Here is a 69,714-nt window from a genome sequence, read left to right on the forward strand (position 1 = left end):
TTTATGCAGTCCTCACTGAACTCGAACTCAATATCTTTCTGTAGCTGTCTGGATAAAGATAATGCTACCTTACTGAAGTCCTGAATGAATCTCCTATAAAAACTTGCATGGCCTAGGAACGAACGGACTTTCCTCACGAAGGAGGGGTAAGATAAACTAGAAATGACATATACCTTTGCTGGATCTACTGAAATACCAGTTTTAGAGACAACATGTCCTAGAACAATCCCTTGTTTTACCATAAAGTGACATTTTTCAAAATTCAATACAAGGTTTGAACTAACACACCTGTCTAATACTCTAGCTAAACTATCCAAGAAAAGGTCAAATGAATCACCATATACGGTAAAATCATCCATAAATACTTCCATACAGTTCTCAATAAGATCTGAAAAGATACTCATCATGCATCTTTGGAAAGTAGCCAGTGCATTACATAAGCCAAAAGGCATCCTTTTGTATGCATACGTTCTAAAGGGACATATAAAAGTGGTCTTCTCCTGATCTTCAGTAGCTATATGAATTTGAAAGTATCCTGTATAACCATCTAAAAAGCAATAATGGGATTTACTTGAGAGGCGATCGAGCATCTGATCAATAAATGGCAAGGGGTAATGATCCTTGTGAGTAGCTTGGTTGAGACGCCTATAGTCAATGCAAACCCTCCATGAATTTTGTACTCTAGTTGTCAGGAGTTCTCCATACTCATTCTTTACTGTTGTGACTCCAGACTTCTTGGGCACCACTTGTACTGGACTGACCCATTCACTGTCTGAGATGGGATAAATGATATCTGATTCAAGTAGCCTGGTCACTTATTTCTTGATAACTTCTAAGATGGTGGGATTCAATCTTCTTTGGGGTTGACGGACAGGTTTTGATTCCTCTTCTAAATACATTCTGTGCTCAAAAACTTGAGGACTGATGCCTACTATATCCGCCAAGCTCCACCCAATTGCTTTCTTGTTCTTTCTCAGCACACTGAGCAGTTGCTCCTCTTGGTGAGAAATGAGTTCCCTTGCAATGATAACTTGGAACTTCTGATTATCCTCAAGGTAAGCATACTTGAGGTGTGGAGGAAGGGGCTTCAATTCCAATTTCTGCTCATGGCTAGGCTCTAGATCATCCGGGGCTAGTGGTAATGGTAATGTGTCTTTATTATGTTCAGAGGGTGTCCCCACACTTGGACCTTGCTCCATGTGCTTCTCTTCTAATTCTTCTTGGTGAAGTTCAGCTACAGTTTCATCAATGATGTCGCACTAGAAGATAGAATGATCTTCTGGAGGGTGCTTCATAGCTTCATTTAAATTGAAACTTACTATTCTGCCATCTATCTCAAAGGAGTAAGTTCCTGAGAATGCATCCAGCTTGAACTTTGAGGTTTTCCGGAATGGTCTTCCAAGCAGGATTGATGATGGTCTTCCTGAGTCATTAGGGGACATTTCCAGGATATAGAAGTCAATGAAAAATGTGAGCACTTTAATGCTCACTAATACATCTTCAGCAATTCCAGCTACTGTAATAATGCTTTTATATGCTAACACAAAACAAGCTGCCGACCTTTTTAAGGGAGGGAGCCTTAAGGTATCATATATAGACAATGGCATTATACTAACACACGCTCCTAAGTCACACATGCAATCAGAAAATATTACACCTCCAATGGTACAGTTAACCATGCATGGACCTGGATCACTACATTTTTCAGGTATACCTCCCATTAAAGCAGATATAGAACTACCTAAAGGGATAGTTTCTAATTCATTAATTTTATCTTTATGTGTGCATAAATCTTTCAGAAACTTTGCATATTTAGGTACTTACTGAATAACATAAAAAAAGGGAACGGTTACCTCAACCTTTTTGAAAATTTCTACCATTTTGGGATCAAGTTCCATATGCTTTCTGGACTTTCTTGCAAGATATGGGAATGGGATAAGGATGGCGCCACTTGCAGCTTCTGTATCCTTTGGTGGTCCATTCCTTTGCTGAGCTACTTCTTCTTCAACCTTGTCTTGTACTTCATCTTCCTCTTCAGCATCTTCTTCTTCCACTGAGTATTCAATTGGGGCGTGTTCTATTGGACTTGGCTCCTCCTGATTCCTCTCTGGCAGTGTGGTTTTGGACCTCAAAGTGATGGCATTGATACCACTCTTGGGGTTAGTAAGGGTTGAGAAGGAATTCCACTGGAGCTTAAAGGTTGGTTAATGGAAGTAGGTAATGAATCTATCCGGGCGGCGAGAGCTTATAAAGTGGCATTCAGACCATTTAAAGTAGAGTTCAGTGTAGTATGCATGTCTTGTTGTCCTTGTGCAAGGGAACGAAGTATCTCGTCATTTGATGAGGAAGTGGGGGTAAGTGATCTGAGGTACTTGTTGTTGGTTTTGCTGGGGTCCTTGTGATTGTCTTAAGTGAGGAGCTCTATAAAGTTGGTTCTGATTTTGCTGTCTGTTGTTGTTATTCCACCTCTGATTTCCATTGTTGTCTCTGCCTCCTCTGTTATAGTTGTCTCTCCAGCCATGGTTGGAACTATCCCTCCAACTTTGGTTGGAGTTGTCCTACCATCCTTGGTTATAGTTCCCACCTTGGTTGTAGTTGCCGCCTTGTTGATTGTATCCTTGATTCGGGCGGTCATAGAAGTTATGAGTTGCTGCCACAGTATTGTCTTCTTGTTGGAGCTGCGGGCATTCATCAGTATAATGACTATAATCAGCACATATGTCGTATACACTTTGGGGAACTAACTGTTGGCTCTGTTGTGGTGGGGAAGGCTGAGCTTGTTGTTGTTGATTCAACTGTAATTGCTTCAGTAGGTTAGTCATTTCATATATACTCTGTGTAAGAGCAGAAGTTTCAGTACTAGAGGAAATTTCTGCAACAGCTTTCGAGTGGCTATTCCTGTCCCTGTGATTCCTGGTGGACTCAGCTAAGTCACTGATTAGTTGCCATGCTTCATCTGTGGTCTTGTACTTTTTCAGAGAACCATTACTAGCACCGTCCAGTGTAGTTTTATCCCGAGACTTCATGCCTTGAGTGAAATAGCTGATTAACACTAACTTGTCAATCATGTGATGGGGGCATGCGTCAAGAAGGTTCTTAAAACGCTCCCAGTACTCATAGAGAGTTTCTGATTCACCTTGAACAATGCATGAGATCTCTTTCCTTAGTCTGTCTGTAACTTAAGCTGGAAAATATTTTTCCAAAAATTCTCTCCTGAGCGTATCCCAGTTGGTAACAGTCGCTTTATGCTGGGAGTAGTACCACTCCCTTGCCTTTCCCTCAAGAGAAAATGGAAAGGCAGTTAACAGAATAGAAGTTTCATTCGCACCCTGATGCCTAACAGTAGAACAGGCTGTCTGAAAATCCCTAAGGTGCTTGATGGGCTCCTGAGCAGGTAAGCCATGAAACTTGGGCATCAAGTTGATTAGTGCAGTCTTCAGTTCAAAATCTGCAGTCAGAGTTGGATGATGCACTTGATACGGCTGCATTGTAAAATCTGGGGCTCCAGCTTCCTGGAGAGTAATCCTCCTAGGTGCTGCCATTCTATCTGCACGTGAATTAACTGAATCAGTAGTAAAGGAGCTTGTTTTGCTCTCGGATGGCGGTTCAGATTCGCCCTCAGATGAGACTAGTGAATCAATAACAATCACTTCACCACCCTCAGAGGCTAACCGACGTCGAGCTCGCCTAATACGTGAAATAGTTCTTTCAACTTCAGGATCAAATGTGGCTAAGCTCGGATCAGGCAGTGAACGCGTCATTCAATGAAAGAAACATATAGCTCATGGTAACAAAATAAAAATAAAATATACAAATAAAAATAAAAATAAAATAAAAAATATGTATACTAATTAATAATTTAGCACACAATTGCAACTCCCCGGCAATAGTGCCAAAAACTGGTTCGTGGCAGAAGTTAGGCCAATTAAGAGATTATAATATAATAGAACAGCGTTGCGAGTATAGCTCTTAACCGGCTAAAATCCGCCTCACCAATTTAGAAAGGTGTCACAAAAATTTAGAATAGAAAAATACTGGGAGTATGAGTCCCAGGTCGTCTCCCAACGAATTGCGAGAAAGGATGCTATTTTATTAATTAGGAATTTCCAATAGAGTTTTAGTTTGGTTGATAAGCAATTAAATAATTGTAAATTAAAGCGATAAAAACTAAGAATGATTATTAATATTCTAGATAAAAGGCCTTGACTGGGGGAATGATTAATTGGAAGTTCTATCCTTGTTGGGGTCTCTTAAGTGTAGTATTAAAAAGGTTGTTGTTTTCACTTAGTTAACCCTTACTAAATAAAGGAAAGTCAAGTGATTGAGCTAACTCTTATTCGCAAATCCTAGTCCTCTCCCTTGGGAAGGTCTAACGTTAGTAAATACAGAACTAGCCAACAACGTCCAGTTTAACCATCAGTTAAGCCTTTCAACTCAAGTGCTCCTTTTAATCAACCCCCATGTCAAGTATGGAGTCTACTCCATTGACATGAATATAACGCTCATAAAAATGTAAGAAGAAGACATGATAAATTAAATTAAATAGGGATTCAAAACTAATTAAAAGTAAAAGTAATCCTTTGCATTAACAATTCATGAAAATAATCCAATTACTACTTTAAACGAGAATTAAGAATATGGAATAAATAAAAGAGTAAGTAAAGAAACAAACTAGCATAGTATCTTCAACGGAGGTAATGACTCTTCAATATCCAAAAGCAAAAGTAATAAACTGGGAATATAAAGAGAACCTAGAGGAAGAGCAATCCTCTCTAAATTCAGATCTAAAAACCTAAAACTATCCTAATGAGAATGTATCAATGCGTCTAAAGTTGTGTAAAAAAAGTGTGTTGAGTCTCTACATGTTCCCTGGCTTTATTCTGTGTTTCTGAGCTGAAAACTGGGTCAAAACGCGGCCCGAAATTGCCCCCAGCATTTTCTGTTAATTCTGCAGATCGTGCAAGTCACGCGTACGCATCAGTCACGCGTGTGCATCATTCAGCGATTTTTCTTGTCACGCGTACGCGTCATTTGTGCAGACTCCAATCCACGCGTTCGCGTCAGGCACACGCACGCATCGCTGCGATTTTCTCCATTCCGTGCGCTCGCGTAAGCCATGCGCGTGCGTCGGTGTTTGCTGATCATCTCCTTAGTTTCTTGTGTTCCTTCTATTTTTGCAAGCTTCCTCTTCATTCTCTAAGTCGTTCCTGCCCTATAAAGCCTGAAACACTTAACACCCGGATCACGGCATCGAATGGTATAAAGGAAAATTAAAATATACTAATTAAAGATCTCTAGGAAGCAAGTTTTCAACCATAAAACAATATTAGGAAGGAAAATGTAAAATCATGCAATTAGTATGAATAAGTGGGTGAATACTTGATGAAACCACTCAATTAAACACAAGATAAACCATAAAATAGTGGTTTATCACTGCCTATCACACCAGTATGACTATTAATGATATATTTTTGCTTTGGCATGCACGATTAGGCCATGTGGCTCGTGCTGTTGTTACTTCTGTAATGAAATTCTGTAACATCGTGGCTGGTGAGAATAAATGTGTATGCACAGCTTGTTGTATAGGGAAGTCTCATCAATTACCTTTTCCTGTATCCACCACTGTGTACATTGCTCCCTTAGAACTTGTGTTTTCGGATATATGGGGGCCAACCCTGATTTCTGATTTGAATGGTAACTACTATTTTGTGATTTTCATATATGCATATTCGCGCTTTACATGGTTGTATCAGATTAAACACAAATCTCAGCTCAAATCAGTTTTTCAAAATTTTCAACATATGATTGAGTTGCAACTTAATGCTAAAGTTAAAATACTTCAATCTGATAATGCTACTAAATATCTCAATTTGTCTAAATATTTGAGGCCAAAGGTGTCATTCACAGGTGTTCTTGCCCGTATGTGTATCAACAAAATGGTTGTGCAGAACAAAAATATAGACATATAATCGAGATGGGTCTGACATTATTGGCTAGGGCTGGGATGCCAATTAGATACTAGGGTGAAGCTTTTACGATTGCAGTTCAGCTCATCAATACTTTGTCAACACTTGTGCTTAACAACATCTCTCCAACTGAGAAGCTACTTGGAAAGAAACCTGACTATGAGAGCCTCAAGATTTTTGGATGCCTATGCTTTCCACATCTAAGACTCATCTCCCTGTGTATTTCTTGAGTATGGCACCACTCACAAGGCCTACAAATTCTTAACCAAGCAAGGCAAGGCAGTATATCATCACTAGGAATGTTGTCTTCAACGAAAATCAATTTCCCTGCAAGGATGGTACCTTTCTTGGTGATAATATATCTGCTGCCACACCTGCTACCACAAGCCAGAGTCTCACAATGCCTTCTATTCCTATCATTCCAAAATAGCGCCATGCTCCAATTACCATGCCATCACCCTTAAGGACTTCCAATTTTAATCAGCGACTTCATATACACTCCTCTAATCCAATTTTTGCTATTTCACAAGTCCAATCTCACTCTGATCATCACCGCATCATACCTACCACCACTTTATCTCACCTAAGTGTACGTCTTCAGCCACAACACATGTTACTTTCTTCTTCTCATCAACACCCATTTCACACAGCATCTCCTACAGCACCATCAGATTTCCCCATCCCTATCTCAGACTTTGAATTTGTGCTTCCCTTTTTGAACCACAATCACAACCACCTAACACTCATCATATGGTCACGAGGAGTAAAGCTAGAATATTCAAACCAAAACTCTTCAATTTCATAGTTGACCCCCGCACTGTTAAAGAAGCCCTTCTACAACCAACATGGAAAGCAACGATGCATGCAGAATTTGATGCCCTCCTAAAAATCACACTTGGAAGTTAGTTCCGCTACCACTAGCCAAGGAAGAAATCGGCAACAGGTGGGTTTTTTGAGCAAAGTATAATTTAGATGGCTCACTTCAAAAGTACAAGGTGCATTTAGTGGTTCAGGGATTCTCCCAGCGACCTGGTTTTGACTTCACCGAGACCTATGGTCCAATCGTTAAACCAACCTCAGTTTGTATTATGCTATCTTTGGCATTAACAAACTCTTAGTGCATTAAACAATTAGATGTTAACAACACCTTTTTGCATTGTGATCTTCACGAGGATGTATACATGGTGCAGCCACCAGGGTATTCAGTTGGAGATTCAAACACAGTGTGTAAACTAAGGAAGGTCCTGTATGGTCTAAAACAAGCTCCCAGAGCCTGGTATTAGCAAATTATCTAAAGCTCTTCAACACTTAGACTTTTCTTTCACTAAGTATGATGTGTCTATTTTTAGTATGTTTTACAGTGGCTCAGTCCTCTTTGTGTTGGTCTATGTTGATGATATCATCATCACTAGCAGCTCGGAGAAGGAGATCAGTGATGTAATCTAGCAGTTGAATGTGAGATTTGCTCTTAAGGACATGCGTGATATTCTTTACTTCTTAGAAATTTATGTATCAAAGGCTGTAGATGGTGGTTTGTTCTTTAGTCAAGCAAAGTATGTTCATGATATTCTGTTAAAGGCAAAAATGCAGGGCTGCAGTGCGTGTAAGACTCATCTTCCATCTTTAGAAAAATTCACAATGTGTGGTGGTAGTTTTTTTGTGGATCCTAAGTTGTATCGCTCTGTAGTTGGCAGTTTTCAATACTTGATAGTTACAAGGCCTGAGATTTCTTATTGTGTAAGTAAAGCCTCACAGTTCATGCACTCTCCCTTGACCACACACTGGCAACTGCGCAAGAGCAATTCACTCAATGTCACGGCTTATAGTGATCTGATTGGGGAGGTAACCCTGATGATAGAAAGTTTATTGGTGATTTTTATGTCTTTCTAGGCCAGAATTTGGTCTCTTGTTCCTCCAAGAAACAAAGTGTTGTTGCCAAATTCGACACTAAGACTGAGTACAGGACCATGGCTGATCTTGTTGCTGAGCTAATTTGGGTCAAAAATATGTTATGTGAGCTGAAGTTTAATGTTCCAGAGTCTCTCTTAATTTACTGTAATAATCTTAGCGTTGTTTTGCTAGCTGCAAATCCCATTCTTCATTCGAAGTCGAAACACTTCGAAACTGACTTACATTTTATAACTTGTAAGGAACTATGTTGAAAAGGGAGTTGTTCGGATCATTCATGTACCTGACTATGTACAGATAGCTAATGCCTTAACCAAAGCTCTTTTCTTTACAGTGTTTTTTCATTTCAGAACTGCTCTTATAGTCAAGGGTGGGAAGGGTATGTGCGGTGCTGCCAGCACTAGAGAAGGGGTACTTAGCAAGGAGAATGAAATAACTAGGTGCATAATAGAAGAATTGAAAAATTTAGAAGAAGTGTGTAAGATAGCACAAGTTGAGAGTGAGAGCTATGAGGAAAGTCAGTTACAAGAAAGTTAGTGTAGTTAAGGGTTGTTAGAATTAGTTATAGGTTATTAGAGTTGGTTATGACAGCTGGCACTCCAACTCTCTATAAATATCAGGACAGTCACCTAATTGCAATTAGTGTGTGTATCATTTGAATAGTTAATAAAAATCAGAAAACTCTTTCCTTTTTAATTTTCTCTCAAGTTCTTTGTGCCTCACTCTCCACTTCCTCTTTTCTCTCTTTCACTGTTTGGTACCTTTCAAAAACAATTAATACTATCAATTTTTTGGTAACTCGAAAGAATCCACTCCCGTAGCAAAATTTTTCATGGACAAAGGGAAGCCACCTGCCAATTTTTTATAAAAAAAATTAGTTAATACTTAATATAATCAATTTAATTGGCTAAACCTTTCTAATTCCAATTCAACCTCATGAGTTCAACTCCCACTCCATTTATTTGCAATGTTTTATTATTTTAAATTTAGTATTTAGATTGCAAACTACAACTTGTTGGCCCTATTTGAGTTTCTAAGCATCAATTCTATACAAGATAAAATATTAGCAATTTAGGATGTCTATATACTCCACGCTTTGTTTTAATATAAATCTCATTATTATTCTTTACCTTAAAATTTTTGTTTTTTCTACAATAACATGTATAAAATTTGTCCTATCCCTGCTTACTGAGTAGTAAAAATTAAATCCTAATCGGCTCGCACGAATACCTGCCATTATGGGTATCCATTTCGTTCTTATCCATCTGGTCTCTATCAAACCCTATAATCATTAAAATCTATAAAACACAATTAAATTCAAAATTTAAATAACCATAATCGCATATATAATATAAATTAAACTAAAAATACAAGAATGATACAATATCAACCAACATATTAATCATTTTATTAATTTTTTTTCGTATATTACATATAATTAGGAAGGATAAGGACAGATATTCCTTAAATCCGATCCCGCCCCGCCCCATCCCATCCCGTTCCGCACCGGGTCGAGTAATTACTAGTCCGGATCGAGTAGGAACAAGTTAGATACCTACAGGTCCGGCTAGTATAACCACATCTAGTTACATCTACATAAAATTTTATAGAATTGTGCACCATTTCAGCACCCTTATAATCATTATGATCATTATTGTCTTCAATATTATTATGAAGTGTTCGTCTTTGCTAAAATATTTATTTTTTTTGTGAAAAAAGGGATATGATATTGTAGATATTTAATTGTAATATATATTTTAATTTTTTTAGATTTTTTTTCTTGTTATGGGACTTTACTGTATTACATATAGTGAATAATATAATATAGGGTAAAGTATATTTTTTATCTCTAAAATTTGCTAAAATTTTAAAAAATATTCTTAAATTTTATTTTATTTCAATTTGTCTTAGAAATTTTTTATTTACATCAGATATCTCCCTGACAACTAAATTTTAAAAAAAATTAGGACTAATCCAATAATAATGCATGATAAATATGTTTGATTTGATTTTATTAAAGGTTGTTCTTGTGAAGTTATTCCTGAATTGGTCATAATTTTTTTGAAAAATCAGTCATTAGTAGTAAATTTGATGCAAATCAAAAATTTTTAGGACAAAATTAAAACAAAATAAAATGTAAGGATATTTTTAAAATTTTTAGTAAATTTTAAGAGCAAAAAATATATTTTATTCTATAATATATCTAAACTTGTATTATTTGAACAAAAAATATTTAGAATCTAATGTAAATTTTATTGTTTAGTTGAGTCGTATTTATTTATCTTTTTAGATTTTTAGATTTATTTTGTAATAATCATGTAGATTAATGAAAAAAATTTAAAACCCTCAATAATAAAAAAAATCATATGTCATCTTTATAAATCATAATTTTTGGATATGATCACGTTAAAAAAAAAAAAAAAATCAACATTGCGTTTTTAAATTCTCAAAAAACCGTGACCAAAAAATAGGTTAATGTCACGATTTACAACACCATGACCATAGCCATAGAGTAAGCTATAGTTACATACTAAAATTTTTGATAGAAAATTTAGAGGTGCTCCAAATATTGTAATCTTAGACAAAAAAAAAATGTGACTATAGAGCTATGGTTAAACTGGATTAAGTCCAGATTAAAAAAACTTAAAAAAGGCATAAATTTTTACTACACAAATACGGAAATTTATGTAAAAAATAAACACAAATTTATGTAAAAAATAATTTTTAAAAAAAGTAAAATTTCTATATTTTTCTTGACAAATTTATGTTTTTCTTTAAATATTTGATTTTTTTAAACGTTTGTTACAAAAAAAAATATCCTAAAATAAAAAATAAAAACAAATAAATTTTAATAATAAAAAAACAAAAATTTATGAAGATGAACAGAGTCACACAGAAATTTGTGAAACCAAACATAGAATAATTACATAGATAAAATAAAAAAACACAAAAAATTTTAATTGCGAAACACATAAATTTTTTCTACGAAAATATAGAAATTTCGTAAAAAATAACTCAACATGATTTTTTTTAACTCAACATGATATATATATATATATATATATATATATATATATATATATATATATATATATATATATATATATATATATATATATATATATATATCTTATCAAAACTAAACACAAAATTATATTTTAATAAACACAAATATCTAAAATTTATATGTTTTTTCATGTGTTTATCTTTTAAAATTTTTGCATTTATCGTAAAAACATTTCTATGTTTATCGTCAAAAAGAAGAAAAACAAAAAATGAAAAACTTAAAATTTTTGTATTTTTATGTACAAATATTTGTTTTTTCCTCAAAATAAGTTCTTTGTTTTTTTCCTAAATGGTTATTGTAAGAAATTTTGTCCATAAAATAAAAAAATTAAAAAATTAGAAATTAGAAATTTAAGTAACAAAAAAAACAAATTTTTAATTACAAAATACAAAAATGTTTGCTACAAACATTGAAAAACGAAAAAGAAAACATAGCCTAGAAAAAAAAAGAGAAGAAGGAGGAAAAAGCAGAAAATATGTGTGTAAGGAAAAAAAATTAATTAACAACTTAAACTGAATTTCTTTACCAGATAAATTTGGTCACGAAACATTTTCAACTTATTTATGCATTCAATTTATATGGACTTTTGGAGACTTCAGAAGGGTCAACGTGATAAAGCCTTTACAACTTGCATACTTGCATGCACAGTTCAAACTCTTCTCTAATAAACACGAGAGAAATTAGATGTAACTGATCTCGCTATGAAATCAAGAGGGGATTCGGCCAAAAACAAACCAATAAATGTTTTTGAACTGCATTTTATATTAATTAATTATTATTAATTAGTAATTATTTAAATTTTATTTTTAAGAGATACAAAATTAATAGAGTTAACTTATATTGGCTTATAGAAGAGTTGTGTCTCTATACTTTTTTTTTTTTTTATAAAAATATTTTAAAAAGCCAAAATTTCTCGTTTAGTTTCTGGCCAGAAATAAAAACGTTAAAACCAAACACGCAACATCGGCTATATCTATGTATCAGTATTACGAACTTTCTTAAAAACCAGACTTTGTCCAAACTAAAATGACAAAGACTAGCTAGTTTATTACTGGCAAATTAATAGACACTAACATAATGACTAACTTATTTCTTTTTTCGGTCAAAATAGTGAAAAATATAGTTTGTCGACTAATATTTCTTTATTCAAATCTTAAAGATAAAAAGTATTTTTATAATATTTTAATATCTAAAAAATAATATTTTTTCTCAAAAAGAAAAAAAATAGATATCAGGTTTTTTCTATTCCCTTCATATATAAAAAAATATATATAATATAGTCGATAGTCGATGTATTATTATTAAGATAATAGAAACAATGTTGAGTATATAAATTCATCCTACTATATACGTCATGTATAACGACTACTTTTCCTTTTTTTTTTTTAAATTGTCTCTTTTATTTATCTAATATACTAATTTATAATAAATTTAAAAATAAAAAATACTTATTTTAATAAGAAAAGAATAATTTAATACTAGACAAATAAATAGAAACATATTATTATGGGTGCAAATAAATTTGGTGTGGGTTTCTTTTATAAAGGGACCGCAGAGGCCTAGGAGCAAAGTTATGATGTGCATGTGAGTGAGGGCCCAAAAAGCTTGTTCTTGCCCTTATGCTACGTCTCTTTGTGCTGCAAATCACTTTCACTCCCTTAGCTTTTTACGCTCTCTGTCTCTCTCTGCTCATAGCTGCCATCTGTTACTCTGTTTCCTGATACTCTACCACCTCCTTTGTGGACAAGAATAACAAGGAAATCATACCCTCTTCTTCTCCCGGCATCTCATTCATTCATTCCTTCATTCATAATAATAAAATAAAGAAAAAATACATACAAATAAAAACAAATGGAAAATATGACTTTGTATTGTGTATTTAATACTTTATATATTTATTTATTTTTATGTAACTATTTTGTTATAAATATTAAAAAGAGTTATTGATAAAATAAATTGATGCAATAATACAATATGATTGTAAAATTATTATTAATAATACGGAAAATTATTGATGCAATAATTACTAACGATATAATATTTAACCAACTTATTGTCTAAGCCTAAGCTACTCACAAACATTTAGTGCAATCATATTATTATCACTTTTTAAGTCTGAACTTTTATTTAAGGGTCTATTATTTATCAATGGGTTGTTGTATGTACAAAATAAAATTCAAACTCTAACATTTACTTAAATGGACGAATAAATCAATTACTTAATCAACTCAAAATAATTGAATTTTTTGAATTGACCTATTTATTTTTTATTTGGATATAGGATAGGTATGGTCGTATTCCATTTCGTTCTATTATCTATCTCGTATTATTCTTTTAATATATATATATATATATATATATATATATATATATATATATATATATATATGTTTTTATATAATAATAATAATAATAATAGTATGTATATATATTTATAAATTAATTTACTTTTATATATATTAAAAAATAAAAATAAAGTAAGCACTAATACAGAAATATCCAAATTTCGCTTTTTAATTTACATATGGATGCATGCTAGATGTTGGACTTTGATATGGGGAGGGGTGTGCTTTACAAATTTGTGGTGTCAGTGGAGATGCAACTCGGATCCTGCGAGTTCCATTCACCACACGGACCGTCCGAGTTGCGTTTCACCAAACGTAAGGTCCGATTTGATGCAGCCTGGACATGCGTCGCGCTGCAGCCTCTCTCCGAACGGTGTCCTGAAACTAAACAAAGACCCAAGCAACCCACTCCCACCATCCGAATACTATCACTTTCAGATTTCACTTTCAACTTCACTCCCACCTTCTTCTTCCTTTCTCCGCTTCTGAAAGTTGCATGTTGGAAGAAAGAAAATTATGCCAAAAAAATATAAAATTAAAGATGTTGATCGATCTGAATTTCATATTATTCATTATCTCAGTCATCCTGATTATGTAAGTTTTATTTTTGAATTTTTGAATTTTTTATGTTAATAATTATTATTGTTAGAAATTTAATTATTATGATTGTTGTTAGAAATGCAATTTAAGAATATAAATAGAATGATTATTAGTATTTTTCAATATTTGTTAGATTTTTTTGGAATTTTTTTGAAATTTTTTTACTAATTTTTAATTATAAATATTATTATTAGGAAATTAATTATTATTATGCTTGTTAGTTTTTGAATTTAAAAATGTAAACAGAATGATAGAGATTTTTTATAGAGACTATAATATTTTTTTTAATTTTTTATTATAATTATATTTGGAAAGAACGTTAATTTTTTTTAAAATCCTTTTAAAATTGTTAACTATAACTGTTATGGATGAAGTTAAATGTTATTGTTATTGTGAGAAATTGTTAGTACTGAATGATTAGTAGGTAGGATTATTTTTATTAAAGCACGTTAGGTTTTATTATGAGAATATTTAAATTTTTTTAATTGTAATCATCATTATTAGCAAGTTAATTGTTGTTACCGTTGTTAGAGGATGAAGGATGGCATATACTGTTTAGTAATATTTTTTGATAGTTGAGGAAAAAATGTTTAAATGATAGTAAATCAGTAATTAATATTAGATACTATTCTAGATGTTGTAAGTTGAGAATTTTGATTACGAATATATGTATTAGTAATTATTTTTATTAGTAGTTAGTTATGAATAATTTTAAGGATTAATAATTAATTTTAGAAGTTAGAATAATTACTTTTATAAGAATTTAGTAAAATGATTTATGATAGTAAGTTAGTAATTGTTAATGAGTTGACTATTAATTTGTTATGTTTTGTGTAGAAATTACGAATGTTGACATGTGACTACCCAGTTCCTCCGGATCGGTACAACGATAGGGTGGAGGAGCATTTACGACTTACCGGTTTTTATCATGTATCTCAGATTGGGGTAGTGCAGTGTCAGAAAGCATTGGTGAATGCTCTAATCGAACGTTGGCACCCAGACACACATACGTTTTACCTTCTCATTGGTGAATGTGCCGTGACTCTTGAAGATGTGGCTCTAATTCTTGGTCTTCCGACGGATGGTCTTCCAATCACAAGGATGACAATGAGTAGTTTTGAAGCCTTGGAGGCAGAGTATTTGCTTCAATTTGGAGTTACACCACGTAAGTCGGACTGTAGAGGTAGCTGCATAAAACTGACATGGCTGCGGGATCTAAAAGAAAATTTAGAGTTGACTGATGAAATCAGTATACAGAGATATGTGAGGTGCCACATTATGTTACTGATCGGGACGATCTTGTCTGGGGATAAGTCTGGGGCAGGTGTGCACTGAAAATTTCTACCCTTGCTTCGTGATTTTGTCAGTATTGGACAGTATAGTTGGGGAGCGGCATGCCTAGCACACCTCTACAGGGCGTTATACAGGGCATCTCGTTTCAACTGTAAGGAAATAGATGGTCCACTAACACTTCTACTCGGCTGGGCTTGGATTCGACTGCCAAATCTATCGCCGCTTTCTAGGGAACCCCGCAGTTTTCCACTAGCAAATAGGTAATATTATGTTACAATGTACCCGTATCTTGATATTTAAGATTCAGTTGAGCTAATTGAATATATCATATTAGGTGGCGTAACTGGGAGCGTGGTGACCGACAATATAGATATCTGAATCTAGCTCACTTTAGGAAGGCATTTGATGAACTTCAGGAAGGGCAGGTGTGTTTTAATTAAAGAAGTATTAGTTTCGGGTTTAGGGTCTGGGACATAATTATGAAGCATTGTTATTGTTATTGGTATTGTGGGTTGTAATCATGACTTTCCTTTATTTTTTCCAGTTTGTTTGGGTTGCTTATGCTGTGGATCGCGTGGATCCGAACATAACTCCTGCTGAAATCTACATGCAGTCGGTTGTCTGGAGTGCTACAGTTCTGTTAGTGTCATTTGAATGTATCGAGTGGCATGCTACCGATAGGTTTAGGCGATAGTTCGGTTTCGTTCAGGGAGTACCTAGTCAGGAGCGGAATCTGGACAAGGTGCATGGAAAAGTCCTGACTGATCTAAGAATCTTAACTGGACCATGGCACCGAGTCATTCAATTTGGGTGATGCATTGGACAAACAGGTATAACTACGTTCTATCTGAGCTTCCCATACCTTCATAGCATCCATTGGATAGTTACATGTATTGATACCGATCAAAATTTGGGGACCACTTGAACTTGTCGAATCTTGTGGGTCAAGAGAATGGATGAGGATAATCAGGATATGAATGAGGGTAATCAGGATACTGATGAGGGTAGTCAGGATATGGATAATGACAATGAAGAACAGGAGCCACATTCGCCGCATATATCACCTCCAAATCCACTTCCACAAGAACAACCTCAGTCCTCAAGGCAGTATGTACATCAGACACAGTTTACCCCATCATTTCCAATACATCAACAATATTGGGGTATGTCACAGTTTAAAACAGGAAAAGAAGGTTCTTTTAGCCAGTTGCTTGGGTTCATGGCTGCAGATGCAGAACAATCACAATATGGCCATCAGCCTGAGTTCATGGCAGGTAGGTATTCGTTGGATGCGAGGTATCCAGGCCATACCTCATCGGTTGCTTCTGGAGGGTTCGTATCTATTGACTCTAGTAGGAGTGATGGTGGACGCGGAGTTCTTAATAGTCAAAATCCTAACCGTGTTTCTATGGGACTCATTGAGGAAAATGCTAACACACTCGAGCAAGAGACCAATGCGTATCTAGTAGATGACCCGAATGACGAGGACGATGATGAGGAGGATGATATAGAGGAGTTCGATGAGGATGAAGAATCTTGTAATGATGGTATTATGTTGTGTATTTTGCTTTACATGTTCGATTAGTTATTTATTTTGTGTTCATAAATGGTATCTCTGTTTGGTTTTTCCTGAATGATATGTGGTATCTATGTTGGTTTGATTACCTAATGTGCTACATTTAATTGTATTTTTTAAATTGTATACAGGTTAGGCACGCACTCTAGATGACAAAATCAAAGCTTACAATCTGAGGATTGATCCACCACGTCGTAGCGCTAATCGCTACACTCTATCTGTCTTCCAAAAGGCGGCCAAGAAATGCAAGAGCTTTGTGAAGGATGTAAAGTGGGCAATCAGAAAGTAGTTGTGGTGTAATGTATTTATTTAGGGTTTACTAATGTGGACTATGTTTAGAGTACTTTGTATCTATTGGACATTATGTATTAATGACCTGGACTATGGTAAGATTACTTTGTATGTTTAGAGTATTTATGCATTAATGAACTTATTCAGGTATTAAAGATCTGGACTACGTATTAATGCTTCATAAAATCTTAATATTGCTACAGATATCATATCAATATACCTCATTTGGACAATTGAGATCATATTATATAATGCTACATATATCAGGTCATGTTAACTCAATATGAGAATTCATGTCATATTATACAATGTTACATATATCAGGTTATGTTAACTTAAATGGACAACTCATGCCATACTATATAATGCTACATATATAATATCATCTTAGACTGTGAACCTATTGAGCAGCTCTGTCGGCATTTGCACCAACTGACTGACGACATCTGCTACGACTGTGTCCCTCAGCCCCACATAGCCCACATCGCCTAGGACGACGTAACATTCGCGTGTCCATCTCATTCAAGAAGCGCGTCATCCTGGGGCGACCTTTCGTGATGCGTCTCAAGTACGGATTCGGTACAAACCGAGGTCCGTTGTAAGCAGGCCATGTAGTAGGATTACCTAGTGGCTTAAACCTTGCTCGGTACAACCGCTGAACTTCGTCCATCTTATAGACATCATGCACATACAATTGCCAATCCAGTCGCTGGTTGGCACAATATGCGAACACATGTCTGTAGGGGATCCGGTCCACCTAGAACTCACCACAGTCACATCGAAGGTCACGTAGATCGACTGCAAATTCCAGTCCGCTTAGCATCTCACGCACCTCAAAGACCTCATTTTGCCGGTCAAAGCAACTAACCTGAATGTTTCCTGATGCAAGTTGGTTTGCATGCAACTTCGAGGTCACGACATCAGAAAACACATGGCCAGCATTAATTCGCGCTTTTGCCTCTGCTCTTTTTTTGGTGAACAACTCGTTTAGCCTGTATAATGTTGTCTTCACAATAGCAGTAATGGGAAAATTGCGTATACCCTTCAATACTGAATTGATGCATTCCACTAGATTCGTCGTTATGTGACCCCATTGGTATCCACCATCAAATTCCAATGCATACTGTTCGCGAGGAATTCAGTTTAACCAGTTTGTATATGCCTCACCCCGTTCCTGTAATCGTTGGTAACGCACCTCGTACTCCCGCACCGTCCTCAAATATCCTGGAGGATAACAACATAAAAAAAGAAAAATAATAGAGGTCAAAACAAATGTCGACGGTAACTCTGTTAATAACTTACTTAAATTTACTAAATGATTACCAATGTTGACGACCAATTTTTGGAGGTACGGTGCCTTGAACTTTCTCAGAAAATTTGACTCTATATGCCTTATGCAAAACATATGAAAAGCTCTAGGAGGTGACCAAGCTCTGTTACTGCGTTCCACAGCTGCATTGATGGATTCGTGTCGGTCGGATATTAGACGCACACCATCCCGAGTGACAACATGTTGACGGAGGTTACTAAGGAAAAAGTGCCATGCATCAGAAGTCTCTCCCTCCACAATAGCAAACGCAATTGGGACTATATTATTGTTGTCATCCTGTGAAACTGCCACTAGTAGACAACCCTTATACTTTCCGTACAAGTGAGTCTCATCCACCTGAACAACTGACTTACAATGTCTGAATGCCCTAATACAGGGGTAATAACTCCAAAATACTCGATGCAGTATCCGAATATCACCCACCAAGTCATCACCTTGATATGCAGACATAGTCTCAAAATAGACAACAGCTGATGGCTCCTTATGACACATGGCATCAAACCATATAAGCAATGCTTCAAACGATGCTTCCTAACCTCCAAATATTTTTTCTACTGCCCTTTGCTTAGCCAACCATGCTTTCCGATAACTAACGGTGTAGTTGAACTTCGATTGCACTTCTGCTATAACCGATTTTACCTTTAAGGAGGGGTCAGCCTCAACCAATGGCTTTATTGCTTCTGTAATTGTGATAGAATCCAGCTTCGAATGATCCTGTGAAATGGTGGCTCTGGTACAGGTGTGACTACCATTATACTTCTTTATAACCCAACAGTACTTCCTGCTGATCATGCTAACCCTGATAAGCCAATCACACCCTGACCCATATTGTGTACACTTGGCATAAAATGTCAACGGCTCAGACTCATACACCCTGTAGTCTACGCTTCGTCGTATGGTATACTCTTTTATCGCCTTAATAACAGCTTCCCTGGAACTGAACTCTATACCAACGGCAAATTCACCATCTGCGACAATAGGAATTTCTGCTGGGACAACCACCATAGAAAAAATTAAATTAATACACAGATATTTCAAAACCGATAATAAGGGTAAATCAACATTCACTACATCTAGTATGATATACATCCAAACCAGACATCATGTTATTATGTCACTCTAAACAAAATAAGAACATCAGCATCAGATGTAAAAACCGGACCGGACCGACCAGTTCGACCATCAAACCCAATGAAGGGTCCAGTTCATTGGGTTTGAACCGTACAAGGCATCGATCCAGTGCGAATAATAATTACAAACTCACGTAATTTTTAATAATCATATTGTAGAGAATTTTATTATTATTTTCTAATAAGTACTTGTAGTATATATATAACAGTAAAAAAAATAAAATATTTATTGTTCCTGTTCCATATTGGTTTAAAATAACTTAATTTTTTTAAAATGTTAGCAAACACATACATTTTCAAGTTTCTTATTTAACATTCGTGCTAATTTTTTATTTTTTATTTACATAGGACCGGGTCAACCGGTTCAACCACTTACCCAGCAGTTGAACCAGTGACCCAGTCACCTGAACTGTTCGAGCACCAGTTCGATCCTGAGAACTATGACATCTATTTGAGTAAATAATGGTAAATAAATACTAATTTATTCATAACTAAATCAATAACCAACTAAAAAAACTAATACGACGAATTATGTACTTGTAGTCATATATTCCGGAAACTCCGGAACATGCATGGCTTCCAAGTCCAAAACTCGCATGAATGATGGCTCCTCAAACGGCACTTCGTTTGCGAGTGCATTTGCCACCTCTGTCACATCTGGAGCCGTAGTTCCGTCACCTTGATCTTCATCTCCATCTGGAGCAACAAATTCGTAGTTGCTTTCGAACTCTTCTTCACTGTCACTGTTATAATCTTCCCGTAGAATATTCCAGTCGGCCTCAGATTGTTCAAACTCAACATACAACTCGATGAACGAGATCTGAGCCCAATTTTTAATATACATTGAAAATATCTCTTGCATGCTCTCTTCGTCCGTCACATATTTGGTTTGAAACTGGACGAATCCACCAAACAATGGTATGGGATATCTGTATAGAATACAGGATATTTTTCTTGCCCTCTCAGAATTAATCTTTTCACAGATCACACCTTTGAGCTCTTCAAATGAGATGATAAAAAGAATAACAACATCTAGCAGCTTTTCACAAATAAATTTTACTCCTTCAGACGTTTGTAACAAAATCTGACCAAAATAATACACTTTTAGTAACACTCTGTCACTCATTTCTCTCAATCACAAAAAAAAATCATAACTTTAGCTACTAGATTTTCAGGTTCAAAACAAGCAATGGAGAAACGAGAAAGAAGAAATAGAAGAAGCAGCCGTTCAAGAAGCGAAAGAAGACGCGAGTAAGCTACCACCAGTTCACTTCACACTTTTATATAGGCCTCTTAGCTTTAACGAACTCACACCCTTCGACTAGGTTAATCTGATTCAAAAAAAATTTTAAAAAATGAAATCGGACCGTGCGATTTCATCTAGCAGTTCAGCCAAGCTCATGCAAAATGGAGGGTCCGAGTTCAATTCAAATTCTCAACATGGAACTCGGACCATGCAATTTGTTGTCCCATTTCATATTAAAAAACCAAGCTAAAGCTACACGGAGGGTCCGATTTCAACCTTCCGGAATTTAAATTCTCTTACCATACAAATCGAACCGTGCGATTTGTTATGCAAAAGTTTATAACCAAAGAACTCGCACGGTCCGAGTTCTTCTACCTCACACTGCCAAAAATCTGTCCCTCTTCTTTCTCTCATTCAGACATTCTCTAAATACCTTTCACTCGTTGACTAGATGCTTAAAAATGAATGTTTGATTAAGATTAATGAAAAAAATAAATTTATTCTATGTGATGTGATAATTCAATTTTTTCTTGATTTAAGACTATTTTAATGTTTTAAGGCTATTTTGATGTATTGTGAGACCATCTATATCCTACATATTATTGTAAATAATTTAGAATTATCTTTATATTTAAATATATTTCTAGAGTATTTAATCACATTTAAAATTTTATTGATTTGTTCAGTTTAATTTGTTTATTTTCATGTTATAGATTTTTCTTAAAAAAAAAAAAACTATAAAGTAATCAAGTTCTGAGACAGAATGGGGTGTAGCGAGTATAGAGCATGTATATATCTGCAAATTTGGATATAGAAAAAAAATTTAAAATACCTATAGGTATTGAAACGAGTAATAGAATAATAGATGAATGTTTAGAATGGATATAAATACTTAAATACCCATCTTGTTTCGCTTCATTGTCATTCCTAATTATGGATTGTTGTGTACTCCTTTACAAATAAGAGTTACAAATAAGAGTATGAGGTAATTTAATAGTTTGAAGTTTATTTAGTGGAATATAGTATTGAATTTTATGGCAAGATGGTAGAAGAGATAATAGTTTTAATAAAGGAATAATTTAGATGAATGATTAGAGAAATTCAATAGTTATATTATTGATAAGTTATGAAAAAAATACAAAGATATTTTAGAACTTGATATGTTTAATTTTTTCACTTATGTGATACAATGAGTTTAATATTAGTCTATTTATAAACATTACAAGTGGGATGCAACACAACTAACTTAGAATTTCTAGACAATTTTTTTTAGATATTTTTAGATATTATCTTAGCATACATTTCCAGTAATCATTTAATTTATTTATTTAATTTTTAGATTTTTCTATCAAAATATTTAGATATTTACTTTTACCAAACAAAGTTACGAGAATTATAGAGATTTCTACAAATGTATATCATAATTAATACTGCTCTTTAATACACATTTGTGAACTCTAGGCATCTTTCTAAATAGTTTAAACTTTGATCTTGGTAGCATTTTAGTGAAAATATCAGCCAGTTATTCATCTATGTTTTAATATTCGATTTTTATTTTTTCTCTAATATAGCTTCTCGTATAAAATGATACTTGATACTTATGTACTTGATTCTACTGGTAAACTGGAATGTTTGCCATTAGTTTGCTAATTTGTTATTGCACATCATAGTTGTTAGATCTTTCTATTGCTCATATATGTCTTCAAATATTTTTTTTAGTTATATTGCTTGATTAGTAGCATTTGCAATTATAACATACTTGACTTTAGCAGATGATTGACCCACAATTTTTTGTTTTTTTTTTATTCCTAAGAGAATATTTTTTATCCTAGTGTAAATGCATATCTAGAAGTACCTTCAAGTCGTCAATTGATCCTGCTTAATCACTATCAATATATCCAAGTAGTTTTAGATCTTTAATAAATTTATCGAAAATGCCATATCCTTTTGTGTCTTGCAGATATCTTAAGATTCTTCTTACAACTCCATAGTAAATTTGACTTATCTTTTACATAAATCTGGACAATAGAATTATTGCATACATTATGTTTGATTTTGTGATAGTTAAATAAAGGATGCTTTTTGTGAGACTTTTGTATTGTGAAGCATCTGCCTCTCCATATCCATCTTCTTTTTGTAATTTTTCATTATGAAATAGAAGAGTAGACATTGCCGTATAATTAATCATCTTAAACCTTTACAACAAATTTTGAGTGTATTTTTCTTGGGAGATGAAAATTTCGTCTTCATTTAGATTGATCTCAATATCAAAAAAAAAAAGTGCATCAATCCTAAGTCAGTCATTTCAAATATTTGCTTCATTTCTTCTTTGAATCTCTAATAATTGTCTTATTATTTTCTGTGTAGATGAAATTATCCACATATAAGAAAACTATGAGAGTGCTTGAATTATCTAGCGTTCTAAAATAGAGTGCAAACTCACTTTTGCTCTTCCTGAATTCATGATTAATAAAATGTTGTCAATTCGATTGTACCATACTCACAGAACTTGCTTAAGTTCATAGAGCATTTTTTTAGCCTTGACACCTTATCTTCATGTCCTTCTACAGTGAATCCTTGTGGTTGATCAATGTATACTTCTTGCTCAAATTCTCTATTAGAAAGATAAATTTCACATCAAGTTGATAGATCTTCTAGTGCTTTTGTGTTGCTAGTACAATGAGTGCTCTTATTGCATCTAGGTGAGCTATTTGTCACGGTAAATTTTAGAAGGTTAGATTTAACGGTGTTTGTATAATTTTTGGAGTTTTTAAGAATGTTCTAGATGGTTTCAAAATGTTCTAGAATGTCTTAGAAAGTCCAGAATATCCTAGAAGATTTTAGAAGACTTTAGAAGGTCATAGAGTATTCTAAAAGAGTGTGGATATATATAGAAGTATGAAGAGTAGTATGGAATAATCTAGAAGTATTAAGAAAAATATGGTAGGACAAATAGTTGTAGTGAAGATTTTGGATGATCAATCTGGATCGTTGATTAGATTTAATCATAACCACCATTGAGGAGGTGGATGGCTATAAATAGGAGTGAAAGTTAGAGTTTGGGGATGTGAGTCATTTGAAACAAACACTTGAGTAATAAAGTGTTATTTCTACCAAAACTTTCTTTCTCTTGTGTTCTTAGCTTTTTTGCTAAATATTGAGGGTTAGCTTAACTTATCTTAGCTCAAGAGGTTGAGTTAGTTCGAGTGTCGGCATGGTAGCATTGGAGTATGTCCAAGGTCGTAACAATTTGGGATTAGAGCAAGGTTCGAGAGAGAGCACAAGTGTTTATAGGTATGAATTCTAGTGTGACCATGGAACATGTTGAGTTTTAAAGGGGAAGGGATGCTATTCCTTCTCAATGAAAAAATAAAAAGGTGCGTTCTTCAAGTGAGTTTAGAGGTAAGAACTTTAACTTATTAGAAGAAATAGTTTCTATGCTGAAAAATATTCTATCCTCTATGGATGAGCGCTACCAAAGGATAGAATACGACAAGGGGACCCTCAAGACTCACGTATTGGAAGAATAAGATGCTTTTCAAAAAAAAGCATGCTCTAAATCAAAGAGAAGTTTGAAAATTTTTTAAAGCTATTTGAGAAAGTTTGAGTTTGGTTCGAGGAGGAAAAATCTCGACCAACCATTAGAAGGGAGATGGTAAAGATTGATCTCCCAAAGCCAAAAGAGTTCAAGGGCATCAGGGACGCTCGAGAGGTGGAGAACTTCCTGATGAGCGGATATTTTATACGCTTTTTGGCATCATTTTCATATAGTTTTCATTATATTTTATTTAAGTTTTATTAAGTTTTCATAGGTTTTAGTGAAAAATTCACATTTTTGGATTCTACTTTGAGTTTGTGTGTTTTATGGTGATTTCAGGTATTTTCTGGCTGAAATTGAGGAGCTTGAGCAAAAGTCTGATTCAGAAGCAGAGAAAGGACTGCAGATGCTGTCAGGATCTGACCTTCGTGCACTCGAAGGAGCTTTTCTGGAGCTATACAAGTCCAAATGGCACGCTCTCAATGGCTATGGAAAGCTAACATCTAGGGCTTTCCAGAAATATATAATAGTTCATACTTTGCTTTTGAAATGAAGGCCCAAAATTGGCATTCAACGCTAGTCACCAGCTCTATTCCTAGCGTTCAGTGCCCACAGGGGAGCAATTGGCGTCCAACGCCCCCTAAGGGATACTAGCTCGTGAGAGACACTCAAACTCAACCCAAACACTCACAAAGTGGACCCTAGAAGTGAATTTTCGCACTACAAGACTAGTTTATCTTATTTTCTGTAATCCTTAGTTACTAGACTAGTATAAATATAACAAAGATCCTCATTGTTAGAGGACTTTTGATATTTGCCCATTCGAACCTTTCACTTTTATTTTCTGTACAGTATGAGTCACTAACCTCCTAAGGTTAAGGTTAGGAGCTCTGCTGAGTTTCATGGATCAATAATATTACTGTTTTCATTCAATATGTCTGATTTTATTCTCTTATGCAACCTCGTTCTTCATCTTATGAATTGATGGTGACCCATGACAATCACCCTTATTCTACATGGGTTCCGTGCGATTTCTGATCCGGATAGCGTTGAACTAAAGCTAGAGATTGCATTGCGGGTTCTAATAGAGCATCTGAGCAACTTTGGATATGTGACATGAAATCTTGTTGACTATGGGTGTGTGAGGTCTCTGTGGCATTAAGGCTAGAGTCAGAGAAACAGCACTTTCTGATCCGGAAGATCTGCCTTGTCTGTGGCACCTTGAGTAGGATCGTGAAGGGGAGTAGATTGCTTAGAGCTTCATCTTCTACTACAATGAGAAACCTAGAGGTGGCTTGATAAGAGGACATGAGTCACTTCAACATGGTGGATTGCTGCAGTAGAGGAGGTTAACTTGATGAGAGGACATGAGTTAATCACTTACGGCTGCCATTGAAGGAATCAGAAGGTTATTGAAGAAGACAATAAGAAAAGTTAATTCGGAAAGACAAAGCATTTTCGAAGTCTCAACCGTTCTCATACCATTGAATTCTTATCTATCTAGTAATGTTCTATTTATCTGTTTTACATACTTTTCGTGACAAACTCTAATTTCTATCCGCCTAACTAAGATTTGCAAGGTATCCACTGCTTGCTCAAACCAACAATCTCCTTAGATCGATCCTCACTCACTTGAGATATTACTTGGACGACCCGGTATACTCAAGAGGTTGAGTAAGTTCGAAGGTCAGTACGATAATGTTGAAGTGTGTTTAAGGCCGTGACATATTGGTGCAAATGTCTCTATATAATCTATCTTAAGAATTTGTACATATCCTTTTACTACGAGTCTTGCCTAATTTTAAATAGATCTATTGAGACTAAATTTAGTCTTGTATATATATAATTTGATTTCAATAACATTTTTATTTAAAAGGTAATTTACCAGCTCACAAGTGTTATTCTTGTCGAATATGATTTTTTAATTGTATTTTTTCATTCTTCTTGCTTTTTTACTTTCTCAAAGTTTGTAAGCTCCATCTCGACAAAATTACATGTTTCACATATATTTTATAATCTTTTTTTTGAAAAAAGAATCAATAATTGTTGTTATTGTCGAAAAAATTATGCTTGTTTTTTCTTATTCTTGTTCTTCTAAACTTATATTTATAAGGTAGTTGCGATACTAACACAACAAATCTACAATTTCAAAATACATAAATTTTTTTTTAGACCAAAAAAAAAAAAAAACACACACACAAGTTAATGACAAATTAAACATATAAAGTACAAGAACTAAATATAAAATTCTAGTTAAAACTTAAAAATTGTATATCTTATACTCTTTCAAAACTCACACAAATTACTAAATACAAAACACAAAAAAATTGTAATTGATAAAAAAAAATTATAAAAATTTCAAACTAATTAATAGTGAATATGTATTCAACATCAAAGAAATACAAAAAATAAAGAAATATAAAATTATAAATTTAAAAAATTGAAATATTATTAGTTATCTTTTGTGTGATATATATATATATATATTTAAAAAATATTTTAAATACAAAATTTTAATATATTTTTTTTGTATGTACAACTTTTTTTAAAAATTTAAGTTAATAGGAGGAGTCAACATAAATAATTATATTTTTAATAAGTTTCTTTAAGTAAGAATTTTTTTGGATTTATTTGATTTTTTTTACATAATTTTTTATTTATTTTATGCTTTTTTTTTTAATTCACCAAGCATTGAACGTTAGACTTTTTAAACATAGAGATATAATACTATTTTATGATACTATTTTTTTAAAAAAATTTAAACTAATAAAAAAATAATATAAATTATTATATCTCTAATAAATATAATCTTAAAAAATAAGATTTTTTTATTTTTAATATTTAATAATTTTATACGAGTTATTTTTTTGCTAATTTATTTATAAAGCCAAAAGTTTAAAAATGAGAAAGAGATTAGAGTCAAATTTTATTTTATTTTTGTAAATTCTTTTTAAATTATGATTTAAATATATTAAAAAATTCAAATTAAATATGCACATTATTTATTAAATAGTAAATACAATAATTCAATAAAATATTCATGCTTTATAGCTTTTATAGTATTTAAAAATTTGTCGAGAATTTATTGCGAAATTCTTAAACACCTAATAATTATGAGAAAATTTAAAAGGTGAACACTTTTATTAAAATTTGATCAACACTTAATAAAAAAATAAATAATTTTATATTATTAGATAAAATTTTACACCATAAAAAATATTAATAATAACTAATTAATAATTATAAATCACAAAATTTACTCACTAACACTCTTCAATAATTATTATGTTCTTAAAAAGTCCAACAAGAGCTAATAGTCTGCATCCAGTCAATGCTGCCACATTTATCAATGCTAATTAATTATTTACTAGTTAATTACAACTACAAGTGAGATTTTTGTTTCTTTAAGTGATTTTCCTTTTCCTACGTCTAGATTCAAACAGCTTTGATTTTATTGACGCAACTTTTCTAATTGAATTTAGGTAATATGCGCCTTTAAGGAATGTAATAAATTTATCATTAATAAAAATATTTAAATTTTTTTCATAAATACAAAATAAAATACATTAAAAATTTATTTTTTATATTTTTAATATAATAAAAAAATTTAATTTATAATTTTAACATGTATTTTTAAAAGACATAAAATAAATAAATTTTTATTAACACATAATCATTTATTATATTTTATAACAATAATTTAAAATTTATAATTTAGGTTTTAAAAAACGTTATGATCCTTTTTTTTTACGCATTAGCATAAAGCATTCGCCATAATATTCACACCTACCAAAACATTGATGGAAATGGAGATTTTGTCCGTTGAATATTAACCGGAATAAAATGACATAAAATAAATTCGGAGGGAAAAGGGCGTGGTGGGAGAGAGAAAAGAGCGACAGAGTGAAGATAGTAGTGCACTTGTGCTTCGGAACTTGCCACGAGAAGAAGAAATTAATAATAATAATAATAATAATAATAATAATAATAAACAAGGAATAAGGAGAGAGAGAGAGAAAGAGAGAGAGAGCATCGGAATAGGCAATAGCGCATAGCTATTAGTCACTGCCATACAAGAAGCAAGAAGTAGTGAAGAAGAAAAAGTGTGAAACAGTTCAATGTAGTGTTAATTGTGGTGGTTGTTGTGATTGCGGTTGCTTTTTGTTTTCTGCTCCGCTACTCTTCAAACCACCGCGCTTTTCGTTCTTTCCTTCTCTCTCAATTTCTTCACTCAACAACCACTACTCTTTCTCATGCTCTCTCTCTCTCCTGCTGTTAAAAATCTATTTCCCTCTCTCTCTCTCTCTCTCTTGCAGCTGTATCGTTATCTTAAGTTCTAATCTTCCTAATTGATCACACATTGGGACTCGTTTTCCTTCCCCTGGAACCTCGATTAACCTCTAATCTCTCTCCCTAATTTTCTTTTTCTTTTAATTTTCTTTTTCTGTTTCGATGGAGACATCGGAGAATTGTTCTGTGAAAGTTGCTCTTCACATTCGTCCGCTCATTGCTGATGAACGACAGCAAGGTTGCAGAGAATGCGTTTCAGTTACGCCTGCGAAGCCTCAGGTACCTCGAAATTCGTCTCTTCACCTTCGTCAACATGATGCTTCTTTTTCTTTAACTGTTTTTTTGTGTGATTATTATTAATGTGTTTTGTCGTTTAGTGGATGCACTTCATTAATTAATGGTGCGTTCGTGAATTTTGTTTTGGTGGTGTGGAGGTTGCTTAATTATTATCATTTAGAAAAGAATATATATATTTTTTTGGGTTTTGAAAATGTAATGTTATTTGTTTATTCCTTTCTTGATTGCTTACCATGTTGAATGTGTAATTTTGCGTAAATCATTTTGTAGAGTCAAAAAGAAATGATCAAAATAATTGTTTCAAAAATTATGCTGAAGTACTGTTTGTTCATGTCATAAGTCATAACATACTTTCCTGTTGCTTTTTTTCTTTATTATTATTATTATTATTATTATTATTATTATTATTATTTATTTTTTTTCTATCCAAAAATTTTCAAAATGCTAAACTACTCCCACTCAAGCGATAATTTTTTGTTGAATTAATTTTATTAAAAAATTATCCAAAATTTTCAAATTACTTCTACATTCTACTCCTGCTATCAGCTACAACCTCAGAAACGAGATGGTGAGAGAAGAGGGGAAAGGTGAAAAATAATCGTATGTGTTCATTAATTATTAAAATTAGAATTCACACATATAAGTCTTGGTGGTGTAGAGTGTGTGGAGGCGCAGAAGGGTTGGTGTCCGTTTGTGTTTGTGAATCGTTCGTATTTGTGTGTGTTGATAGTGATGTTGATGCTATTTGTGGATAAAAATGATAGTTTAGCACCTTATAAGTTAACACTGAAGTATTACCGAGATTTATTCAATATTACATAATTACTTTATCAATTCATTAATCAATTACTTAATGACTTAATACGTTGTTGGAATTTCACCATCGCAGGTAAACTCAACGCAAGAAATTTATAGGATAATCGCTTCTTTATTTGAAGCCTAGACACCCTAATCACGTTTAGAAAATTACTCTATTATTAAGAGCAGGGAGTAAAACGATTATTGCTGTAAGTGAGAGGTCATCATCAGTCAAAATTAAAGTAAAAAAACATGTTCCCTCTAATATGGATTATTGCACATTAAGATGGACTTAAACTCCGTACGGTACTATGACATGGATTTACTACCATATTAGTTGAGTTGCAGTTTTATAGATGCATTTAATTACATTTTCATGAATGCTAGGATAAATAAAATGCCAATTGATTAAAATTTGCTTGTTTTGAAGGTTGAAACTATGGAATCATTCTATTCTGATACTGTGTCACTTCACTGTAATATCTATCAGTGACCTTGATAACCTTCACATTTTTAATGTGTATTTTTTTTGGATGATCAGGTCCAAATTGGGTCACATTTCTTTACATTTGATCATGTTTACGGAAATGGTGGGTCTCCTTTGGCTGATATGTTCGAAGAATGCATTGCCCCGTTAGTTGATGGCTTATTCCAAGGATATAATGCTACTGTACTTGCGTATGGCCAGGTGAGATCGATCTTGCATGTTATACACTCGAAGTTGGAAAAGACCATTCTATTCGTTTGTATCTGACGCACATATACTCCACAGACAGGATCTGGGAAAACATATACAATGGGAACTGGCTATAGTGACAATTGTCAGACACAGGCTGGATTAATTCCTAAGGTTATGAATGCCTTGTTCAGCAAGATTGAAACACTAAAGCATCAGACAGAATTTCAGTTGCATGTGTCCTACATTGAGGTATATTATCCATAACTTTGATAGTGTGTATTTGCACACTCTTGTCAAATATTTAACATATATAGTGATTTGTTCATTAAAATTTGAATCATTTGATTATAAACCCGCCTAAACATTTTATGAATTATGGATGATCCATGTTAAATGGATTTTCCTTGCAGCCGTTTGTTTTGAGGACTTACTTGTACAATTTATTTTACAGATTTTGAAGGAAGAGGTGAGGGACTTGTTAGATTCTATATCTAACAGTAAATTGGAATCTGCTAATGGCAATTCTGGAAAAGCAACTGTTCCTGGGAGAACACCGATACAAATTCGTGAAACCTCAAGTGGAGTCATAACACTGGCAGGATCAACTGAAGTTGCTGTGAGTACACTACAGGAGATGTCTACTTGCTTGGAGCAGGGTTCTTTAAGTAGGGCAACAGGAAGTACAAATATGAACAACCAGTCCAGGTAAATAATGTGCTCTCAGTCTAATGCCAATTGTAAAAAGATGTTAAATATGTCATTTTATGCTCGAATACATTGAAAATTTGAAACAGCTTCACATTTTTGGTGTATATGTCTGGTGATGTGTTTACATTCTGTGTACTTTTCCATGCTGACAACATCGGAATATTAGCTAATACATTCGTATTAGTTTAATTTTGAAAATTGCATTCAATTTTATGATGAAGATGAGCACGTCACGTAGTCATTCTTTATATTGAAAAATCACATGTTCTCTAGATAGGAGGGCACAATAATTTTGATAAGTTTTATGAAACACAGTATCATTTTGTTGGTACCATAGTTATCAATAATTTGGTTTGGGTGGTACTGATGTTTTTGAAGATAGTTTTTTTAAATCCTTTTTCCTAGTAGAAGTAGGCTTTGCACTTTAGCTTTTTATGGTGATTTCCATTTGATTTTAAACTCAAACAAGAAGTGATAGAAAAGCTTTATTTCTATGTTTTCCACCATAATTTTTGTTATCTAACAATTGTGGTTCCCTTTTTGTATTTAGTCGGTCACATGCCATCTTCACAATCACACTAGAACAGATGCGCAAGCTCCATTCAATTTCTCCCGACAATGACTCTTCAGACGAGGATATGGGTGAAGAATACCTTTCTGCAAAGCTCCATTTGGTAGATCTAGCTGGATCTGAGCGAGCTAAAAGAACTGGTTCTGATGGTGTTCGTTTAAAAGAAGGTTGGTTATACATGACAAGCTTGAATACCTTGGACATTTTTGTTTCAAATTTCAAAGTTCTTTGACAGCCTCAGTACTGCATTAATATAAAATGACAATGGTAAGGACTCACTAGTGATATTAACTAAATGTTTTGGTTAATAGGCATACACATCAATAAAGGTCTCCTTGCACTTGGAAATGTCATAAGCGCATTGGGAGATGAGAAAAAGCGAAAGGAGGGTATGCATGTCCCGTATCGGGATAGCAAACTCACTCGACTTTTGCAGGTTAGGCTAACATTTTTTGGTTTGACATAGTGGTTATGTCCTTGTGTGTTACCTATAGGATAGCTTTTAGACTTAATCGTCTTTGTATTTTGCTCTTTTGAGAATCATGTTTACCATAGCTTTCTTATTTTTATGCTATTATGCAATTTTTGAAAATTTGTTCTAAGGACCATCTCTCTTAACATATCTTCCTTACATATTCATAGTTTGATTTACAGGTTTAGGTCTCATATACATTCTACTTCTGGCCAATTATTGCTTTGAAAATTTTTAAAGGCATTGAACAAAAAGTTCATATAAAACTTTATGGAACCTATAAATAAACTTGATATGCGAAATCATAGATACTATTTATCAGTAGCAGCATTTTCTATATCCAAGTCTGTAAGCTTTGACTTGTAACTTTATACATAGTAATCAACATATCTATCTTTAGTTTCTTAATGTCCATCTCTTAAGAGTCTTTTGATCCAGAATTCCTCGTCCTTGTTGCAGGATTCACTTGGTGGAAACAGCAAAACTGTCATGATAGGTAATCATTGCTAAAAGTTGATTCATTAATACAACTGATGTGTGTTTAAACCCTTCTCTCTCTTCCCTTGGTTAAATCCATTGAAACTATGAAATGTTCCTTTGCTTTCCTTAGCTTCATTTTGTTTCATTTGAAGCCATCTTATTTCAGCAGGGAAAATCTTTTTCTATTAATGTATAATCTAGTTCTTAATTTCAAGTTCCTGTGTTAATAGATTTAGTGCTTGGTCTATGCGGACAGTTAATTTTAAATAATACTTGGTTGAGTTTCCCTGTTATACTACCACAATATCATAAGGGTAGAGGAAGTATTTCCATCTTCCTTTTTAATTTTTTAATGAATATTCTAACAAAACTTGCCTCCTTTGCATCCATTTATGATACTCTTATACCACAAAAGAGCAGAATTGGTCAAGTGGAAATGACGCTAGGAACACATTTATTATTTACTTTCGTGATTGAAGTAGGGGGGTGACAAAACAGCAGTTTGATTAAAAAAATACAAGATGAAAGCTGGGTTTGGAAAACTTTTACTTTTCGAAAGTAGTTTATTAAAGCTGACTTTTAAAAGATAGTTTTCCAAAACTTGTAGCATCAATTGTGTTGGGTAAAACAATTTTTAAGATTTAGAAAAACCATAACAGACATGAATATAAAGATAAATTTGAATATTTATTAATATATGAGATTATATAAGACTTTTCAATTTTAATAAGAACAAGCTAACTTTGAAAAGCACCTCCTTAGGTGCTATCAAAAGTACTCCTAAATTTTAAAATCTGCATGCACAAACATATGATCTTTTTTTATTTATCTATCACAAAATGAAGTGCTTTGAAAACTTTTATTAAACCAAGCCGAATTTTGATGTTTACATGTCTATCACTGTCATTCTTATAATCAGATAAAAGTGTTTTTACCTTTTGACTTTATGATTAATTAAAGATATCTTTCTTCTTTTATACATAGTTTCTACATACTGCATCATGTGTATATTATTGCCTCCTGGAGATATTATTATAATATTGTTTTCCTGATCATAATTCCAATTTTACCTGCTTTTTAATAACGAAAGGATTCTCCTTTTCCCAGCTTGCATTAGTCCTGCCGACATCAATGCTGAGGAAAGTCTCAATACTCTCAAATATGCAAATCGTGCTCGCAATATTCAAAATAAGCCTATTGTAAGATTCTTGGTTCTTTGTTACTTTAAGTTCATGTACAATCCAGCCGTTGAGAACCAGATCAAGTTTCTTCTGTTACAATATTTGTTGTTAATTTCAGGCTAATCGAGATTTGATATCCAATGAGATGCAGCAAATGCGTCAACAGTTAAAGTACTTGCAGGCTGAACTTTGTGCTCGGGGAGGAACTCCAGCTGATGAAGTGCGGGTATATATCATCATAAACTTTACATTTGAATTACCGTAAGATAAGTGGAGCCTAATATATAGCTTGATGCTCCTGCTCTACAGGTTCTCAAGGAAAGGATTGTGTGGCTTGAGGCGACTAATGAGGGCCTCTCTCATGAACTTCATGAATATCGCAGTAGATGTGCTTTTGTAGACAAATGTGAAATTGATGAACCAGTATGTAAATGGGAAAAAATTTAAATTTTCTGTTACTTTTGCTTGTATTTATTAAGTCAATGTCATTAAAACAACCAGATGATCATAACGGACATTTATTTTTATTTCTTTTCCCCTTAATTTCTCAGGATGGTCATATTTATCTTGAAAGACACTTTCAGAGCTCTGTTTCATCTGATCATCCCATGATTGAAAGTATATCTGGTACACGTTTTTTTATCTGTGTATTCTGAGCCATATGTTAATTTCATAATTTTAAGAAATGAGATTGGAATTCAGAATCTTGCAGAGAGGGATAGGATCAATGACTCATGGCCCTGCATCCTTCTTTCAGAAGAATATAGAAGTATTTTTTTCCTTGTCCTAGTAAATAGTCTCTACATAAGTGTATAGTCAGGGACTAGAGTCTATGCATCTCTCTTATGAAAATAAGCAGTACTTTGATACTGTGTTGTTATATTATGTAACCAAGGCTGAGTAATTTCCGACTCTGTCCATCTTGGATTGTCCAGAGAAGCTATTATTTATGTTTTCTATTTCCCTACTTTTATCAGGTGACGATTCAGGTGAAAGTGATGAAGCAGTAAAGGAATTGGAGCATGCACTTTTGCAGAATACCATGGATAAAGAGATGAATGAGTTAAATAAGCGCTTAGAGCAGAAAGAGGTTTCATTTCTGAAATTTGTTCTTAGATTTTATGGATGTTCTTAAATGCTTCTTAACTTAGGATCTAATTACCATATATCTCAGAAATTTTTCTTTCAAATCTGATGGCAGAGATGTGAACATGCAATTATGTAGATCTTCTTGTCAGCGTGGTTTTTCTCTTATCCACAACCTTAATGGCTTTTGCCGAGCTCTTAGAATGCCTTTGAAAGGTTATATTAGGTGTCAGCTGAGTAACTTTCATCAAAACAATATTGGAAGGCTAAAAACAAAAAACAAGTGATATTGGAATGTGCTAATTGTTTTTCTTAATTGGTCCTTATGCTAATATCTTGGGGTCTCAAACAGTAAATCGGTAAGTGTTCCATTTTATGGTGTTTTAATTTCCATACATTTTTACTTCTTTGCAGTCTGAGATGAAGCGCATTGGAATTGATACTGAAGCACTCAAAGAGCACTTTGGGAAAAAAATTATGGAGCTTGAAGAGGAAAAAAGAAAAGTGCAGGTTTGGACATAGTTAGGTTTAAATACTTTTGAGATAGCACACAAACGAAAGGTTTTTTCTGGTTTGTTTTATTTTTTGTCTACATTTTTTGTGTAACTTGTTTTTAAAATTTTGTAAAAAAAGCAGTCGTGAAAATAAGAAATGAAGACAGTAAACAGTATTTTTGTCATGTTTATGTTTTTCTTTTCACAATTATGAAAACAGAAAACATAAGAATGAAAACAAGGAATCAAACAAATCCTAAGTGTTTATTTTTCTCTTGTTTACTGATTCTGGAATGATAATGATAGCAAGAGAGGGACCATTTGTTGCATGAGGTAGAGAATCTTTCAGCTAATATTGATGGACTAGCACAGAAATCTCAAGATGTTCGTGGCCAAAAATTGAAAGCACTGGAAGCACAGGTAATATCTCGATATTATTTTCATGGTAATTGTCCTTTTCCAATGTTAAATAGTTTCTGAGTTATTTATATATTAAAATCTTGAACATCAGATTTTAGACCTCAAGAAGAAACAAGAAAACCAGGTGCAGCTACTAAAGCAAAAGGAGAAGAGCGAAGAAACTGCAAAAAAATTGCAAGCTGAAATACAGTACATCAAGGCTCAAAAGGCACTTGTGTTTAATTTTTCGAGCTACTTAATTATTGAAATTTTTTACTTTGTACCTGATATTGGATTTATGAAAACTGTAGGTCCAATTGCAGCATAAAATGAAGCAAGAGGCAGAACAATTTCGACAATGGAAGGCTTCTCGAGAAAAGGAGTTACTTCAGGTGATTTGCTTCTATAAATATGTAATCAATATTCTGTTTTCTTGTTTCAAAAATGCAGTGGAACTTTTAGGCCTTATAATAATTAGTGCTTAATTGTGCACAATATACAAAGTCCATGTCTTTCTGAAGGAACATAGCATGCGATAATTTTGTTGAATGCTCTTTGGTAATTGTTAAGTCCTACATTGTTTAGGGATATGGTAATGATAGCCTTTATAAATGTTTGGGCATCTCTCCTTGCAGTAGTCTTGGGGTTGAGTTTGGTCAGTTCAATGATAAATAGTAATGTTTTTTGAGTTTTATCTCATTATTTTCTCAAAATATATCATGTTTCCTATTAAAGAGAAATATGCATGCTGGTCTCATCCACTGTAATTTTGATCTCCAATCTAATTTTAAACAGTTGAAAAAGGAGGGGAGAAGGAATGAGTATGAAAGACATAAACTTGAGGCTCTAAACCAGCGCCAAAAAAAGGTAAGATATAAAATTTAGTGTTTTCCATGTTCTTTTGTTGCCAACATAATAGGGGCATTATTTCCTACTGTGTTGAGTTCCCTGCATGGAAAGTCCCGAATGGGGCCTCGAAGACGGGATAATACATGCGGGATGGGGATGGGGAAAAAGATTTTAGATCACTGTTCACTCATTTTCTTGTTCTCAGGTGCTTCATAGGAAGACAGAGGAAGCAACAATAGCCACAAAAAGGCTAAAGGAATTATTGGAAGCCCGCAAATCTTCTCCACGTGAAAACTCTGGTAGAACTTGACAGGGAATTATTTCTCTTTTTTACTTTATATACTATTTTCCTAACTATTTGCTGCCTCTTTCAGCTTATTCAAATGGACACCTTCAACCTGGGCTGGTAATGATCAATTCTTAGCCTATGCAGTACTGCTTAAAAAGCAACTAAGCTTGTTATGCTTTTCGTTGCTGGTCTGCTTCTGTTCTACTTCTGATATCTTTACCTACACATCAAAATTGTGATGTTTAAATACACATCTTTCATATTGGCTTTTTTGGTATTAAATACTTTGCGCAAATCCTTTCTAAAAATTTTTAACATAATTTGTATTCCTAGGTTAATGAGAAATCCCTCCAAAAATGGCTTGATCAGGAGCTTGAGGTCGTGGTACATGTGCATGAAGTTCGTGCTGAATTCGAAAAGCAAAAGCAGGTGTAAGTGACCACAATTGTTTTCTCCTTTTCTCCCCAAGCATACAATATAATATTGATTGAAACCTTTTTCAGCCAAGCTGCATTGGAGGAAGAGTTGGCTACACTGAAACAAGTCCATCAGTTCTCGGATTGCCAGAGTATCCCTACAGGACAGAACAAATATTCCAGGTAGAAATATTTTCTTGCATGTGTATTAAGGCACATTGGGGACATTTTGGAGTATATAACAATTTATTTTCCTCCATTTGTTAGATTATTATCCATGCCACCGGATGTAAAAGTCTCAAGAATAGCTTCTCTTGAGAATATGCTGGGCATGTCTTCGGCTGCTTTGAAAGCCATGGCTTTACAACTTACAGAGGCTGAAGCAAGGGAACGTGCATTAAGTAACCGTGGACGTTGGAACCAGTTACGCTCAATGGGAGATGCTAAGAATGTGCTTCAGTACTTATTCAATGCTACAGCAGAAGCAAGGTGCTTTTAGAATGAATCAGTTTAAGCTTTTGTAGATTGTCACCCAGTTGACTAGGGAGTAAAGACAATAATTCACTAAGATGCACTTCTATTTTTATTTATTTTATTTTCTTTATTGTCAATGTTTAGAGGATTGTTACCCAGTTTAAGCTTTTGTAGTCTATTTCCATTAACAGGTGTCAATTGTGGGAAAAGAATATAGAACTTCAGGACTTGAAAGAGCAAATAAACGAACTAGCAAGGCTACAGAAAGAAAGTGAAACACAGAGAAAAGAACTTCTAAAGGAGCAAACACTTAAGGAAGAAGCTGTTTCTGTCGCCTTGAACACATCAATGGTGAGATTTTCTATTCTATCAGCAATTAGTGAGCTTTATGTGGCAAATATTTTAACTCCTACAGCATACAGATGTAGATTATCAGTACATTTGAAATAGATTAGAGCAAGATGGTTAAGTTCTGTAGGATAAAGTACGTCTAATGACCCAGATGATTTTGAAATGATAAACAATATTTTAAAACTTTGAAACCTTTATTTAGCCATCACTAAACTGCTTATCTAATCATAGTTTCTTAACCAAATATGAGTACTTGAATCTTATAAACTTAGTTTTCATTAATTTAAAATATATTAAGTATTTGATTGAAACCAACAGGAAAACTCTCGGTCCTTGAAACACCTTGCGGATGAATTGAGTGGCCCATTGTCTCCCATGTCACTTCCCGCAACAAAGCAACTTAAATTCACCCCTGGAGTTGTTAATGGGTCAGTTACAGAGTCAGCTACTATTATGGACAATGGAAGAAAGGTACCCCACTATATGCTTTGTTTGTACACCAATTGTGTCATGTTTCGGTTAAAAGCAATAATGGTTTTCTATTCAGATGATACCCATTGCGGAGTTGTCAGCAAGGAGGCTAGCAGCTGTTGGGCAAGCTGGAAAACTTTGGAGGTGGAAGAGAAGTCATCATCAATGGCTGATACAGTTTAAATGGAAATGGCAGAAACCGTGGAAACTTTCAGAATGGATCAAACACAGCGACGAAACAATCATGAGGTCAAGGCCTCGAGCACAGGCCTTGATCAATGCTATGTGAGTTCGAGCTCATAAGGACATCATTGTAACTCCAGTGCTTGCTCTCTGTTTCAACATGGCTTGGCTAAAGCTCAGATAGTTGTAGGTAATCCACAAACAGTTTTTAACATCCTAGACAACATAGTGCTCCGATAAACATGTTGCATTTTCTTTCCATAACTACCTAGAGGAGTGTGCCACTTGAATTCTTTAGCACTGAAATTGTTCTCCAACTTGCAGTGTGTATACAGGCAATAAGTAAATTGGAAAAGCTTGCTGAGAGTTTGGCTGTTGGAAAAGGCTGTGTTATGGTCATTTGTGTATGTTGTAATTTTGTAACGACACATGTAGGCGTACGCTGACATTTAATAATATCATAGGAAAAATCAGTTTTAGTTTTAGATAGTTAAAACCAAAATGGTCCTCCTTTTGCATGTACTACAAAAGATATTGCAAGATTTTTTGTACAGATAAACTAGTCCCCAAAATTACTCATATTATGATGTTAGCTAATAATCTTTCATTCTTGATGCTTTTTATGAATTTATCAAGCTCTGTTGCAGTATTTGGTCGTTTATTGTGTCAAACATGTTTGTGAATGCTTAGTTCGGTATCCTTTTTATTTTTTGTATATTGGCGAAAATGTAAAGAAAAAATATTAATATTTCTCTTCTAATAATTACTTCCAATAAAAAATATTACTCAAGAAAAATAGCAAAAAGGAAAAAAAAAAAAATTATGGCAAACAAGTACTGGAAACCCTTTTTCTTTTCTTCTTCAAACATCCATGTTAAAATAAGAAACACCGAAACCAGCTCAAAAATTGAATAAGCTAACACATCTATATAAATTATTTGTCAAAGTATCATTAACACCATACCAGCCACTGCAGACAGTAAAATTGTGATATATCCCACGATTCCGCATTTTTACTGGGTAGTCTGTCGATATTACGGTGAAAGATGAGTGTCTAATCCATAAACTTGCCTTCAAAATCACTCTTATACGTTCCATTCATTCTTGCCAAGAAGAGTTGACACTTGACACAGTACTTCCATTGTAATGCTGTGTGATTTGTTCTCAGCAAACAATCAAGCCAGACTTAAAAGACCCAAACTATAATGAAAAGCGTTTAAGTTGCGTGTCCTTAGCTTCATGTTGCGCTCTCCTTTATTTCCTGTATCATCTTCAAGACTTGCCACATTGCCGGTCTCTGCTCTGGTGAGGTAGCACTGCAAATACTGGCAACCTCTGTGAGCATTTCGAGCCGGTTGTCTTCGCTATCATCGTCGTCCCTCATTGCTCTAACCCAGTCTTGCAAATCCGTTGGCACAAGCACAGGGTGTTGAGAGGGGTGTTTACCGGTCAAAAGCTCCAGCAGAAGCACGCCGAAAGAATAGACATCAGACTTGGAAGATGCTCTGCGGCTAGACTGGCGGACTTCTGGTGCTTTATAGGCTGTGGAATCGGCATCTTCAGCGACCGAAGAATCTGCCAGAAAGGACAAGCCGTAGTCTGTAATGCACGCTTCAAAGTCTGCTCCAAGAAGGACATTCGAGGATTTTAGGTTGCCATGAATTAAGGATGAAGCTTGATGTACATAAGCAAGTCCATGAACTACATCTTCTGCTATTTTCAAGCATGATGTCCAATGGAGGGGCTTTGCCCTTGCTGATCTTGAGCCTGGAATAATACAGCAGCTACCTTAGTTAAGAAAATATCCTAGGACATTAAACGGGCAATCACATTGTTTTCCATTCATCTTATAAGTTGATATCAACTTCTAGTTACAAAATAAGTGATTCCAAATAATTCAGAAGTGATTCCAGTATCGTAGCAAGGACCATAAAGGATGTGCTAGAGAAGGTCGAAGTTTCCAATTGTCTGCACTCGTTTTTCCTTTACCCTATTCTTGTTTAAAACTGGTTACCAAATAATGAAAACTACCTAGTGTAAAGTAAAAGTTCTGCCAGAACTAGTGTCAAATAACAATCTTTGTTAACTGTATAATATTTTTTTTTTTGTCAGAGTTGACTTTTTATTTTCTTTATCCTTTATTCCCTCTAATTTAGTAGCATTGCTGATAAGAGAATATGCAGACACAGAAAGAATTTATTGATCTCAACGGGGAAACAAGCATGGGTATGAAATAGTACCCATGACTTAGAAACCCTAAACTGTTTAATAGAACAGTTTAATAAGAAGTTCAATAGAACAATGAGTCAATTAAATGAAGCATGGTAGGTAGTCAAGAAGCCCGTAACATAAGGTCAAATCAGACACTTAAACCTAAAATGGTCCTACTGCAGTCGCAGAAACAGGTAACAACCTTAATAGTCCAACTCCGTGATGTCGGCATTGGAATTGATGAGATAAGTGCTACAGTGGTACCACACTCAATCCCAGACTTAGAAACCACACAAAAACAAACAAACAATGCTCGTTAATGTTTACCGAACGCAATACCAAACTATTTTTTCATAGGCTACAAAAATACCAAACTTACCACACTACTATTAACCATTGTCTTCACGCTACCACAATACCACAGGTCAAATTTTACACCTTATAAGAATAAGTTGTATTATATTATATATCTGTATATATGATTTATTATTTTATAACACATCAGATTAGCTTTAATAATTGAGTTAATTACATAACTATTATAAGACATACTTTAAAAAAAAAAAAAAAAAGAATTCATCTAACTCCAAGTTGGGTCCATCAAAATTTCACTAAGAACAAACTCTAATGTTAGAGAAATGTTCCCATAACCTATCATTCAAACACTTTTGAATATAGGAGACTTTTTATATTTTTTTTATGAAATAAAAAAGTTTTATTCTTAGTCACTTATCTTATGTGTTATTATATCTTCTCTTTTTCTTAACTATTTTGTAGCAATCAATTAATGTGAAGGAATAATCATTCTTCCATCATGATGTATATAAAAATTTCTATAAGAATATGAGAATAACTTTCAATTACAATTGAATTTAGTCAAATATTAGCTATAGGCATAATAATACAACTATGATATATGGAATATTAAAAACTAATTACCTATATAAAAATACAGAATAACTATTCATTAATAATATATTTAAATTAGATTTATATTTATAATCAAAATAGAAATAAACATACAAAATATGTAAAATTTTTATTATTTTGGTGGTTAGAAAAAAATATAGATATACAAAAAAAGATTGTACCCAGATTTATGAATAATTTTGTGTTCATGAAATAGTCTTTAGCATAATATTTAATGCCAATAAGTGTCGTATTTTTACATTAAAATTACGAAAGAGTAACTATGAAATCCCTTTTATTTTTCTCCCTCTCTCTTCTCTTAATGGGGAAAGATGTAAGTAAGAATGCCAATAAATTCAACTTAATTACCTAGGTGTATTAAAAATGACAGTGATTCACAAACAGATGAAGTGATTTCTGTGAATGGATAGAGGAGTTAGTTATTCTGAGGGAAGTGTGCAGAAATGATAATATTACCAAACCTCCAAATTTCAACACTGGACCCTACAACTTGCGTGGACCATGTCCATGAGTGTAAGTATCTTCATCAAAACTTACCACCCAAAAATTCCACCGCCAGCTAGCTACCCCACCCAATACCCAATTAGCCACAGAAAGCATCAACCACAAACAATGCAACAACCTAAATGCAAATAAAACAAAACAAAACAAAACAACCAAGGAAAACCAAAAGAGAAACCTTACCGTGCATTTGAATATTGACAGAGAAGTTCAAAGACAGTAATTTCAAGAGAAAATAAAAAAATTCAACAAACATTTAGTGAATTTTCTCTTCTATCTCATTTTAAAAAAGAGTTAAAAATTGCATTCGAGAATTTTGTTTACCCTAATTAAAAAAAAAAATCGACTCCATATTTATTATTTTTTAAAAATATTTAATAAACCAAAAACAATCATAACTTATTAATTATTATAATAATTAATAAATATTAAATAAAATAAATTTTGCCTGATTCTAGCATTACTTTTTACTTTTTTTTGTCTTAATTTCTGTACTCCATATATATATATAAGCTAACTGGTTTGAACAATAATTAAGCTTACCATGAACAAGATTGAAAAGGCTTCCATTTGGCTGATAATCATAGATGACAAGCCTCTCGCCCTTGGACTGAAAATAAGCCCTCACCGGAACCAAATTCGGGTGCCGAAGAGCACCAACCATCTCCATGTGCCTCTCAAACACCTCTCCGCTCATCGCTGCCGTCTTCCCGGCGTCCATTCTCTTAACTGTCAGGATCAGCCGCGAATCAAGAACCGCCTTGTAGGTGGTCCCCACGCTCCCCCTCCCAAGAAGCTCTGCCGACGCCCTCATCAGCTGCTCCAGCGTGTACGGCTGCACTTCACCGTAGCAGAATATCAACTTCCCACTCTTATGCGCCCTCTCTATCTCCTCTATCCTCTTCACCTTCATCATTGAAAGGACGTCGTTTTCGTTTTCCCTTTCCCTCACCAACTGCGCAGGGTTATTTCTTCCTGTTTCAACCTCCAACGCCGTCGTTTTCTCCGTCTCAAATTTTTCCCCGAGCATTCCCCCTTGCTTGTTTCTATTCTTCTTCCTCGCCACCGCAACCACGGCAAGCCCTGCGCCGACGAGAACCGCGGCCGCGACGGAGATTCCGAGAACCAATCCACTGCTCTTGTGCTTCCTTTCCTTGATCGGCGAATGAACCACCACGATCCCCTGCTCGCTCTGCCCTAGCGGCGCGGCGGAGGACGTGGCAGCAGAAGAGCCACCGCCACCGAAGAATCTAGAATGCCGATCGCATGGCTTGTGGATAATCTCTCCGCAGAGGTCATTGTTTCCTGAAAACGACGGTGCATCGAACTTCGCGAGCGTGGGCGTAACAGGCACGGGACCGGTAAGGTTGTTATTCGAAACATCAAGCGTTTCAAGAAACGACAAATTCAGAGCAGGGAGAGTGCCGTTAAAGTAGTTAGAATCCAGCCGGAGGGAGATTAACCGGTCGAGCGAGTTGAGCCGAACCGGAATCGGACCGGCAAGCTCGTTATGCGCGAGTGAGAGAGTAACTAACCGATGAAGCGTGAGAACCGAGCGCGGGAACGTTCCGGAAAATCGGTTACGGTCGAGGAAGAGGGACTTGAGGTTTTTAAGAGGGGAGAGGTCAGGGATGGTGCCGGAGAGTGAGTTGTTACGGAGGCTGAGGACGCGGAGCTGGTCGAGGCGGGCGAGTGTGTCGGCGGCGAAGGTGCCCCTGAGAGAGAAGCCTTGGACGACGAAGCGAACCACTCTGCCTTGTGCGCACTTCACTCCTTGCCACTCGCAGTAGTCGTAGCGCTCGTTTAAGGCGTACAGTAGCCTGTTGTCGAGGTCTGCTTTTGACTTGAAGGAAAGCAGTGAAACGGCGTCGGATGGTAGCATTGTGTTTACTTCCGTTGAGGGACTGGCATCGGCGGTTAGCACCAAAATGAGGAGGAGCAAGAGTGAGTGGAGGTAATGCATTGTTTAGTCGTAATGTAATGTAATGTGTGCGCGTGACTGTGTGAGAGAGATTTGATTCTAGTGTCAGTGGGTTGGGTGGTGGTTTGTTTTGGATTGTTTGGTTTTTTTGGTGGGGGGAATCTGTGACATGCTTTGGAACGGAGAAAAGAAAAAGAAAGAGAGAGAAGCGGAGTATGAAGTGAAGGGAAGAGAAGTGGGTAGTGGGTAGTGGGTAGTGACTAGGGAGGAGTGAGTAGAGAGGGAGTGTGATTTTTGATTGGATGGAGGCGGAAGAGAAGTGCGGAGCAGCTGGACCTGAACTCTCCACTCACGTGAAAGTGGAGCGAGAGATTGATTATTGCTGTGGCAATTTGCCATGTGGATACTTTGCTTATTCGCATGTTTATGAAATTATTTTATTTGGTCACAAAAGTGTGCGGTTATTTAACTGTGTTAAATTTCTTTTTTTTTTTGGTCAAGTGGATTGGACAGCCTCCAATTCTAGGCATTAACCCCATGTTTTACACACCCACACAACACACTCACACACACTACATGGGTACTATGGGTTCTTGCAACATCCAGCCTCAGCTGGGATTTGAACCCGGGTGCAGCTTGATGAGAGGCGTAAAAATCCTCCATCTGTGCCAAGCCTCAGCTGCAACTGTGTTAAATTTCTAAGCAGTGTGTAGTGTGTTCAGACCTAGGAGTATTATTGGTTAAAAGAAAAAAAAGACCACTACTGTAATGTATTAAATAATTAAACTTTTTCAAGATTTAAAATAAATTTTTGCTTTTGTAATTTCTTAAGACAATAAGACCTAAGAGTTAAGAGTTAAGACATTTGTTTATGTAGTAGTAGTGTGCAAAACAGCAAAAGAGAAAAAAAAATGCTTTTCAGAATTTCAGACAACTATTAAATTGTCTAGTAGCTTTTACTTACAAGCAATTATGTGTAAGTTTTATTTTTATATTCTTTTCTTGACTTTAAAAATTCCACGCATGATTCATTTCACATAAATAAATAAAGCCCATCATTCATATAAAAACAGTAAAAATAACTTTTTTTAAATTATTTATTTGATCACAGTTAAAAAAACATGTTCTAAGAAATATGAGTTAATGATAAAAACGTAAACTATGAATAAAATTAAATTTATAAATAAATTAAAAAATTTAAGAAAATAAATAATTAAATTATCTAAACTAATAGTTTAAAATTAATAATTTTAATTAATATTAATTCAAATGATACTGAATTTTTTAAATTAATACAAAATATTTTTTTCAAAAATATAGATATTTAAAAATAAAAAAAGAATTATTAAAATATTATAAAAATTATAAATGAAAATTTAATTTGTAAAAAAAGAATTTTTAAAGAAAGAATTTTTGCCTTGTGGTTTGATATATTTGTGAGCCCTAGTGTTAATTTTAGTAATTTGTATGGATATAGCTTGAATTATTGTTGATTGGAGTTGAATTGAAGAATTGGTGCACTTGGAATTGAGAATTTTGGCTGAAACTTGTTGATTTTGGTGGCTAAGCTTGAAGGCTTGTGATGAGGAGATTATTTTGGTGATTTTGTGCTTGTGTGGAAATCGGCCAAGGTATGGTTTCAATTTTTTTTATTAAATAATATGTAATGTTATGGGCAACTTAGGGTAGTGGACCTTAAGATATGATTGAATTGAATGAATTGCAGAAATTGGTTAATTATTGTTGAGTTTGTTGTGGTGATATGAAGTTGATGATGATTATTGATGTTGAGAATGATTGATGATGATTTTGATCTTGAAGATGATTGATGGTGAGTATTAATGTTGATGATAAATGATGAGGATTATGAGTTTAAATAATGATATATTGATGAATAATGAATGGGATAGATTGGAATGGTGTAAATGTGGTATAATTGAGAGTTGGATTGATAATTGTTGAAATTAGTGTATAATGAGTTGATGAGGTGAGAATAGAATGGTTTAGGTGTTTAAATACTTGAGAAATGATGGAGGTTTGTTTTGGCATTGAATTTGATGTCGTTGGTTTGATTGTGGTTTGAGTGTTTAGGAAACTAGAGGATTTTACAAGTTTTGGTAAAAATCTATTTTTGACGAATTTCAACAAGCCATAACTTGGCTTCTGAACTCCCAAATTTAATGAAACTTATTTTGAATGAAAATTAGGTTCGTAAAGTTTATGCCGTTCAAAGAACGAGTGAAAAATGATTTTTAACAAAAAAGTTATGCACGTTTGAAGTTTTGTATAAAAAACTAAATTCTGCAGCAAAACAACTTTTTATGAAAAATTGGAGGCATGTGTACGTGGAACAGGCATGCATACGTGAGGATGAGACTCTGCCCAACACTCATGCGTGTACGACATTGGGATGCGTACGCGAAAATGCCAATTTTACACCCATGCGTATGCGACCATTGGCGTGCGTACGCGAGAACCCGTTTCTGTTTCAAGCGTTCACGTACACAGACGTAGCTCGCGTACGCGACATTGTTGTTTTGAAGCTCATTCGTACGCGGGAACGGTCATGCATATGCATGACCCCTGTTTTGCTGAAAATGTAATTTTTTGTGTTTTTAATCACTTCTCTAACTTTCTTAACCTCTGTAATTGCTTTAGGATCCCCTAGCTAGTAATTAGACTTTGGGATAAGGGAGAATACCATGAGTGAATTTAATTAGATATTTTCTATTTTAAGATTAGAGACAATGACTTAGACTTGGGAAGTTTTGTGGATAGAATAACTTGAGTGGATTGGCGGAGTGTTGAGTTGATGATGAATTGAGAAAAATGAATGATTGAGGTTGTTGAACATGATGAGAATGACAGAGATCACTAAGACTGAGTAATATACTACTGATGTGCTATGATTGCTAAGTCGCTATGTGCTTGGCAAGGACGGTGGTTAATCTTGCTAGTCGAGGTTGCGGCGCCGGTGGTTAATCCCGCTTACGTTTAGATGTGAGGTTTGAGACAGAGTATCCCGCTCGCATCCTTTCGAGTCATAAGAGTGTGCTGGGCACTATATCCCTAGATAGTGTGTCGGGCACTATATCCATGGAGCGCTAATTATATTCGTGACCGAAAGGCAACATCCCAAAGGGATGTGTCGGGTTGGCAGTTGAACCGACAAGTGATACCACGGCCAATAGGACAGGCATTCATCATATTCACTCTTATGTGTTTGTTTTCTTTGTTTACTTGCATTGTGCCAACTTGTATAACATGTTTAATTGCTAATTGAACTACCTGCTGTATATGTATATTACTTGTGTTTTACTTGCTTGCACTATTTGTGTTTTCTACTGGGATTGAGGAGGTTCGGTAGGCGGTGGCGATGTGATCGCATGAAGGATAGGTTGGCGAAGGCTGTGGAACAGCGGTGATATGTTAATTTAGAAAATTCTTAAGATTAGATTACCAATTATGGATTTTTATAAAAATGTTTCTAAGTTTGAATCTTATGCATGTGGGAAGTTCTAGGATTGCCTCTGACTTTTCGGAACCTTATATCTTATCTATTGGACACTGTTACCATATTGAGAATCCTCAGTTCTCATACCATATGTTGTTGTTTTTCAGATGCAGGTCGCAACCCACCTCAGTGAGTTTGCGAATGGTGACAAAGCGGAGAATGGCTCGCTTTTGTCTTTTGTTTATTTTGCTGTAGTTATTCTCTCACTTTTGATTATTGTACTTGTTGCCTTAGAGACTTAAACTTTGAAAGATAAGATGTATCCGTTTTAACTTTCAAAACTCAGTTGTATCTATTTTAACTAGTCGGCCTAAACTCCGCAAGCTGTGACTAGGTTTCTTTTGTACACACACATATATATATATATATATATATAGACACCTTGTTTATCTTGTATCTATAATCTCTTTTTCTTACCTTTACACTTTAGTTATCGTATGGGAACGCTACGCGCTTCTGTATCTCTGTTTTCTGCATCTTTGATCTTTATTCCTTCATCGGGCTTTTAGTTTTAATATTTCTTGACTATATACTATTGTATGGAGCTTTAGAACTGTCGTGACGCTTTGTCGTCCTTTGCTTTACGGCTAGAGGTAAAGTTTAGGATGATAGAGTGGTATATCTTTCTACCACTATCAACGCCTTCCACCATTCTATTTTTTTCTCTTTCGGTTGCTATGACTTTTTTTTTAATTTTTTTGTTACATAACAACTAAAGAATAATAATTTGTTTTTCATTCAAATAGACACATAGTTATCAGAACAGAACCGATAATTAACCCGCTCATACGACTGGGTCATTGGGTTACTAGTTCAACCCGATGGGTCACTGATCTACCCAGTTGACCCAGTCATAATTAAATAAAAATATAAAATTATAAAAATAAAATAAAAAATTAAAGGCATATTTTCAAAAAATATATTAATGGTAATTAAATATCAATTCTTAGATATAATTTATGGTGCAAAAACAGATAATAAATTAGTTACTAGTACAAAATACTTTTTTAATTTATCAATATCAATATATCAATACGTTTGTATATTATGTGTTTCTACTTGTTTGGTATCCATGTCAATCCATACTTAAAAGGATTAAAAAAATAAAAATTCATTCATACTTTATTATATATTTAATTTTTGTCACATATATTATCAAGAGGCAAAATGGCACAGCGGCAAGGGAGCAGGATTGCATGTTTGCCAACTCGTGTTCGAAAGCGGCGTGCACGTGCATCATGGATCCGTGCAGGTTTAGTGCGGACCGGCCGATTTTCAACGGGTTTAATCACTGTTGACCAATTCAATTACTTGTTCAGTTTAATTCGCTTACAAATCGATCAGACTATCGGTTTATCAGTTTTCCAATCGAAACGACTGATTCGATCCAGTTCTGATAACAATGAATAAACATATATAAATTAAAAAATAAAAAAGAAACTAAAGTTACATTTTTACTATTTGTATAATTATTCCTAAATAAGTAAAAAATTATTTTAAATAAAAAATAATATATGTTAAGTCATATATATGTTTCGCTATAGAATTATTCTCCACGTCCAAGCAATTTTAACATTCAACTTCTTTTTCTTTTCTTCTTCTTATTATTTTCTTTATTATTTTTTACTTTCGTTACCATCGTCACCAACAGCACCACCACCTCCTCGTCCTTCTCCTTCTCTTTCTTCTTTTCTCATTGGGATTTCTTTTTCTCCTTCCTTTTCATCATTTTCCTCCATCATCATCATCATCATCATCATCATCATCATCATCATCGTCATCATCATCATCGTTATCGTCATTGTCGTCTTCTTCTTATACATATCATCGTTATCATTATCGCCGTTATTTTTATTGTCATTGTTGAATTTTTGCCATATTGATGATGTTGTCTGATCCAAAATTAATTTTAGATGTACTTTTATTCACGATTCAGTCTTGTTTGTGTGCTTATTTTTTAACTAAATTTATGTGTCGAAATCATTATGTAATTTCAGTTCATTTCTGAGTTAATTATGTTGCAATTGTTATGTAATTTTCTGTTTATTTTTGAGTTAATTGTATCGCAATCCATTATGTAATTTCAGTTCATTTCTGAGTTAATTGTGTGGCAATCATTATATAATTTCGATTCATTTCTGAATGAATTAAGGTGCATTTGGACTCGTTGTCCTGCACAATTCAAAACTTTTCTCTTCTTCCTCTTCATCTTCTACTGCTGCTTCTTCTTCTTTTTCATCTTTTTCTTCTTCATTTTTTCTTTCTTTTTTGATTTTCTTATAGTTCTTCTTATTTCACTCTCTTAAGAGGAATAAAACCAATAAAAAAAGAATAATATCAAATAAAAAGGAAGAAGAAACATATTAATGATGTTGTCTGATCCAAAATTGATTTTAGATGTGTTTTTGTTCACGATTCAGTCTTGTTTGTGTACTTATTTTTGAATTGAGTTTGTGTTGTAATCATTATGTAATTTCGATTCATTTCTGAGTTAATTATGTCGCAATTGTTATGTAATTTCGGTTCATTTCTGAGTTAATTGTGTCGTAATCATTATATAATTTTGGTTCATTTCTGAGTGAATTAAGGTGCATTTGGACTCGTTGTCCTGCACAATTCAAAATTCTTTCTCCTCTTCCTCTTCATTTTCTACTGCTTCTTCTTCTTATTTTTCATCTTTTTCTTCTTCATCTTCACCTTCTTATTTTATTTTCTCAAAATTATTTTTGATTTACTCTCTTGAGAGGAATAAAACCAAGAAAAAGAAAAGAAAATATCAAACAAAAAAGAAGAAGAAATATATTAATGGCATTGTCTGATCCAAAAATAATTTTGGATGTACTTTTGTTCATGATTCAGTCTTATTTGTTTGCTTGTTTTCGAACTGAGTTTATGTGTCACAATCATTATGTAATTTCGGTTCATTTCTGAGTTAATTGTGTCACAATTGTTATGTAATTTCGGTTCATTTCTGAGTTAATTGTGTCGCAATCCATTATGTAATTTCGGTTTAGTTCTGAGTTAATTGTGTCGCAATCATTATATAATTTTGGTTCATTTATGAGTTTATTAAGGTACATTTAACTCGTTGTCCTACATAATTTAAAACTCTTTCTCCTTACTTATTGCAATAACAGCAATAATAGCAGCAACAAAAGAATGACAATGAGGAGAAAGCATGCAGCGAAGGAGGAGGAGGAGGAGGAACACGAAGAAGAAGAAGAAGAAGAAGAAGAAGACGACGATAACGTAAAGTCCCGTGTGAAAACGTAAATGACTTGGTTGGAAGAATGATGTTTGTGGGTGTAATCACGCTCTTTTTAATGAGAGTGGTTTTTGTTGGTGTTGGGTCTACTTGATTAGACTTGGATAGCAATATTGCTTGGATGTGTAGTAAATCTTTTAGTTATATATGTTTAAAATTTGAAACGTAACTACAAGTTAAAAAAGAGAGAGACAGTTCACTAAAGTTTTAATGAATTAATAGGGGAGATATTATTAGTTTACCACTACAAGATTTTTGCTTATTTGAGGGAGTATTTTAGTGAAGGTTTTTAAAAACCTCCACAATACATCTTATTTATGGCAATTTAAAAAATCTCCACTAATAATTAATTAAAATTAAGATTTGAAACAAAACCTAAATTTCCCTTTTTTTTCAACACGAGAGACTGCGTTAGCTCAGAGAGAAAGAGAGCTTCTACATCGAGAATTTCGTTCACCATCCACTGTCATCGGCTTCAAACAAAACCGCCATTTTCGCCGTTGTTTCCGCTGCCATTTCCGCCGCCGGCACCATTACCACTGCTGTGTCCGTTGCGGTAGAGAGCTTCTGGATCGAGAGCTTCTGAATTTAAGAAGGGAAGTTTCGAAGAAGCTTAGAATTCAACAATCTATCATACTCAGCATACTTGAGATTCCTTTTTGTTAGTTATTATACTAAAGCTTTTGTTCTTTTTCATAGTTATATAATCCTAAATTTTTATTTTTTATTTTTATAATAATTCCCTTTTGGAGTTTGAACCTTTCATGCGTTCTCTTTAGCCCAATTTAGCGTTTCATTTCATTCATTCATTCTCACCCGTTCGGCCATTCAACGAGGTAATGCATTTTCTTATTCTACATTCCCCTCCTTTTCTATTACAATTTGTTGGTTAGCTGATTGAAATTCTCAAGTATGAACAAACAACACAACTTGGATTTCAGGGTTTTGGGTTCATTTGGCGAATACTGGGGTTTTGTTTTTAGGAAACATTGTCGTTTGTTTTGATCAATTTATTATTGAGTCTCACTAGATTTTGTTGACTTTGGATTTGAGACTGCAAATAATAACACATCAATGGTTTAAGATAGAATATAGATTAAGGGTGAGAGATTTTGCATGTGAAATTTGTGAGATAAGAAAACTGGAGTTGCTGCTGGATCAGGTTGTTTAGTATTTGTTCTGTTCTATTGGTTTAGAGGGGGAAAAGAGAGCCAATTTTGGGTAACATGCTGGGAGATTTGATACTCAAGTATATTTTTAAGCTTCTGTCATGTTCATAAAGGTTAATGCTACTTTTAGGAGGGATTGTTATTGTTGTGAGGATGAGTTTATGTAATGAATCTTGTGTATTGTCATCCAAGATGTTGGTATGCAAATGAGTCTCAACTATTGTATTTGGACTTGTTTTAACAAAATTCAATCTTCATCTCTCTTCATTATATCTATTTATTTATCGATAATATTAATTAAGATCCGGTAGTATGCAGTTAAAAACATTGGCTTTATTTTGTAAAACCATTATAAATAGGATGATTGAAAACTTTGGTTCACGAGTGCCTTTCCTTCATCTTCAACTCTTATCCCTGAATATCAGGTTCCTCATACATGTGGCCAAGGTTATAGGCTTGCGGGGGACTAGTCTACTCAAGGTCCATGTTGCATGTTATTTCCTTTTAATTATGTTTATTTGATTCTATATTTTTGTCTACTAAAAAGTTAAAACAATTAATTCTTGCTATGTATTATGGTCAAGTTTATCCTTGGTTGCTGAGCATTTCTCAGATGCTCCTTTCACCAAGTGTTATTTAGCAATGTCACATTTTTCTCACTAATTATTTTAGTGCATACCTATTACCCTTAGATATCAAAATTAAGGTGTAGCAACACCGCTAATCATCTTAGAAATGATAATACAGTTTCCCATTTCTGTGCCTTAGCCTCCTCATCTTTTTGTGTTTGTTTGCTTCTCCTCACTGACCACTTTTTTAGTCATTGTCTCTGTTCATAATCTCTATTACTCCACCATTCTCATTCAGGCTGTCCCCTTCCCCTTTTCTATGATTCCACGGGGATAAAGTTGGTGAATCCACTGGGTAAGGATCTAAAAATGCCTCTTTTTCCACCTACCTAAAGTATTAAGAAAGAATAAGACAAATAAAAATGAAACTTCAAAGATTAGCAAGTAGAACAAGATTATATCATAGAGGTTCTAAAGGATTGCTCAAACAAGTTATTTTGAAGCTTTGAAGGAAACAGTGAGTGTTGTCTTAATTCTCTTTTCTCCTTTTATTTTAATGTTTTATAGAGGCATAAATCAAGAACCTAGTTAGTTATTGGTTAGGAATGTGATAGTGCCATTTTCTGCAGATCTCATACAAATGTGTTTTATTGTGGTTTGACAAGGCTCTTTTTTTAAGCATTATCGCATCATTTAGGGAGTTTACACTTCCTTGTAATTCACCTAAGTATTAAATAAATAATAAAGCCTTTTTGATCTCAAAATATAACCTGCAGGCATCTCTTGAGTATTGTGATTCTAATGCTGGATGGGTTTTTAAAAATTCCAATAGCGATTCATCCTCAACTACATCAGTTTGGCCTCTCTTCCAAACCAACTCATCTCATTGCACTAGCTCTCTTTCAGCAGAAGAGCAAGCCAATGTGGCAGTGCAGCAATTTAATTAAATATTTACGTTTTTATTTTAGAAAATTTTGATCCACTTAATAAGATACCTTTTTTAGGGGAGCATTTAAAACATAACAGGAGAGGCCGAGCTGTTGAACACAAAACAAACGTTTTCTGGATTTTTAATTTAGTAGTATAGAATTAAAAGATTGAGAGAAAAGATAGAAAGCTGGGTCTAAAACCTTTTTTGACTGCTTTTGTTTGCTTGAGATCCTATACAGCTGTAATGTAAAAGCATATCTCCCAACTCTATCTATAAGCAACCAATTATCAAAAGAAAAAAAAAGAAGAGTCTTCTGTGGCGTTTGAAATATCTATTAACTGAGTGTCACTGCAATAATCTCTATCATTACTCAAAATTAAATTCATAATGTTAGTATTGTTATTATTTGCAAGAGGGATAGCTTCATAACTCACAGGGCATTTTGTGATCCATTGGCAGAAGAAACAGCTAGGGTAAATGCAGCATCAAGCATTAACAACTCAATTCATAGAATTACATGCTAAAGTGAGTTCCCCCTCATATATAGTTGTTACTCTTGCTTGGAAAATTCAATATTGAAGTGGGTACTGATTTTATTTATGGTTTTATTAGGCATTTGCTTAGGTTTCTTCTGTTTCTGGGATTAAAGTGGGTACTGATTTTTCTCTCACCAGTTTCTTGCTATTGCTTTTCAACAAGTGCTTGTTGAGGTAAGATAATAATTATATCCTGTTTTGTTTTAAATATGTTAGAAGTCTATTATAGCTTTGTAGTTTATTATGTTAGAAGTTCCAGATATATTTTTTAGTAGTATACATGTCTAGTAATTATTTTTTCATACTTGAAGTTTAACTAGAAACAATGGATAAATCTTGGATTGCTAAGCCACGAAACTCAGATGAATACATAGTCAGTCTAGAAAACTTCTTGGATTTTGAATTTCAACATGGAGCAATTGAGAATAGTAAGATAATATGTTCATGTCCAAGTTGTGGGTTTTGCAAATGGCATGCTCGAAAAGATGTTAGAGATCATTTACTTTACAAACTATTCCCTAAGAATTATGTTGTATGGAACTTTCATGACGAGAAAGAAGTAACCAAATTCTCAACAAGTGCACATGTCATGCGCGAGACATTGGCAACTGAACATCCCCTATATAACATGATAAATGATGCTTTCGGGATACATATGGATCAAGAGAGCGGTGAGGATTCAGGAACGGAAGATTTTGTAAACGATGAGCCAAGAGAAAATCGTAGAGACTTTGATGAGTTTCTCAAGGAAGGCAATCAAAAGCTACAAGAAGGAAGCGACTTCACAAAGCTAGAATTCATAGTCAAATTGTATCATATTAAAGTCTTGTGTGGACTAAGTGACAAGGCCATTACCATGATACTTGAGTTGGTGAGGGATGCTTTTAGTTGTGTGAATTTGCCTACGAATTTTGATCAGGAAAAGAAACTAATTTGAAAACTAAGTCTTGACTATGTTAAGATAGATGCTTGCCCCAATGATTGTATGTTGTTCGAGGATGAAGACCCAAACAACATCCAACAAACATGCAGTCATTGTGGTGCTTCTAGGTGGAATTCTAAGAAGAAGAAAAAGAAAAACCAAGCTGCCAAGGTTTTGAGATACTTTCCGTTGAAACCAAGGTTGCAAAGATTGTTCTTGTGTCGTAAAACTGCAGAGCATATCTTATGGAATGCAACAGCGAAGGGAGAAAATGACAAAATGGTGCATCCAGGGGATGGTGAGGCATGGAAGACTTTTGATTTGACACACAGAGAGTTTGGATTGCAACCTAGAAATGTTCGCTTAGGACTTGCTAGTGATGGTTTCAATCCTTATAGATCAATGAGTTCTGCTCATAGCATTTGGCATGTGTTTCTGATTCCATAGAATCTTCCTCCTTGGATGTGTATGAAACATACTTCCTTTATTCTATCAATGGTTATACTTGGCAAGCATAGTCCCGGAAATAATATAGACATATATCTTAAACCACTTGTCAGAGAGTTCAAAGAATTATGGGATAAGGGTATGGAAATTTATGATGCATCAGAACATAAAATTTTTAAGATTCATGCAGCTCTTATATGGATAGTTAGTGATTTTCTTGGCCTAAGCATGCTCTCCAGATGGAACACATATACTGGTTTGGCTTGCCCAACTTGTAATTTTGATGCAAAACCTTGTTATCTTAATCATAGCAAAAAATGGTGTTATATAGGTCATCAATGTTTTCTTGGTAGACAACATCGATTCAGGTTAAGTAGAGTTCGTTTTGATGGACACACAGAAGAACGTGATCCCCTGGCTAAATTATCAAGATCCGAAATTCTGGCACATGTAGAAAATCTTGATGATACATTCGGGAAGAAAGAAAAGTTGAACAAGAAAGAAAAAAGGGGTAGGCAAGCAACTATGCAGTGGAGAAAGAGAAACATCTTTTTTTGAACTTCCATATTAGAAAACCAACTTGTTGCCTCATAACCTTGACTTTATGCACATTGAGAAAAATGTATGCGATAATATTTTGTATACATTACTCAATGAGAAATCTAAAGCAAAAGATAATCTCAATGCCCGAAAAGATCTACAAGACATGGGGATAAGGCATTATCTTTGGCCAGATGATAATGGAAAATATCACCTTGCTTTGTATTCACTAACACGAGATGCTAAAAAGGTCTTTCTTGCAACTTTGAAGAATGTTAGGGTGCCCGATGGTTACAACAAAAAATCATTAGACTTAAAAGTCATGACTGTCATATTTTGATTGAGCAGTTGCTTCCACTAGTAATCCGTAATGTGCTACCAAACCAAGTTACCTCAGTTTTGATAGAGTTCTGCTCATTTTTTAGAATTCTTTGTGGTAAGAGTCTAGGTCGTACAAAACTTGATAAGCTCCAAGATCGCATTGTGATTACTCTTTTCCATTTGGAAATGTTATTTCCTCCATCATTCTTCACCGTTATGGTGCATCTAACAGTCCATCTTATTGAGGAAGCAAAACTTGGGGGGCCAGTCCATTATCGATACATGTATCCCATTGAAAGGTACAATAATGCTTTCCCTTTTTAAAATAAAAATTCATTTGATGAAATTGTAGTACACTGACAATTCATCCATGTAGGGAATTGGGACACTTGAAGTCCTTTGTACGAAATAAAGCACATCTAAAAGGTTCTATTGCTGAGGGTTATTTAGATGAAGAGTCTCTTACTTTTTGTTCTCGGTATATTGATGACATGGAGACTAGATTTAACAGGCCTAGTTGATAAACTACTATTTTATGGTTCATCTTGTACTCAATTGAGTAGATTTTATCAATCTTTCATACACGTATTCATATGATTTGCATGAGTTTATGTTTTCCTTCCTGATTTTGTGCTATGATTGAAAACATGCTTCTTTGGACTTATATTTGCTAATATTAATCCTCTCTTATTACCATTCGACGCCTTGATATGTGTGTTAAGTGATTACAGGGACTATAGGGCAGGAATGGCTTAGAGGATGGAAAGGAAGCATGCAAAAGTGGAAGGAATACAAGAAACAGAAGGAACTGCTAAAGCTGTTCAGCCTGACCTCTTGGTACTAAATCGACCATAACTTGAGCTACAGAGATCCAAATGATGCGGTTCTAGTTGCGTTGGAAATCTAATATCCATGGCTTCGCAACGATATATAATTTGCCATAGCTGCCCCGAAGTTAGGTGACGCGGACGCGTGGATGACGCGCACGCGTTGCATCTGCGAAATTCAACCCATGCAAACGCGTGGACGACGCTTCCGCGTCACTTTGCCGCAACCTGTACGTACCATAAATCACTGGGAGCGATTTTTGGGCTGTTTTTGACCCAGTTTTCGTCCCGGAACACACAGATTAGAGGCTATAAAGTGGGGAAATGCATTTATTCATCAGACAACATACATTCATAATAATTCACTTTTCATAATTTAGATGTAGTTTTAGAGAGAGAGAGGCTCTCCCCTCTCTCTTAGGATTTAGGATTAGGATTCCTCTTAAAGAATTTAGGATTTCTTATTATTTCAACTTACAATTTTTTTTGAGTTCCAGGTTCAATGTTCCTTTTACTTATTTTCTCAATTTAGTTTATGAACTCTTTATGTTTAGATTGATTCTTTATTTAATATAAACTGAGGTATTTTAGATTTATGATTCTTATTTAACTTTTTATATTCTTGGCTTTAATTGATTAATTAGAGACTCTTGAGTTATCAAACTCATCGTGATTGATAATTGTTATTTTTGCTAATTGAATTGAATTCCAATAACTCTAGTCCTTTCTTTGGAATTGGCTAGGACCTAAAGATCAAACTAATTAGTCCACTTGACTTTCCTTTGCTTTAGTAAAGGTTAACTAAGTGGGATTAAAACTCAATTCTCATAACCATCGATAAGGATAACTAGGATAGGACTTCCAAATTTTCATACCGTGCTAAGAGTTTTATTAGCTATTGATTTATTAATTCCTGCAATTTATTTCTCTTGTTCAAACCTTTTCAAAACCCAAATATACCTTTTTCCATAACCAATAATAAATCATACTTCCCTGCAATTTCTTGAGAAGACGACCTGAGGTTTGAATACTTCGATTATTTATTTTTATTGGGTTTGCTTAAGTGACAAGCAAAACTTTTGTACGAAAGGATTTTCTGTTGGTTTAGAAGCTATATCTACAATGTGATTATATATTTGTGAAAATTCTTTACCGATAGAAATTCCAATCGTCAAAATGGCACCGTTGCCGGGGAATTGCAAACGTGTGCCTTATTATTGGTTATTGTAAATATTTACTTTTTGCTTGTTTATTTGTTTTTATTTTTGTTTTTATTTTTTCTTTTTCGTAAATTAAGAGGTTATTAGTTTTTATTTAGTTATTAAAAATTTTTCAAAAATTTGTTCTTCGTGTTCATCTTGACCTTCAAGTTGTTCTTAGATGTTTTCTTCGTTTTGATCTAAAAATTTTAAGTTTGGTGTCATTTTATTGTTTTTCTCTTTCCGCATTTAATTCAAAATATATTTTCTCTTTATTTTAATTGAATTTTCGAAATTTACATAAAAAAAATTTCAGATTTTTATTTTAAAATTTTTATCTTATCTTATCTTAGTTTTAAATTTCAAAATTCAAATCTTTTTCAAAAGTCATATCTTTTTCAAAATCTTATCTTATCTTATTTCAAAATCAAATTACAAATTTCAATATTTAAATATCAAATTTCAAATTTCAATATTTAAATTTAAATTTTTTTTTTCAAAATTTAAATCTTTTTCAAATCTTTATCTTATATTGTTGACTTTCTCAAAATTCAAAATTCAAAATTCAAAATTCAAAATTTAAAATTCAAAATTCAAAATTCAAAATTTAAAATTCAAAATTCAAAATTTAATTTTCAATAACCTTTTAATTTAAATTTATTTTTATTTTTGTTTTTATTTTTTATTTGCTATTATGAGTTCTCACCCCATCGCTTTAAGTTTGGTTCCAATGTTGTTGTAAGGAATGGAAACTATAATGAAAATAGGCATCAAGGTTGGAAGAATCAAAGATGGGAGGAGCCTGACGTGGCGGATATTGGCTAATTAAGAATTGATATAAGTTGTGCGTTGCAAGTATAGTTCTTAACCAACCATAAATCCGCTTATCAATTTAGAAGGGGTTGTCACAAAAATTAAAATTAAAATACTGGGAGTATGAATCCCAGGTCGTCTCCCAACGAGTTGCAGAAAGGTGTGCTATTTTATTAATCAGATATTTTCAAAAAGAGTTTGAGTTGAATAAACATGAAATTAAATTGGGGAAATTAAGTAATTTAAATAAAAGCCTTGACTGGGAGTAGATTAGTTGGAAGCCCTATTCTTGTTGCAGTACTCTCAAGATTAATTGATAATTGAAGGTTGTTCTATTCAGTTATCCCTTACTAGGTAAGGAAAAGTCAAACAAGTTGGAATGCTGTTTCTATTCACAAGTCCCAATCCGCTTACTTGGAAGGACTGGCGTTAGTGACTAGATGGCAATCCAACAATAAACCCAATTATAATTTCTCTTTTGAGCATTCCAACTCAAGGGTTCCTTTCAATCAACTCCCCATCAAGTTAGGGAACTACTCGCTCATTGTGAATGTAGAACTCATAACATAGGAAAGGGAATTAAAGAAAGACATGATAAATAAAATTCAAGGGAATCAATTAAAAATAAAAGTAACTCTTGTATTAATAAATCCTAAAATAATCCATTAGTAAAATTGAGTAAATTAAAGGACATGGAAGAGTAAAGCCAAGTAAAGAAAATGAACTAGAATGATGAAGTCTTGATGAGGTAATAACTCTTCTCAATATCCCAATGCAAAGAGCAATAGAAATAAAATCCTAAGAACTATGAATGTGTAGAGAGAAAACCTAGAGGAGAAGTAAAACTAGATCTAAAAAACCTAAAACTGTGTAGAATGAATGTTGTTTTCGTTTCTGCATGTTCTCTGACTCTAGTCTGCCTTTCTGGGCCGAAAACTGGGTCAAAACAGGGCCCAAAATTGCCCCCAGCGAATTCTGCAGATTATGTAGATCACGCACGTCACGCGATCACGTCATTCATGCGGACGCGTCATTCGGCGTTTTGCTTTGCCACGTGGGCGCGTCGTCCACGCCTCCGCGTCACTTGTGCTATTCCAATCCGCGCTGACGCGTAAGCCATGCGGCCGCGTCACTGCGATTTTCTCTCTTCCGCGCGGTCGCGTGAGCCATGCGGCCGCGTCACTTCTCGCTGGTCATCTCCTTAATTTTTTGTGTTCCTTCCATTTTTGCAAGCTTCCTTTCCAATCTCCAACTCATTCATGCCCTATAAAGCTGAAACACTTAACACACAGATCACGGCATCGAATGGAATAAAGGAGAATTAAAATACATAATTAAAAGTCTCTAGGAAGCAAGTTTTCAATCATGTAATAATTTTAGGAAGGAAATATAAATGCATGCTAATCATATGAATAAGTGGGTAAAGATCATGATAAAACCACACAATTAAACACATTATAAACCATAAAATAGTGGTTTATCAACCTCCCCACACTTAAACATTAGCATGTCCTCATGCTTAGTTGAAGGAGATAAAACAAATGAGTCGGAACATGTAAAACTCATGCAATGCAATGCAACCTATATATATGAATGCAACTATATGATTCTTGTCCACTTGATCAATAGCAAATAAGCTCTTCAAAATATAAATCAAATTCCACTAATTCAATTTTTTTATATAGTAATAACAGATAAAAATGCAAGAAGGTAGCTCATGAAAGCAGGGGACATAGAATTTTAAGCATTGAACCCTCACTGATGATGTATGTATACTCTAATCTCTCTAGTATATAGGGCAATCACTCTATCCTTCTCTAATCATGCTCTCTAATTTTTGTTCTTCTCCTAACCAATCAACAACATTTAATATACCAATGCAAACATCATGAGATCTTTTCAAGGTTGTAATGGGGCCAAGGTATTGGTAAGGATACACATACGGCTAAGTAAGCTTATAAACTGAATCTTCAATCAACCCAAGCTTTAACATAACCTATATATATATATATATATATATATTCTATATAACTTTTAGAATTCATACCTAGCTACCCAGAATTTCCTTTCACATTCCATACTCATGTATCAACTTTTTATTTTAATTTTATCATACATGCATTGATCCTTGAATTCTTAACTTAGCATTGGGGTAATTTTGTCCCCTTATTTATTTATTGAATATTTTTGGTTTTTTTTTCATAAGCATAAAAATAAACATAGCTTATCAATGCACATAGATTTTTAATTCTTATAGTTTCACATGAGTAGGTCTCCAAATTTCCATTATATTATCATGACACATTCCCTTATTATCTTTTGTTCCCACAATTTCCCATACTTAATTAACACACACAATTATATCTTAAGCTAACCAAAGATTCAATTTGGGATATATAATTGTTCTTCCGCTTAAGGCTAGTAATGTGGTAAAATATAGAACAAATGGGTTCAAAGGCTCAAAGTGGCTAACAAAGATAATTGAAAGGGTAGGCTTAATTTGGATAAGTGAGCTAAACAAATAATGGCCTCAATCATATGCAAACATATAAATATAATAAACATTGGACATATAGGATGAAACAAAATATAGATTACAATCATAGAGAAGTAAACACACAAGAATAAAATAATTATGGTTAAATAATGTAACCATGCATAAAGACTCAAATCTCACATGTTGTGTGTTCTTTAGCTCAAAAATCATGTTCCAAATACAACTTCAAGCAAATTTAACATAAAAATTTTAATTAAAATTAGTGAAATTTTGTTCCAAAAATAGAGTCTTAGAAAAAACTTATTGTCTTTTCAATCAAGTAGAACATGCATGCAACTAATCTATTACTATGCAATTTATCCTATTCTATAAAAGAAAAACTAACTAAATATCCTAATTTATTGGTGTTTAGGGAAGAGAAATTACCTCCGGAAGTCAGGTACTGACCGACCTCCCCACACTTAAGGCTTTGCACCGTCCTCGGTGCCATCTGTTAGGAACAGGGGTGGGCTGGTAGCAGTATCTCCACAGTCGGGACCATCATGGCTCCCTGTGCTGGTAAAGGAAGTGGAGTGCAGAGTGTCTGAGTCCTTGAATTTTTCCATGATCAGCTCCTTGAGGTATGTGAATCGGCGCTTGTTACGGTGCTCTCTCATCTTAGCTTTGTGTTCCTGCCGATCCAACCTTTCGAGTATCTGATGGAGCAGTTGGTTTGTTGTAGGTGCTTGTGGTACGGAAGGAGGAATGTCCTGAGCCGATTCAGTGGGCTGACTTGTAGTGGCTGCTGAGGGTCTGATATATTTCCCATTAGGGACATATTGATCATCCCGTGGAAGTATGACTTTGGTGTCCCCAGCTCTGAAGGAGACTCCGGCTGCTGAGATAAGATCTGCGACCAAGGCGGGGAAAGGTAAGTTGCCCGTGATTTGTACGTGTCCCATGGCATTCCGGATGTGTCTTGGTAGGTTCAGAGGTTGGCAGTAAGGATGCACCATAGTAGAACGGCCATGTCCGCAGTGAAGGAGGACTCGTGAGTGCTCGGAAAGACGTAATGGGACATGATCTGTGCCCATACGCGAGCCTTCAAAGTAAGTGCTGAAGCCGAGATTCCCTTAGGGCGGTACCATGGTATCCGTAGATCCATCGGCTGCCAGGTAGTGCGATAACTCTGAGAACGGCGTCCCAGTCAAATTGGTACATCTGGCGCTTGAGTGCGGCTTCTTGAAAGGTGTCCAAACCTTCTGGAATAGGGGGAAGACCTAGAGCTTTTTGAATGGCCTCTTCTGTAATGGGGACTTGCTTCTGACGGACAAAGACAGACTGTAGGGTTGAAAGGTGGAAGTTGGAGTAGAACTCGACTACCCAAGAAAGATTGACCTGCCTCGGCTGTCTCAGTAGAAAACCTCATTGTCTTTGTGCAATTTGCAGCTCAACAAAGGTAGCAATATGGTTTGGGAGGAGAAGAAGGTATTCGTTGTTGTAGCTCCTTTCTGCTAGGATGGAGAACATCTGCTCACAGTAGCGATTGGGAAATCGCGCAGTGTCCTTTGCTGGGAAGGCCTTTTCTTTATCATCAACCTTTATAATCCTCTTAAGTCTCTTTGTTGAGGGCTTTACCACAGTTGAAGAGGGTTCTGCCACTAGTGCTCTCTTTGTTCCTCTCCTTGCTGTTGATTTGGGAGTAGCTTTCTCTTTGCCCTTCTTGGTAGCCATTCTGAAAAAGGAAAGAGAAAGTAAATTAAATTTAAAGAGATAGAGCAAGGAAGAGAACGGAAAAGGGTGGTTATGAATGCACAGTAAAAGGTAAATGATGTTAACACATGGTCATGACTACATGTGAAAAGTCATCAATGGAAAATAGTTAGTGCATATGCTGGCAAGTGAATGCAAGGTGTTTATTGGCATGCTGGCAAAGGCATGAGTAGCATAGATCAAGCATCACTTGTAACAAACCATCACGTTTGTATTGACAATTATTTTCAATGAATAAAATATAAAAAGGGGTTTTGTGAAAAACGGGCATTTAATAGTAGAATAGAATAACGTAGAAAAGTGCATAATGCCATGTTGGATTTTTCACAAACACATAGCATGCATGGTGGAATAATGTATGGAAAGTATTAAATTGAACATGCAAGCAACCCTTTAAAAAGTAATATATAATTGCCAAACAAATTTATAACAATCCACAAGCATATAATGAGAAATAATGACTCAAATAAATTTCTAACACCAAGTAAAAAGGAAAAAGAAAGAAAAAGAAAATATGAATAATGAAAGTAAAAGGAAAAGAAAAGAAGATAACATATAAAAATAAGAAGAAAAATAGAAAAGTAAGGAGAGGAGAAGAAAAGAAAACCTTGTTAATGGGGGTGAGAGAGAGAGTGAGAGTGTAAAAAGTGAGAAAGAAGGAAGAAGGAAGAAGGAAGAAATAAGGAGGGAAAAGAGAAAATAGGATTTGGGTAAAAGAAAGATAAGATAATTGGCAAATCAGGGGAGCTGTGCAGCGCAAGCGACGCGGCCGCGTGGGGCACGCGGTCGCGCAAATTGCGCTTATGATAATTGACGTGGTCGCGTTGGTCACGCGGTCGCGTGACCCGTTTTATGCCACTGGCGCGAGGACAGCCTCGCGCTCGCACAACTCTCTGTTCGAAATTATATTGTTACCAAATCTTGGGTGACGTGATCGCGTGGGGCATGCGATCGTGTGAGTGGTCGTGAAAAGGATATGACGCGGTCGCGTCGGTCACGCGGCCGCGTGGGAAGGATTGTGCGTTTAGCACCAATCCAGCACCACTCTTGCACCACTTTCGGTCGTGCACCCTATTGACGTCGAATTCCAGGGCACGCGGCCGCGTGGGTGACGCGGTCGCGTGGGAGGCCAATGTTCCCATGTGACACGGACGCGTCGGCAACGCGGTTGCGTGGGACAATTTGTGCCATTGGCACGCCTCCAGCCACGCTCCTGCGTGACTCTCTGTTTGTTTTTTATTTTCTCCCATCTCCTGCGACGCGGACGCGTCAATGATGCGGTCGCGTCGCGTTAAATTTTTTTTTTAATTAAAAATAAAAGTATGTAAATGCAGATGCACGAAATGTACTAATAAAGAGAAGAGTTATTAAATAAAAAAACTAAGAATAAAGAAAAGAACGATCATACCATGGTGGGTTGTCTCCCACCTAACACTTTGCTTTAACGTCCGTAAGTTGGACGCTCCATTAGCTCAATCTTCGGCTATGTGAGGATCTTCCATGAGGAAGATCTCGAGCTCCTTGTTTTTCTGCATCCTCTCTCCATGGTATAGCTTTAAACGATGTCCATTAACTTTGATAAGTTCAGAGCTTCAAGGATGGCTTAGGTGATAAACTCCGTATGGTTCGGCCTTCTCTACTCTGTATGGACCTTCCCATCTTGATCTCAACTTTCCTGGCATGAGCCTCAGTCGAGATTTGTAAAGGAGGACTAAGTCTCCATGTTGGAACTCTTTTCTCTTAATGTGCTGATCATGTACAGCCTTCATCTTCTCCTTGTATAGTCTTGAGTTCTCATAAGCTTCTAGGCGAAGGCTTTCCAGTTCTTGCAGTTGCAATTTTCTTTCAGCTCCGGCTTTCTCAATTCCCATGTTGCACTCCTTTACTGCCCAAAAGGCTTTGTACTCTACTTCAACAGGGAGATGACAAGCTTTTCCATAGACTAAGCGGAAAGGACTCATCCCAATGGGTGTCTTGTATGCGGTTCTGTATGCCCAGAGTGCATCTTGTAGCCTGGTGCTCCAGTCTCTTCTATGAGGTTTGACTATCTTCTGCAAGATACGCTTTATCTCTCTGTTTGACACATCGGCTTGCCCATTAGTCTGAGGATGGTATGCTGTTGCAACCTTATGAATTATTCCATGCTTCTTCATTAATCCTGTTAGTCTCCTGTTACAAAAATGGGTGCCTTGATCGCTCACGATTGCTCGTGGTGATCCAAAGCGACAAATAATGTGGTTTCTCACAAAGAAAACAATAGTGTTAGCATCATCAGTGCAGGTAGGAATTACTTCCACCCATTTGGAAACGTAATCCACAGCTAATAATATATAAAAATAACCATTAGAATTTGAAAATGGACCCATGAAGTCAATGCCCTAAACATAAAAAATTTCATAGAAAAGCATAATTTGTTGAGGCATTTCATCTCTCTTAGATATATTACCAAATTTTTGGCATGGAAAACAAGATCTACAAAATTCAGCAACGTCTCTAAAAAGAGTAGGCCACCAGAATCCACAGTCTAAGATTTTTCTAGCTGTTCTTTGAGGGCCAAAATGTCCTCCACTCTAAGATGAGTGACAAGCCTCTAAGATGGACTGGAATTCTGATTGAGGGACACACCGTCTAATTACCTAGTCAGCACCACATCTTCATAAATATGGGTCATCCCATATATAATATTTAGACTCGCTTTTCAGCTTGTCTCTTTGATGCTTAGAAAAGTTTGGAGGAAAGGTGCGGCTAACTAGATAATTAGCTACAGGTGCATACCAAGGGACTACCTCAGATACTGCTTGCAGGTTATCAAATGGGAAACTATCAGCTATAGGAGTGGGGTCAGCTGTAATGTGTTCGAGGTGACTCAAATGGTCTGCCACTAAATTCTGGTTACTACTCCTATCCTTAATTTTTAAATCAAATTCTTGTAATAGCAGTATCTAACGTATAAGCCTTGGTTTGGACTCCTTTTTAGCTAATAGATACTTGAGAGCTGCATGGACTGAGTACACTACTACCTTCGTACCAAGTAAATAGGCTCGAAATTTATCCAGAGCAAAAACAATAGCAAGAAGCTCTTTCTCAGTAGTAGTGTAATTGGACTGTGCGGCATCTAGAGTTTTAGATGCATAAGCAATAACAAAAGGATCCTTACCTTCACGTTGAGCTAATGCTGCTCCTACTGCATGGTTGGAGGTGTCGCACATTATTTCAAATGGTTGGCTCCAGTCTGGTCCTCTCACAATTGGAGCTTGAGTCAGAACGGTCTTCAGCTTATCAAACGCTTGTTTGCAATCCTCACTGAACTCGAACTCAATATCCTTCTACAGTAGTCTGGATAAGGGAAGTGCTACCTTACTGAAGTCCTTAATGAATCTCCTGTAAAAACCTGCATGGCCAAGGAACGAACGGACTTTCCTCATAGAAGAGGGGTAAGGTAAACTAGAAATAGCATCCACCTTTGCTGGATCTACAGAAATGCCAGTATTAGACACAACATGTCCTAGTACAATCCCTTGTTTAACCATAAAGTGACATTTTTCAAAATTTAATACAAGGTTTGTACTGACATATCTATCTAATACTCTAGATAATCCATCTAAGCAAAGGCTAAAGGAGTCGCCATAAACACTAAAATCATCCATAAAAACTTCCATACAGTCCTCAATAAGATCAGAAAAAAGACTCATCATGCACCTTTGGAAAGTAGCTGGTGCATTGCACAAGCCAAAGGGCATTCTCTTGTAAGCATAAGTCCCAAAAGGACATGTAAAAGTGGTCTTTTCCTGATCCTTAGGAGCTATATGAATCCGGAAATAACCTGTGTAACCATCTAAAAAACAATAATGTGATTTACCTGACAGGCGATCCAGCATTTGATCAATGAATGGAAGAGGATAGTGATCCTTACGAGTGGCTTGGTTGAGGCGTCTGTAATCAATGCAGACCCTCCAAGCGTTCTGTACTCTGGTTGCTATGAGCTCTCCATGCTCATTCTTCACTGTAGTGACTCCAGACTTCTTGGGCACCACTTGTACTGGGCTCACCCATTCATTGTCTGAGATGGGATAGATGATATCTGCCTCCAGTAGTCTGGTCACTTCCTTCTTGACAACTTCTAAGATAGTGGGGTTCAGTCTTCTCTGGGGTTGATGAATGGGCCTTGCTCCCTCTTCTAAAAATATTCTGTGCTCACATACTTGAGGGTTGATGCCTACTATATCTGCCAAACTCCTCCCAATTGCCTTCTTGTGCCTCCTCAGCACACTAAGTAACTGCTCTTCTTGTTGAGAAGTGAGTTCCCTTGCAATGATAACTGGACACTTTTGCTTGTCCTCAAGGTAAGCATATTTGAGGTGTGGAGGAAGGAGTTTCAAGTCTAACTTCTGATCATGGTCAGGCTCTGGGTTGTCTGGAGCTGGTAACAATGGTAAAGCACTGTCATTATCCTCTGAGAATGTCCCCACACTTGGACCTTGTCCTATGTACTTCTCTTCAAATTCCTCCTGGTGAACTTCAGCCACGGTTTCATCTATAATGTCACACTAGAGGATAGAATGATCCTCCGGAGGATGCTTCATAACTCCATTCAGATTGAAGATTACTACTCGACCATCTATTTCAAAAGAGTATGTTCCTGAAAAAGCATCCAATTTGAACCTTGATGTCTTTAGGAATGGTCTTCCAAGTAGGATTGATGATGGCTTCTTTGAGTCATTTTGGGGCATCTCCAGGATATAAAAATCAGTGGGGAATGTGAGCCCCTTAATGCCCACTAATACATCTTCAGCAACTCTAACCACTGTAATAATGCTTTTATCTGCTAACACAAAATGAGCTGCCGACCTTTTTAAAGGAGGGAGCCTCAAAATATCATATATAGACAAAGGCATTATACTCACACATGCTCCTAAATCACACATGCAGTCAGAAATTATCACACCACTAATAGTACAATTAACCATACAAGGACCTGGGTCACTACATTTTTCAGGTAAACCACCCATTAAAGCAGATATGGAACTACCTAAAGGAATAGTTTCTAATTCATTAATTTTGTCTTTATGTAACATAGATCTTTTAGAAACTTTGCATATTAGGTACCTGTTGAATAACATCAAAAAGAGGAACAGTTACCTCAACCTTTTTGAATATCTCTACCATTTTGGATCAGGTTCCAGCTGCTTCCTGGGCTTCCTTGCAAGTTGTGGAAATGGAATGGAGTGGTGTCTTCTGCAGTATCTGCGCCTGTGTGCTTCCTCCTGTGGTTGAACTTCTTCTTTTTCAGCTATGTCATGTATGTCCTCCTCCTCTTCAACATCTTTATTTCCACTAGCTGAGGCATGTTCTGGTGGGCTTGGCTCCTCCTGATTCCTCTCCTGCAGTGTGGTTTCGGACCTTAGGGTGATGGCATTAATGCCACCCTTGGATTGGGTAATGGTTGAGAGGAATTCCACTGGAGCTCAAAGGCTGGTTATTGGAGTTATTCATTGATCCAATCTGTGAGACAAGAACTTGCAAAGTAGCGTTCATACCATTTAGAGTGGCATTAATTTATTTTCCATGGTCTGTTGTCTCCGATAATGATTGTAGTAAATCATTATTAGAGATGAGAAGATAAGTAATTTGAGAGGTCTGCTGTTGGGTATTCTGTGGTCCTTGGGATTGTCTCAGGTGAGGTGCTCTGTAAGGCTGGTTCTGGTTCTGCTGCCTGTTGTTGTTATTCCACCTCTGATTTCCCTGATTGTCTCTGCCTCTCTGTTGTTGTTGTTGTCCCTCCAATTCTGGTTAGAATGTCCTGCCATTCCATGGTTGTAATTGCCACTTGATTGTACCCTTGGTTGGGGCGGTCATAGAATTATGAGTGGCTGCCACGGTGTTGTCTTCCTGCTGGAGCTACGGACATTCATCAGTATAGTGGCTATAATCAGCACAGATTCCACAAACTCTCTATGGGACTAATGTTGCTTTGCTGTGGTGGAGAAGGTTGAGCTTGCTGAACTTGTTGATTCAATTGCATCTGCTTCAGCAAGTTGGTCATTTCACAGATACTCTGAGTTAGAGCAGCA

At 35.0% G+C, this 69,714-nt stretch overlaps 2 protein-coding genes, 1 long non-coding RNA gene and 1 other non-coding gene across 9 annotated transcripts; 3 read left to right on the plus strand and 1 right to left on the minus strand.

The window, feature by feature from the left end:
* Positions 1–3,062: 3,062 nt before the first annotated feature.
* Positions 3,063–3,170, plus strand: LOC112726122 (small nucleolar RNA R71). Its single transcript, XR_003165188.1, has one exon. It is a non-coding gene; the product is annotated as a small nucleolar RNA R71 (small nucleolar RNA).
* Positions 3,171–28,098: 24,928 nt separating this feature from the next.
* Positions 28,099–39,378, plus strand: LOC112720514 (kinesin-like protein KIN-4A). 3 transcript variants are annotated; one of them, XR_003162204.3, is made up of 26 exons: positions 28,099–28,859; positions 30,217–30,363; positions 30,448–30,603; positions 30,806–31,059; positions 31,613–31,800; positions 31,945–32,069; positions 32,565–32,601; positions 33,693–33,784; positions 33,885–33,992; positions 34,076–34,189; positions 34,318–34,393; positions 34,744–34,856; positions 35,267–35,362; positions 35,653–35,766; positions 35,858–35,974; positions 36,057–36,137; positions 36,541–36,612; positions 36,800–36,893; positions 36,969–37,000; positions 37,217–37,314; positions 37,387–37,482; positions 37,567–37,788; positions 37,965–38,124; positions 38,443–38,595; positions 38,672–38,968; positions 39,103–39,378. XR_003162204.3 is itself a non-coding variant. In XM_025771480.3 (25 exons), exons 1-25 carry the CDS (start codon positions 28,743–28,745, stop codon positions 38,882–38,884), a joined length of 3,075 nt encoding a protein of 1,024 aa, XP_025627265.1. In that variant the 5' UTR covers positions 28,099–28,742; the 3' UTR covers positions 38,885–39,378. The 3 variants fall into 3 exon arrangements, 2 of the variants coding, with proteins under 2 accessions (XP_025627265.1, XP_072062684.1); XM_025771480.3 differs by having other exon boundaries at positions 38,672–39,378; XM_072206583.1 differs by lacking the exon at positions 28,099–28,859 and adding an exon at positions 29,767–29,884 and having other exon boundaries at positions 30,106–30,363; positions 38,672–39,378.
* Positions 39,379–39,612: 234 nt separating this feature from the next.
* LOC112720515 (probable inactive receptor kinase At5g67200) lies at positions 39,613–44,814 on the minus strand. The gene is made up of 2 exons (XM_025771481.3): positions 42,964–44,814; positions 39,613–40,545 (listed from the first exon to the last, which is right to left on the minus strand). The coding sequence occupies exons 1-2, from the start codon at positions 44,381–44,383 to the stop codon at positions 40,016–40,018; spliced, it is 1,950 nt and encodes a 649-aa protein (XP_025627266.1). The 5' UTR covers positions 44,384–44,814; the 3' UTR covers positions 39,613–40,015.
* Positions 44,815–51,437: 6,623 nt separating this feature from the next.
* Positions 51,438–57,978, plus strand: LOC112720516 (uncharacterized). 4 transcript variants are annotated; one of them, XR_011867371.1, is made up of 5 exons: positions 51,438–51,956; positions 52,715–52,769; positions 54,249–54,314; positions 54,402–54,499; positions 57,287–57,978. It is a non-coding gene; the product is annotated as an uncharacterized lncRNA (long non-coding RNA). The 4 variants fall into 4 exon arrangements; XR_011867369.1 differs by lacking the exon at positions 52,715–52,769 and having other exon boundaries at positions 51,503–51,956; positions 54,203–54,314; XR_011867370.1 differs by lacking the exon at positions 51,438–51,956 and having other exon boundaries at positions 52,422–52,769; positions 54,203–54,314.
* The last annotated feature ends 11,736 nt before the right edge of the window (positions 57,979–69,714 follow it).

The sequence above is a fragment of the Arachis hypogaea genome, chromosome 11 (assembly GCF_003086295.3).
Source record: "Arachis hypogaea cultivar Tifrunner chromosome 11, arahy.Tifrunner.gnm2.J5K5, whole genome shotgun sequence".
Classification (NCBI taxonomy): Eukaryota; Viridiplantae; Streptophyta; class Magnoliopsida; order Fabales; family Fabaceae; genus Arachis; species Arachis hypogaea.

Coding starts and splice junctions, on each gene's coding strand:
- LOC112720514 (XM_025771480.3), top strand. CDS start 28,743: ATGGAGACATCGGAGAATTGTTCTGTGAAAGTTGCTCTTCACATTCGT. Junction 35,767..35,857: donor TGAAAGCACTGGAAGCACAG/GTAATATCTCGA, acceptor CTTGAACATCAG/ATTTTAGACCTCAAGAAGAA. Junction 38,125..38,442: donor TCGCCTTGAACACATCAATG/GTGAGATTTTCT, acceptor TGAAACCAACAG/GAAAACTCTCGGTCCTTGAA.
- LOC112720515 (XM_025771481.3), bottom strand. CDS start 44,383: ATGCATTACCTCCACTCACTCTTGCTCCTCCTCATTTTGGTGCTAACC. Junction 40,546..42,963: donor CCTTTTCAATCTTGTTCATG/GTAAGCTTAATT, acceptor GTATTATTCCAG/GCTCAAGATCAGCAAGGGCA.